This window comes from Notothenia rossii (assembly GCF_949606895.1).
Source record: "Notothenia rossii genome assembly, chromosome: 5".
NCBI lineage: Eukaryota > Metazoa > Chordata > Actinopteri > Perciformes > Nototheniidae > Notothenia > Notothenia rossii.
This window is the reverse complement of record NC_136903.1, coordinates 78,808,339-78,869,286: the sequence shown is the minus strand read 5'-3', so window position 1 is coordinate 78,869,286 and position 60,948 is coordinate 78,808,339. Positions and strand designations below refer to the sequence as shown.

Here is a 60,948-nt window from a genome sequence, read left to right as displayed (position 1 = left end):
TACTTTTGGTACTTTAAATATATTTAGATGCCAATACTTCAATACTTTTATTTGAGTAACATTTTGATTGCAGTACTTTTAATTGTAACAGAGTATTCCTACACTTTGGTATATATATTTCTACTTAAGTAGAATTCAGATCTGAGTAGGCTACTTCTTCCAACTGCTTGGTTTTCAGCATATAGGGCCACCAGATAAAAACGTGTGTCGGCTGCTCACCGACACACTCACCTCCTGTTATAAGTGTAGCCAGGGTGTCACGAAGAGGTGGCCAATAGCGTGGCAAAAATGTTTACCTGTGTTTACAGCTCGGGCTCTGATTGGTCGGTGGGCCGGCCTGCCCTGAGGTGACGTCAGGAGGAGCGCTGCTGGTGAGGTTAGTACAGATTCCGCGAGAGAGCGCTCCGAGTTGTAGAGACGGACAGACGGAAGGACACACGGCTGCTGGACATTACTCCCCGTTACATTTCAGGTAGGAAGGACTGCTGCTGCACTGTCATGACACAAACTTTTAACTCTTACTCTCAAAGACTAGACGGATGTTAGAGCGTGGATATTTGCCCGTTTTTTTTTTGGCAGCTCGTTTTCTGGCAGCATTTATCACTAGCTAACCTTAACAAGCGCTTAACATGCACTCATTTGCGTTTATAGGAACGTTTTACAACTCTCTGACAGGGGTTTGTTGACTTTAAAACTATATTTCAGTGGAGGCTGCTGAAGTTTACTGTCAGTCTCGTTTTGTATACTGTCACTCACATGCAGAGGACCTGTGTAACTGAAGCTGCAGTGTGCAAGATAATGGACTGTATGAGGGACTGAAGTGACACCTGTCTTCTTCCATGCAACCAGCATAACTTCACTGCTTTCTGAATTATTGTAAACTTATAAGGTCAAGATTTTTTTCTATAATATGGTTTGACCACATATAAACAGCGATGGTGTTATTATTATTATTATTATTATTATTCATATCATTCTTCACCTTAAAAATAGCATGCAGGATTTCTCAGTCAACATGACAGGATGTGTATTTTTACCCCCTCACTCATTTCTAATTTCGTTTTCCCTCTTTTTGTTTCTCTCTTTCATCTCTCTTTCATACACAAAACACATTCTAATCTCTTATGGAATAAGTCTGCTATCACTTAAAAAGGTCACTTTTTAAGAAGATTTACAGACTGCTGTTAGTCAATATCTCTGTGTTTGTCACTGAGCCAGTGGATGAATAGGGTTGATGGATCGAGGGACACGCAGAGCAGAATATATAGGTAATCAATAGATAATAATGAAGGGTACAAGTTATTAAACAGGCAATCCGGAACTATCTCCCCACTGCTATCTCTTTGTTTAAACACTGGCCTACAGAAAATACACTCGCCCACCACTACAGATACCTCTTATCTTTATCAGTTCAACCATTTGAAACAATGAATCATTTGTATTTTTTGTACTAAGTGTGTGAATGGAGTTTTGTTGTGCTGGCTCCAGCTGCATGCATTTCACTTCGGTTGATGTGTTTATTTCCTTCTTTGCAAAGAGAGAATAAAGCCATTATGGGAAAACATAAAACTTCTGGGATTTAGAAAATACTATTACTGTCCTTCAAAAAATGCATTATACTCTATGGAATCTGATCCAAAACCTGCCCAGCCAGGTGTGAGGAGAATGCTCAGCTTTTCTCCTCAGGGCAGTATTCAGATTGATAATGAGGGTAGTGCCTCTGCAGCTCTGAAAGCATTGCAATATTTGAGACGTAGGTATGCGCATACCCTGATAAAGCTCTGAAATAAGTAACCACGTTTAAAATCATTACACAAACTAGACCTATTAGGCTTTCAGTGTAGTGCATCTGCTCTACAAGGAAAGCAGTCCGTTAACATGACAAGTCTTGGTCGTCTTCCGCTGAGCCTGGAGCCATCCAGTTCACACAAAACAAGTGATGTGTTCAAGAGCAGTTGCTTTAAGTTAGCTTTTAGACATCTAGTTTTAGTATCAGAACTCTAACTTTGTCTGTTAGTATGTTCTAGGTCCTTCGTGTGTGTAGTAGTGTTGCTAAAAGTATTCACACCATTGAAAATACAATTTCACACAACACAGTTACCACATGTCGTTTCGTCACCTTTAACTGTGGTCGTGTGTGTGTGTGTCTTTCTTCTGTCTTCTGCACATCACAGGAATGGGAAACCAGTGAGTACTGCGACTATCTTCTGTGTAAACCTTTGTGAAAAGAATGAATGCTGCATGTTACATACTAGTCAGGGTTTGTGATTTGAATATCATGCATCTCCTCCAGCCTTTTCAATCCTTTTGCTTCGTGGGTTTTGAGCAGCTCATCTTCACCCGTTGGCCAAAAGTCATGTCATCAGTAGACATGATTTGGCTGTTTTTGGCCTTGTTCATGCGATACCTGCATGTGTCTCTCTCCTCTACTCTCCCACATTTTTTAAACTTGCCCCTATCTGCCCCTGCGTGTCAGTAACTTGAACCTTACTCAATATCTTTTGCCTGTTTGAAAAGCAGACCCTACTTGCTGAACATTGTCTCTTGAACCCCAATTGCTTTGACATGTGTTGTATGAAATGTAATATAAAGTTAAACATATGTGGATGTTTGCGCCATTGAAGTGAAATCCAAGTGTGTTTTGAAGAATATTGAGGTGTGTGTGTCTGTAAATTCTGGTCGATTTCTGAAATGAGCACAACCAGTACCGATCAAAGTTCAGATGCATTTATAGATTTTAAAACGCGATGATGTTAAAATGACTTTGATGTTCAATATCAGTGAATTCATTAACATACATCTCTCTGAATCTCCGTATGAGCAAAGTGAGACGACAAAAAAATCATGCTTGGTAATGGATCCTCAATTCTGAAGAAAGAGACTGGTGTCAAGTTGAAGACGTACTGAGGACTAGAGTTACAGTCTGCTATGTATTGTTTGTTTGTGCCCTACAGTAGTTATTACCTTCCAGTAACAGAGAGGCTTTAAAGGTGCAGATTTACCAGCAAACATTTACCAGACATTTGACTGGGCTTCCTCTTACTGCTTCCTCTAAGCACATTGCATGCTGCTTTACCATGCCATGTTTGGAAATACTTCCTTTTACTTAAGTTGCTTCAAATGGCATGCAAAATGCGGTAGAGGAAATGATGAATGATAACAATTTGAAATGTAATCCTTTGTGCAGTTTGTTCCTGAAACCTTTGGTTACACTGACTGATGCTGTCTATATACCTGATCAGGTTATATCATTGTCATTACTTTTTGTGTGAGATATGCTGTCCTTATTCATATCCAATAACAAAACATGGACGCTCTTGTGGTTTTTGGTAATGAATCAACAGCATATAGCCATTAAAGTGTCCAGAATGAATTCCACCTAAGCTTCTAACGCAATGTCGACTCTCAGATACAGCTGCTTTGGGTTTCCATGACGACACGTATGAAGCTGACTTCTGACATTAGTGAAGGCGCGAGTGTGTGCTGGTGTGTGTGTGTGTGTGTGTGTGTGTGTGTGTGTGTGTGTGTGTGTGTGTGTGTGTGTGTGTGTGTGTGTGTGTGTGTGTGTGTGTGTGTGTGTGTGTGTGTGTGTGTGTGTGTGTGTGTGTGTGTGTGTGTGTGTGTGTGTGTGTGTGTGTGTGTGTGTGTGTGTGTGTGTGTGTGTGTGTGTGTGTGTGTGTGTGCGCGCACACAGCAATCAGTGTCTGCAGCTAGCATAGGTCCTGTCCTGTTAACATTTATTCTGAGATAACAGCAGCCCAGTGCCAGTCAGAAACACAATTCAGCATTTTAATGATTCGACTCAGAAATAATAGGAAAATGATTATTATAATGTCTTTAACAAAATGGCTCTTGTACAGTTGAGAACAATACGTTACATCATCTCATGTAGACAGACTGTGAAGTTGCCAGGCAGGCAGCAGGAGCAGAGGAGGAGAGAGGCGCGCTGATATGAACAGAGCTATTTTAGTCCTTCAGGCCTCCAGTTAAAGGCACTTTCTGGGTTTAGATGATGATAGCTGTGACAGCAGAGAATGTCATGAGGACAAACATCTGAATGTTAACTTCCTCTGAAAAACATGAGCAAGGGAGACAAAAATAATTAACATCCTTTGTTTTTTTATTACTTTTAAAGGTGTTTTTATGCTTTACACATCCCCTCACCTAAGCTTGAGCATTATACAAGCTCAGTAAATTCACACAAATTACAGATTAGCTGACATGTTATATTCAGATAAGCTTGTCTCTTATACAACAGTGTGTGTGGGAATCTTCTGACAGACACACAGTTCGGTGATTGTCATTAAACGTTTGACAATAAAGTTATTACACAGGGTTTTATGCAGCTGATTACCATGTGGTGTAAAATGGATCACTATATTTTTGAACTGACTCACTAACCAGTAGATATTGACCATGACTTTTACCCTCTCTGCCATAAATTCCACTGTAAGCTGGAGAGGTCATAAAGATACTTGGCCAGAAAAACAAAACAATCTTATACATTCACAGCAGCTCTTCTTCACTCTGCCATGCTGCAAACATTGCAGGAACCACTTTGAATTATCCTGAAACCCAAACCACCCTAAAGTGTCATGAGTTGCAAGACAACAATGACTGAGTGTTAACCTCTGACAAGCAATTCTGTAGTAATAGATTTAATGCAGCCTGTGCCTGTGTTGGTCTGTATCCAGTGTCATACGATACGTTCGGTGTGTTTTTTAGACAGGAAACAGAATTTACCACATTCTTAATGTCACCTCGGACCCATGCAACGGTGTAGATGTTATCAGACTGTTACCTTTTGTAATGATTTGTTTGTTTGTTAGCTGATACGATTACAACTAGCAAGTTTAGACCAGATCCTGGCCTGAACCTGTTTTATTTTTTTTTATCTTTATGGCATCATGACATTCAATTGTGCTGAACAATGGGTGCGTTACTTCTGTTCATTGTGCGACACTATGCTGAGGGAAGTACTCTCCTCCAACACACCTGCCATTGATACCATAAAGTGAAATGCCTGCTACACAACAACATAACAATGTTAAACAGAAATTGGACCTGCTTCTTTTTTTACAAATGGTTAATGTAAAGTACTTTGAATCGCCTTTATGTCTGAATATGCACAGGTCATATCATATGTCAGTGTTTTCCAACATGTTATCATGTATTGCATCATCACAGTCAAAAATGGTAAGAAATCTGCTGATGTCAGTAATCCAAGTTGTATGAAAAATCCCCCAAAACAATTATAGGAACTTCAATAAAATCAACCATTTAAGAATAGTGAGCTGCAGTATCAGCACAGTTTTGTTTTTCATGCAGGAAGCGGGGAGAAACAGTTCAACTTTTGGTGTTAATGAGCTTTTCCTCTTCTCCTTTTCTCTTCACTAGCATTGTTTCGGACCGTAACAACAAGAAGATGCCACTGGGTGACGATTGCCATGCCTGGAAAAAGAAGACCACAGATGTGAAGGATCAGTATGACTTCAAAGAGATCCTGGGAACGTAAGTGTGTCAGTGCCAGGGGCAAAACAACTCCTTGTGTTTTCAGCATAGTATGATGTCTCTTTCACACTCTGGGAAACATTGCGCAGAGTAACGATGCATTCAATGCTCATTTGTAAGCCAGATCGACAAAAGACAGAACATTTGCTTTTGTCTGACTTCTCCCAACACTTTGAATTTTATAAACTATAATGCAAGTATAACTGTCTGTGTTTCTGTCCCTACTATGAAGTAAATATAGGAATGTGTGTGTCCCCACTATGCCGCAAGTGTAATCTTACTGTGTGTTATACCTGAATATATTACAGTTTAGCCTGCTTACAAGCTTCTGTAGTTTGTAAACGAGTTACGGTTCAAAGTATATTTATGCTGGGCTGTCCCTAGAGAAAAACAGCTCGGTGCTTAATTAGAGAAAAGGGGCTCTAATGATGGGAACCTGATGTGGAGCAAGCAGCACATATGTGGTAACTGTGTCAGGGCATAGCCAGCAGTAGCAACAACGCTGTTCTTCTCATGGCTCTGTAAGTGTAGTGACACAGAGTTTGACCTCTAGTTCCTATATTAACACAAACAGCTATGTCAAAAGCTCTATAACAGTTAAAAAAAAAATATTTACAGCAAGAAAGGCACTCTCTTTGCGCATTTAATACACATTAATACAGTGAATGCATTTTGTGATGAGCACCATGACAGATCCTGTGGGAACACTCTTTTTCAAATCCAAAGGATAGTTTTCATGATGTATTTAGTCTAAAGTAAATGAATATAGTAGCCCTGTAGTAGATTTTCAGTAATATAAGAACACTGCAATGTATATCTGTGAAGATTATAATGCCACACCTTTGTTTACACTGCGTCATAAAAAAAACCCTGTTGATTAACCTCTCCAAAACAATGTCGACAAACCATGACAAAACATTACGTTGAGCGGCTGATATTCTCCTCCCTGCATGTAAATGATTGTAGACAGAACATTAGTATCACCTCTTAAGGAAGGCAGTACACAGTTATACGGCACCACTAAATATACAATCCCATAAATTACCATAGAGTTGAGTCAACACCTCTGACACTGTGTCAAGGAAACCGGCCCTTAATAGATAGCAGTTATTGAAGGAGACATTAAATTGTACTTGTGTACTTAATACAGTGGTAACTCTCAAGGATCCTTCTAAAGACATGACTACAAAGATCTACTAAAGCTAAACTTCACAAAAACGAAAATAATTTGTAATGCCAGAGTGGCATCTACATGTGGAAATATACAGACATTCTCACTTATGAGTTTTCCTTGACATCAGTTCAAGCTTTAACTTCTAGCTGGGATGAGTCATGCTCCAGGTTTGTTCAACAGTAGAGCCAAAAACAAGGTCTTTGTATAATCTTTTTTTTTTACTTCAGGTATGGGTCCATTTTTATGATGCTAAAAATACGTTTTAAATTAAATATGCAATGTCTAGAGCCTTATCTCATTATTTTTCCCATTTTAACAGACAATGCCTTGATGTAAGACACTGGCAGGTTCAATTCCACTTCAGCAGTATTTGACATGAGTGTTATACCGTATACACGTTTGGGTTACAGTGTGAGAAAAAGTTTTTAGAGAGTACTTGTCCATGGACAAGTGAGTTTGGCAATTTACTTGTCCGAATACATTTTTCACTTGTCCAGAATGGACAAAAATTGGGGCCACTGGAATCTTCTTCTTCGCCATCGTATTTTACATTTTCACACATAGGGTTGGGTATCGTTTGGATTCGAACGATTCCGGTTCTGCTTTTCGATTCTGGTTATTTTCGGTTCTTTGAGAGGGTAAAAATAAGTCCCATGATAAAGTGGGAGAAAAATATATTTATGAAAACATTAAGTCAAATCTGTATTCCTATTTACAAATCACTTCATACTGTTTAATTTCTTATGGTTATTGAATACAATTATATAAAAATAATCTCTTCATTATTTAGTTAGTTCTAAGTGGTGCAGTTTGAGAATGTACAATTGGCCCAGTCTCCTCTGATGTTACACTGCAACCTGCCTGATACCTGCCTATGTAGAAAAGCGCTAGGCCTTAAATATAATGATAATAGGCTAATAATAATAGCTTATAATAATAAGTAATAATTAATTATTAGGCTACTTATTAGTAGCCTAATAATAAGGCCAAGCGCTTTTCTACAACTCAAAGACGCTTGCACGCTTACACATGTCCTTACGCATGTGTATTACATGCTGCAGCTGCCCAGCTGCTCACTGTTTGTAAAAGTAAATAAATAGTATTTTCATTTCAATAATGTACTTTCTATACCCTGCTTCATAAACAATACTGACATCCCTGTGCTCCTCCGAGTCTGGGGGTCCGGGGATGTGAGGACAGCGCGAGGACACAGGGAGGCTGCTTCACTTCATAAAGGAAATGGCGGTCAATATTAACAACACAGGAGCTAAAACGCTTAATAACCTTCATTACGTATTAGAGAAAGAACATAAGAAAGTTTGAAAAAGATGAGGCTGTTAAACGGGCAGCGGATCCGCTGTGTGTAGAAAGAGAGAGAGACGCTGAGCTGCACCATGCAGCGAACAGCTGATCCGGAGAATAGAGAGAGAGAGAGCTGTGGTCCGCGGGGCTCGGCCTCGCCTCCTGTCCCCACAACTCTTATTAATCCCGGTACCGGACAATTGTTATTTGTTCCTACTCGGAACAGAGTTTTGCTTCCCAACCCTGCCACTGTGCTACACTTCCAGCGCTGCCCCGCCCCGCCCTAACTGTACAGAAAGCGGCGAGATGCATTCCCTTAGGAATCGACAAGCAGAACCGAAACTAACATTTCTAAACAAACAATGGCGGACACTGACAATTTGCGAATGAGTTCTGCCTTCTGTAAACTGAATTTATCAATAAATCAGGGCGAAAAACGTCACTTGTCCGCCGGACAAGTCAATTGAAATATCTACTTGTCCGATATTGTAAATAACACGTCCCGGACGGTGGGACGTGTACTTTTTCGCACACTGGTTATGTCTTTGCTGTGTTGCTTTTCTTACTTTAAAGGTGGGGTAGGTAAGTTTGAGAAACCGGCTCGAGATACACTTTTTGTTATTTTCCAAGGAATGCTCTTAACATCCCGATAGTAATGAATATCTGAAGTGCTTTGACAAAAAATCCATTAAAAAATGTCATCTGTGGAAGCCGTAGCGCTGTAAAAACCACGACCAATCATTTTAGCCGGCCCGGCTCAAATAACAGGATGGCCTACCTGCCTGTCAGTCTTCCATCTGTGCACAAACTTATCTCGTGCCCTCATTGGTCATGTGCGCGTTCGTGTGTGTTGGACGAGGGGCTCTGTAAGGAAGTAGCAGATTTTATTCCGGCTGTGTATTTTCAAATTCTAGCGCACTTGAGCTGGTTTCTCCAAAATGACCTACCCCACCTTTAAAGTGCCTACTGAGTATAATTTTTAAAGCTTAAAACTTGTTTGCCGAATCTCTTGATCCGGACTTATATGGCATTATATTCTATATGTATGCAAGTGAGCCAGAACATAATTCTTGTAGCTATACAGTACACTTGTCCAAACCCAGATTTGGCACTTGCACCAATATTCGATTTGCAGGACAGGACTCTTTCTTGCGCCCTCATGGAGTTGACTTGGTCCCCCTGTCTAAATAGTCCTGCTATCCATTCCACAGTGAAGGGTTTGCTTAGCTTCCAGAAACCAAAACCTTAATTTGCTCTCAAATAACAAATTGCTTTGGGAGTGAAAGTGTAGCTTTTAATGCTACTGCACTTTGAATTATCGCTCATCAGTCATGGGGTGCTGAGTGTCACAAGACAGGATGTTTATCCAAGGTGTCTCATTCTATGCACCCTTCCTTCACAGTGCATACACCGATATCCTTGTTAGTCCAGGATTAAGTTCTGTGAACACAGACTGAATCCTGGATTGAAGTTAAGTGTGTTTTGTTGGTTTATTAAAGCCAGTCTTATCCTATTTAATCACATGATGCACAGAGGGAAAAACATTTATTGTAAGAATCCCACGAGAAGGACTGAAGCTGAACCACAGTTGTAAACCTTGCTACAAAAATATGACAAAGAAGCTCGCCATACATTCTGTCTGTAACACTCCAAGACAAAATCCCACCCAACAAAAAGAGCTATGAAAGCCAAATAATTTGATGTGAAATGTGCAATAACTATCGAAATGTGCACACCAATGACAATGTTCCTCTCTGTCTGGTGATCTGTAGCAGGAACATTTGAACATTTCTGTCTTGGTTCTCATGAACATCGGTGGAATGTTGTAACATGGGACTATAAGATGTTGGAGCAGATCCGAGTCGTGGCGCGGAAACACTCGTATTATGTTTCACCTTGGTTAACAGGTTAAGATAGGGTAATCATGAATCATGTGGTGTTGGAATAATCTAAAAAAAAAATTCTCAACTAGGAAAATTAATGGCCCCTCAATTGTGACAGACAACTGGAAAAATATATTTCAATGTGTTGTTCAAACGCTTGAGCACTATAATACAACACATCCTCCTAAAAGCATCTATGTAGTTCACACAGAGCTAACTCAGAAAAAGGATCTTCCCAGTTTGGGTTAGTTAGTACAAAAGAAAACTCTGGATTATCAAATGTTTAGATGACTTTGCTAGCACCCTATGTGCATTGATAACGTGTACATATATCATGCCCACTAGAAGAGGCCTTATAAGCACCACTGATGGCTGAATACATACAAAGTCTCCAGTCGTCCACCTGCTCCCAGTTTTGCGCTCAGCTTGTTTATGGAGAGATCACCGGCTCACCGCATCACTCAGCTGTGCGCCACATTCATTTGCTCTTGCTGGATTGTTGTCTTGGTAACAACAGGAGACACTTTCCATAATGGACTCAAACAGTCACTATGGAAACAAAGTTTTTGATTTGCTATTAATAATCCTCCAACGGGTGCATATGTGTGCATTGTGCAAGAGATGAACTGGCTCTCTCTTTAAAACACAGAAAAAGGACACACATGCAGTCACTTCTCTATAAATGTGTTTATGTGTCTGGAGTCTGCCTCACTGATATTTGGATCCTGGTGGAGATTTTTCATAGGTGCTACAAATCACCTCTAAATCACTAAACCAAACGTGATGCTGTTTCAAACATTTGTATGTAAAAAAAAATACAAAAAAACTGTTTAGCCAATCAATGAATCCATATATAATAATGTATATTATATTTAAACTGTCTTCTACCTGAAAGATATATTTATTGACTGATTGATTATCTTGTATCTATGTTGATATGTAAAAATTACATTTGAAATATACACAAATAAATAGTTATTACATTTGATTATTTCTTACAAATGTCTGACCTTTGTGACACAAGTTGAAGGATACAGGGACTTTAAAACAGACGGCACTGGGATGTACTCTGAACCTCCAGCTGCTGCCACATGTTGTTTAATCAAAACAGAAGGGAATTAATAATGCAGACACAGTCACTGCAATCCACTCAAATCCTCTTTCTTTTCTCATTTGTTACTTAATGTTTATCTACCCCTCCCAACTCTGTATCCCTTTCTGTTTGCCTATCTCTGTCCAGCCAAGCCCAACACCACATCCCAGCTGTCACAAATCCAGCTCCGTTTTGGCTCGCCCTCCCAGTCACCTGGTCTCTGAATGCTTCCTGGTCCCACACTGTGTTCCTGATTAACAGCTTAAGTTAAAGCTGGTATTGTAAAGGGATCAGGACACGTAAGGCCGAAACAATCCTCCTCCTCAGAGTTATCATCACCAATAGTATACAGTCAAATTACAATCTACTCAACAGTTAAATGGATAACACTGAAAAGCTGCTATTTGCTAGTATAATTACAGTTATTCACCTTTTATACTGTGTCATACACACACACACACACACACACACACACACACACACACACACACACACACACACACACACACACACACACACACACACACACACACACACACACACACACACACACACACACTTGCTTGCAAGGTTTAAATCTATATTCATATGTAAGCTTTTTCTATTTTTATCATCTTACCTATGTCTCGCCACTAAAAGCAATTGCCCCTCAAGGGCAAATAAAAGTTGAATCCCCTTGGCTTCCCGGCGCTCCGCTTGGCTTTATTTAAAATATTGACTAACCCAGCACCCTTCAGCATACAGTCTGTTGTTCAGTACATCATCCTTCAAACCTGACAGCTTATGGACTCACAGGTCACGTATTTTGAAAATGAATATTGATATATTTTGTTGTTTTTGCTGCAACTCCGTTTATACTTATATTTCCATCTCAAACAACCAGCTGACAGGTCCATGTCAGATGTCGTCATTAGGAGTAAATAATATTCTCAATCTTCATGTCCTGTGATGTGGATATAGTGTAGAAAACATTATTATAAAGAGATTTATACTATTTGAAAGTTCCCACACTCAGCTGCCAGCTTTTGCGATTTTTCTATTGATAAATCATTTCTTTCTGTCTTTCAAATGAATGCTGAGTGCAATGAGGGGGACATTCCCAGCATACAGACCACAATATATCACAAAGAGAGGCATGGGGTATGGGAGGAAGCGGAGGGTAAGGGAGCGTGATGTAATCATCTAAAATCGTTTGCACTGATGGATTGGCCTGCGCCTGTTTATGTCACTCATGTCGAACGGTGACCCAGTCGCTCCAGCCCTCGCATCATCTCATTGGCCAATATTGATTTGGGAGGAGTGGTGTGTGGAGGAACATTTAGTTGCTTGTCTGTTCTTTTCTGCACTTTTCTGAATGTCCACGAGCGCCTATGTTTGTAATTGCTGGTTTGTAATTGTTCCGTTTGTCCTTCCTGTGGGCTTTTTCCTTCTTGATGACCTTTGGCTCCAGTGTTCCCGTCTCTCTCTCCCTCCCTCTCAAAATGAACACATAACATCCATTCATCACACATCTTTTTTACCAAAGCAAGGAGCCCTCTCGCCCACAAGCTGTTATTTTTTATTTCACAGACAGATCGCTCATTAAAACATTTCTCAGGCATTCTTTCTACATCACGACTTCAGAGTGAGCTTACCTTCCACATTGCCTTTTTCAAACCGTATTTAGTGAATAAAAGCACATAATGAAATACCCCTGGCATTAGTGTTTCATATTGTCATTTGAGATGTTTGCTGATGTTTCTAATCTTTTACCCAGAATCCACACAGACTTTAGTTTTTTAGTGATTCATAATTTGGTGGGCTGGGTTAAAAGAGAAGCCTTTTGCTCTACTTGTGCCCGCTCAGACTCTTGGTTACATTATACGGGTTTTAACGCTGGTCTACCACTCGGGCTGAGGGCTCTCTGGTTGTGAGTGGAGAGGCTCAATAACTCAACACTCATTAGGGTGTGTGTGTTTGTGTGTGTGTCTGAATGCGCAAGTGATTGTGTGTCCACTTTCAGAAGCACATTGGCTTTGAGTGTAACCTAAAGTCAAATGTAAGTCAATTAAATTAATGACATGAAAAACGAATTCAAATTCTCTATGTACCACATATGTGTAATCTTCCTTTTAAGAGCTATCTTGTAAAATATTCAACGGACAAAGTAGTAGTTTATTAATTCAGAGAGGTTTGAGTATTTATGAAGCTTATATGCTGGAGATTCAGAGAGATATTCTGCACAAAGAGCCAGGTGATATATGTTACCATTTATAAACGAGGTGCAAGACGTGAGAGCATACGCAGTGAATCACTTAATGCAACTATATTAAAAGGAGAAATGTAACGTTTGATACAGCTGGAGACTTCATTATCCGTCTCAATTTATTTGATTTGATATTAATAAGTGTGCACTGCAGGACATACCACTTAGGGTCTACTTCAACCTAAAATTACATATTTTTTAATAATTGAAGATTCTTTTGATTTAAGAAAGTTATAGACGAGGCGTAACAGGATATTGGAAAAATAGGACATTGAGACATATTGTAACAAGCCAGGCATGCTTTGTTTGTCTAATAAATGAATGCAGAATGGCTGTTGGTTCTCTGTGCATGCTAAGCCCTCATGTCACTCACTAGGAGACGAGATTAGTAATGGCAAATGACAACCGTGCAAGTTTCCCTTTTGAATCAAGCTGCAAAAAGGTTGTAACATGATGTGACTTACCCTTCTTGACATTGCACGTCCTGCAATGGGACAATAATGCAAATGCACACATTGCGACGTAGATGCTGATACAATATATCTGGCAGCCGTATTATATACAGGATGAGCATTGGACATTTAGAACTTAGGTTTTTGCATTATACCAGAAAAGGCATATTGTTACAAACACATTCTTAAGCATTGGTAAAAACAAACTAGTCATCCACAACAAACTGCCTTTCTCAATCATGCCAAGGACATTATACATCATATTACTGCTAGCGTTGCCTGATAGCACAAAGATTTACCAGACTTCTCATTTACAAGTGCTTTTGCTTCATTCCTTTGATTCTCTTATCTTCCAGATAGTGAAGAGGCAAAGCAGCCTCTGACCGCCCACCCATCTGTCTACTTATTTTCTTTTTTCATGCAATTCCAACATTTAGTTGAGTTGTATAAACAGCAAGAAGCCCATACAGTAAATCAGGTTTGAGGAAATTTGAGCCCAAATCGACTTTTCGTGTACTATTTGTGTTGCTCCTAAATGTGTCAGTGTTTATGTGTCAGGATCAAATCCATCAAAATGAGTATTAACCAAGTGGGTCCAACGACAAAAGGAAACAGCCACCTTTACAGGGCGGATGAGTCTCCCAGCATGAGAGCTGTCCCACTTCATCTATTTTTCATCTGTGTCTCTCTCCAGGCTTCTCTTTTTCTTTACGTCTCTTCTTCTCTGCCCATCATTTATATAATTCAAATATTAAAATGCATCCCATAGCATTTCTGTTTTATTACATTTACACTCATCTTCACTCCTCTTAATCAGTTTCTGTTTTTCTAAAAGTGTCTCCTACATGCCCACCACTGGCCTTCCTAGAAAGGACTGAATTACTTTTCTTTTCTTTGCTAAGCTTCTCTTTTGTTAAACATTTGATTGTCTCCAAGCTGTAAGATTAGATAGTGCTAAGACTTTCCTTCATTAAAGGGGAGGAGGCACACACACACGGTACCCTCGTCCTCATGTGCTGGACCTCGTTGCACATGCAGGTCAACACTTTACTGTGTCTGTCTTTGTAACGCTATCAGCGCGCCTGATAAGACCATTATATGAGTTATGAGTAAGGCTTCTGGCATGCTAATGTGTCTGTTCATCTCCTCTCAGTTTGATTCAGTGCTTGGACATTCTTTGGTTACATTAAAGCTATCAACCATAATAAGAGAAATCACAGGAAAATCAAATCAAGTAAGCTTCAGATTCATTTTGACACTCTTTCTAGCAATTACAGTTGAACCTTTATTCTGATAAATGACAACTTGGAACGATTCCCAACCCAATCCTGAAAATCCATCCCTGCTTATGGCACCATCAGCCCTTCAGCCCTGCCCTGACCTAATTCGAACAGAAGCCTGCGTCTCAGCACAGCACAGCTCAGCATGGCATAGCCTGCAGTTCCTGGAAAACACACAAACACGCACACACACATGCGTTTATTTCCAATGTCTGGCCCACTTATGCATCTCCATCTGCTCACAGCAAAAATATCCCCCCCAACAGTTTTAAGTACATTTGCAGGCTTGTCATGTTCATCTTCCCACAGTCTTTCGCAATTTGTATAATCCCTTTTTGCCCATGTTCTTCTCATTAAAAGCTGCCCACATATCAGCAAACTGGCTTGAGAAGTCTTTCCTTGTGCTTTTTTATCTCTGGTCGTAGAAATCCTAAGGGAAACAAGTTATTGGCTTCGCAGCGTAATTGCAATCCACTTTACCACAGGGATATTGGTTTTTTCATGTCTGTATTTCAAAGCAAGTCCTTTCATCATTTGGACTTGCATCGGTGGGAAGTTGGATCTATTCTTTCCTGACATGGAATATAAACCACTTGAAGTTTGGTTTATTGAGCCACTTAATGGCTAATGTGTGAGCACGATATCGCCTGCATCCATTATTTCGGATCATGTTTTGGAGTTTTATGTCACATTTGCTCCATTTTAAGAGACAGTTTTTCCTCTAGGGCTAAATATGTGTTTTAATCGTGCTAGATCATCAACTCTCTTTAGCAGATACTAAGTTGGTCCGTCTTTGGTGTTAGGCTTGTTGTCAAAACTTCTCTGCTGAAAATAGTGGCTTATAATGCTGTTGGAATGTATATTGTTTATAACTTTGAGATTGAAATGGTAAATTGACAGATCATAAAACCAAAAATAACGAGGTAAACATGGCTAAGAATCTGTTTAGAGATACAGGGCGGATTATAATCCTCTGTGTACAAGAGCTGTTAACTATAAGGTCTCTCTTGAACATCAGGAGACTTAAGATGTATTTCTGCTATGTATAAGTTCCGGTAAACAACCACAATATACGTCACACACTGGCCCTTAAAAAAATGAAAAGATTATTATGTTTATGTTGTGAAGTACTTTGGGGAGGGAGAGTCAGAGAAAATCGTTGAATTCCAGTGATACTGTCGCCATCACCATACTCCCTACTGGATCTGACAAAAAAACTATTTATGTTTCATATTTCGTCATATATTCTTGACTTTTCCCCTTGGGGAGCCATACTGTGGAGTGCAGGGATGCGACACACATCATTTAATTGTGAGTTAAAATAACACAATGGTACAAGTTGTGCAAAGTTCTTCAATACCAGTATCAGTGGCTAGATTGCTTTCATCATAATTATGGCCCACAAGCCATGTTGTTTTATTTTAATCCATACATTTAATTAAATTCACTTTCTAGCTTCCCAGACTGTATAAAAAAATAGCTATGTGTTGACCCCCAAACCCCACGATATGTATTAATTATAAGACTATTCATGTATGATGAATAATTAAAACAACTTTGATTTATGTTTGATTGCATTAGCTCAAACCTGAACTGGCTGATGTATTTGGTCACTTGGGGACAGTATAAGGAGCTGTAATCACAAGGTTGACATATTATCGTCATAAATAGATGATGTTACAACAGTTTTAGCTTGTAAAGGCTCCATAGAGCTAAGGCCTGCTGCTAAATTCGTTGAGGGATAATAATACATAAACAATCCATCGTTTGTTTGTGTTAAAAAAAACGAAGGGTTCCTAACGGAATCTTTTGCTCTTAAAATCACTCGTCAATATTATAGATGACCTTATTTAGACTAGAAATGGCTGTTTATATTTGAATTGAGCGTTACATTTAGGTCTAGCTGTTATGTAAAGTGTCTTTGTAGATCACTGTGTTTGGACGGCCCGCAGAGCAAATATGGTCTTTTCATGTTTCAGGGCCAGAAGCCCAGTCGGGTGTCTTTTTCGTCCTGATTGGACCAGATGGTCCTTCCCTATGTTTCTCTGACCTTTCCACAGTTACCATTTTGTCATCTGTTACATACCTTATTGACCAACTTCTCAGCAGGACAGATGGCACAATTGGTTGGAGTTTGAGAAATGTGTTTTTCATAACAAAAAGATTACATGGCAGATAGCTCCATTTTCTAAAAAACACCAAAGCCTACTAGGAAAGCTTTCATTTTTATTTTTACAATAACAATCATTGGCACAGACATCTATATATAACACAGCAGATGGGAACAAAGCAGGACAAATGTTTTCCTCAAAAGATAATTAGAAGAAGAAAAGTCAGACTGAACTCTGGTACAAAGAGCAAGGTACAGCGGTAACAGTGCATAACAGCGTACAGAGAGGGGGCCTTGCTTCTGGGCAAAAGCAAGAAGTCTGTGTAGATTGTGTTTAACGTGACGGCATGTAAATTGTGTCAGTAATAGTCTTGGTTGATGGTATCTATGGAAATCATAGAGAGCTTTCATGGCCTGTAGATGTGAGTACAGCCTCTTAAATTGGTCTACTGTTTAAATGTTTGCATCTTATGTAATGCGATGCGAGCGTGTGTTTTTTGTAGAAGCACAAATGCGTGCATGTTATTATTCTTTGGTTATTAATTGTGTTGATGAAGTGAGTGAGGCGTCAAGGGATACACACACAAGAAGAACGCTGCTTGAAGTGACAGAAACTAAGCACGCCAAGTCTGTATTTTAAACAGGCAGCTTAGTGGTAGACAGAAACAAGTGACGTAATAAACAGCTGAGTGAATTAACTGAGCTAATATTTGAACTTAGTTCTTAGAGTTAAAATGCATTTTGCTTGTCCTCCGTTTGTGCAGTGCAAATTGCTCAGTCATTGTTGCAGTACAAGAGTATGTTCATCAATGGAGTATATGATTTTTATCGGCATGTAAATATTTAATCTATTTGAGGCTTCACATATTTGCATTTTGTTGCTGCCTGTCTGTATTTACACGCATCTGTTGGGTATTAACACAGTGAACTTTTGAGAACACGCCGTACTGTTTGGATAGTGGCAGTAAGCGTGTCTTTATTAAGGGTTTAGTGGCAAATAGCTGCATAGTGGACCTGGGTGTGTATTTGTCTGTGTGTGCATCCTCTTCCTGGTCTCATGATGGTGATAAGAATGTCCTGTTAGGAACAGGAACAGCTCAGCAAACATAGTTGTTTACTTTATAATCCAGTTGAAACCTTCCCCAGGATTAAGCTCCCAGCAAACTCAGCACCCATCAAATATTCATCACAATTATGCTGTTCATTTTTTCTGGGCCTGCACTGTGTCAGGGTAAAATGTACTTTTTCTCTCAACCTTTCCCTTTTATTATCAGTTTCCATGTGGAAACAGTAAGTATTTATTCCCCTCGTTTCAAAAGTGTTGTGACATCTCAGCATTTGTATTAAACATAACACTTGAGTATTTTCCCCCGCTCATATTCTTACTCTTCACAAGTGCTAAGGAACATTGTTGTTATCTCCGCATGAATAACTTGGATGATACAATAGTGTGTTGTAATTGTAGGCAAGTGATATTGGCATTAGAACTAAGCAGACCACTGCCAGCCGTTAGCTATATATAGTTATTGCTATTATGCCCATACTTTGTTTAATGGCATGTGCTGCATATTCCACAATATGCTAAATGTACCTGGTGACGCTCTGGTATTTAGAGGACCCCAAAGCAGAGACTGATTCAGGTAAGGTTTTCAAGGTGTTTAATGAAGAATGCAACAACATCAAAAAGGCAGGCAGTGATGGCAGGAAGCTAGCGGGTTAGCAGAAAAATCTCCCATGAACACGGAGAGAGTTGTCCATGGAAAAGACACTGGAGTTCACACAAAAAACAGGAGATCAGAAACACAAAGCTCTAGGCTGCAGAGAGGCACTCTGGCTCATCCACCTGCATGGAGTAGCGGAGTGAGGACTGGGCTTTTAATGGTGCAGGTTGATTAGGTGATTGGGAACAGGTGTGCCTCGTCTACAGCCAGGAGAATGCCGGCCACGCCCCCAGCTCTGCAGAGTATGAAAACAGAGAAGGGAGGGGGGAGAGAGCAAGAACCAAAGAACAAAAGATACACCACAAAAACAAAGACGATGCATAACACCTTGTTGTGTTAGAGTGAAACTGTTAAACTGCTTTTCTATGACAGAAAGGAGGAAGTATATTTGACTCTTTATCATTGTAATGTATTGTTTTTATTTAGTTGGAGGCCAATGTAGGAATTGAACACATAGTTAAAATGTAACTTTGCTGCCTGATTCATGGTCACCATTTAAAAAAAGATTTGATGTCAATTGTTTTTTATCCGGTGAAATAAAAAAACAACATGAAAAGTATGTGCAGGGCCATTTTGCTACAGGAAGTTGGGGGTTAAAGACTTCTGTCTCTGACAAACAGAGTTAGTCTGCAGCTGATCTGATCCAGACATGTGGTTTCACTTCATTTGGGGAATTATTAAAAGGGGAAACGTGTTGCAATGTGCCATCACAAAGCAACTATATGTTGCTACCATTGAGGTTTGCTTGCAAACAACCAAACAAACAATGGTACTATCTATATTCCAAAGACACATTAGGGTTCTCAGTTTTTCCCAATGTTTGTGTGAACCACTGTTTGACACTTCCCCAGAGCCCCTCAGTAGGAGCATGGAGAATGTCAGCTAAATCCTCCAGATGCTTTAGAGGAATTTGCAGCACTGACAACCTCCTCCACACAGCTGGATCTCTGCCAAAGCTAATGGCCTTTCTGTGACAGTTTAACTTTCTTGTTGAGATGTGACCACAAGGCCTCACTCCCAGGATAATTGTTACTTTGATCAGTAAATGGGTTCTGTGTTTTTTAGCTTTGAGCTTTTGAGGTGAATAACACCAGCAAATGTGTATGTGGGTTACTCTGGACAACGATAAAGGAACCAGTGGTTAAATATAAACTGTGAAATCAATCCTATTAACGAGTAGTAGTAAGTTAAATACTAGTAGTTACTACTTTTTAAGTAGTGCACCTTTTGCCACCTTTTTGCTTTCTGAGTATGTGCTTTTCTATGTCACGATTTACAGTTGTCTTGAGTTTCAAAATATTGGGGGTGGGATCCCTTGGGAGATCTCTTGATATCCAGGGTCAGAAGACATTTTAAAGACTGACACATCTCAATTCTTGAAAATTGTTGCTGCTTTTCCAAATGAAACCCATTCATCTGCAGTAGCAAACTTCGGGAATCCCATAATGATTCAATGGTGTAAAATGTACAAATTGAAGTTGGTATGTATGAGCCTTTTAAAATGGAGTCACCAAATCCACCGTAGGTTTTTGGATAGGAAGCCAATGTAAATACTGCAACTATATATAAACATTTATAAGTCAGAGAGTTCATGCTTGGTGCGCTTTCAGAAAACACTCACTGATTTTCCTGTTAAAGCTCCCAGTTTGTCTGCCTGAGGAGAAGAGACATTTTTCCATTTCAGAGCTGGGCAACACACTCGTTAAGAGTTAGGAGGAAAAGTAAATCAATAAGCATTAGAGTACACCGAAATGTTTCTGACACATTTTGGAAAAAGAGGAGGTTCTTTATTGCTGTTCATTTTGAAAATGCATTTATAGAATGATTCATAGAGATGTTGTGGACTGTAGGTCATGAACTTTCATTTCTGGTCACGGTGGCATGGAGGAGACACACAGTCTTCCTTGTTTATTCCGGTAAGCTGATAAAGTATCTACACGCCTAGTGACTGGATGATTGTGGTTCCTCTCTGCCCACACATACAGCTATAAGTGGCCAAAGAGATACTGTAGAGACAGCCAAACAAACACATATATATACAGTATGTGTTTACATTACTTAACTTGAAGGGATGATATTGCATTGTCTGATTCCTAGCTGCAGTGCAAAAAATCCGACTTTAAATTAAAAGACATATTTATAGATGCTGATGCTGCCAATTCTTTTTGGCAACACTGCTAGTAAAATGATTAGATAATAGCCTGTTCCAAAACAAACATGCATGTCTTCACCATGAGTTGCGTGGTAGCAAAACATAAGAAGAAGTATGAGTAAGATCTGATACGCAAACTTCCCTGTAGAAATACAACCACTTTTCATCCAGAAATGATGCGCTCTTCCCATGAGGTTTGAATGGTCTTTGTTACTGCCTGACACTCCTGCCATCTTCTGAGCTGTGAAACACAAAGAGTGTTTACCTCCTGCGGTTAGTTTGTATATTTTGTGACAGTCACAGCCAGGGATGTAACGAGACCTCAACTTTTTTAAATGTATCGACACAGTACAGCAGACTTATCACAATGCTAACTGGGAGTGTGTTAAACTTTGACATTTGACCTAGCTAACTCTGCAATGTCTTGAGTTTTACCCGAGAATCTCATACTTTCCCATCTCTACAATCGCACATGAGGTGAAGAGATCATAATGTTTTAACAGATGTTTTGCATTGGGGCTGATTACTGGAATTCCTACTGAAATTGTCTCTCGCTATATATACATATATACAAATACTTTTAACATTTGTATTATTACTTTCTGACTTGTATTGACCCATACAATTAGTCAATGAATTGGCAGATTGACCAAAGATGAAAATAATCGTTAGTCGCAGGCTCGCAGGCATAATAAGAAGTCATCACAAGACATGACAATTCAAAGTGATTGTGTGTTATTGAAATGTCACACACAAACATGAGACAATATGAAACCCAAAGTGACAGTAAGTCATGTTGGTCCTTATCCAGCTTTACCTGTAACAGCAGCATTGTTTTCAAACTTTGCTCCGACTTGTTTAGATCAGTGTTTGTGTTTGCTGTCATGCCTGTACAATGTGTCATAATAGTTTTTGTTCCAATCTATTTGTCTAAGGTTCAGTGGAAATTCACAATTGTGGGTCAGGATTCCACAATGTTATTGTAGAGTTTTGGATCCGAGTCAATACATCTCTGGACCTCAGCCAAAACTCCCGTGGTTAGAAAAAACATCTGCCTCTGCTCTTAAATGGGTCATGGGAAAAGGCGAAAATAGAATCTTGTAGTTTCAGTTCTGCTGCTTTACTTGTTTTCCATTGTTGATTTCAGTTGGCAGGGAGACAATTAGAGAAAAAGAAATGTGGTTGTTTATAGTACAAGGCGTCAGGGCAGACTGCGACGCTGTGGATACTTCAGCATGTCACAACCTAACATAAAACCTTTGAGCAGTGTTGTCTGTACACATATAAGAGATATCATTCTAGATGGTTGAATAGGTGTCAAAATGCAATACTTAAAAATGGAGTTAGCTGCTCTGCTTTGGCAATGGTTATTGTATCAGAACCTGGCCACAGTGAACTGTATGATACACATACCTTTGTCTAGAGTACCAAACTAAGCTGGCCAATATTTCAGTGTTATTATTATTTGTAATGTCAGTGAATGATGTTGACATAAATGAAAGAAAGTGACCTCTTTCTATTAGAGCTGAATCGAATTGTAAAAACAATTTTCGCTAACTTTTATGAAGTGTGTCATTTTTCATATAAAAATGTCAAAAAAGATGGACCTTTACCTGCTCTTCACTGTTATATATCAAACTGAACATCTTTGAGTTTAGGACTGACAATATAATATATATAGGGGATTTAAAAAAACTGTGATGAAAATGTCTTACTTTTGACTTTTTTAGACCAAATCTTGAAAGTTATCATTTTCATAAGCGTTTGTAATTGGTGCTTCGAAATCATCCCACCAAGTTGTCTCCTTTCCAAAACTTGACTCATCAGCAACCCAAAGATTTCAACAGCAGACCGAAGTTAAAAATAAACGCAATCTGGCATCAGCAATTTCTACAAGCACTTGGATGGAAGGGGCCAAGTTATCACAAGCTTTTAGACCAATTTACATCAAAGCAGGACTTTCCCCCTTTTTTTGTCCACAATGTCACAGAAGCATGTGAATAGCTCTGCCTAAACACAGGGAGATGAATGGACTGAGGGCTGATGGACTGACCTGTGTGTTTGTGTTTCAGGGGAGCTTTCTCCGAGGTGGTCCTGGCTGAGGAGAAGAGGACCCAGAAATTGGTGGCGATCAAGTGCATCCCCAAGAAGGCTTTGGAGGGAAAGGAAAACAGCATTGAGAATGAGATCGCAGTCCTGCACAAGTAAGCAGACTTCAACTGACCCTCAATTTCTTCCTAACCTGAAGTATAATGTTATTTTTAGGTTCATTTGTATTATATTGTTTTAACATAGACATGCACTTCTAAAACAAAATGTTGGACATAACCTTGCATCTGAAATACTAGCCACAAGCCTCATGATGGTACATTATTCATCTCTGTATCTCCATTAAGTTATAACACATTACTAGATATCATATGCTTTGACATATATATAATGTGCATCATATTGAAATTAAAGTGGACCTATCATGCTATATTTAAATAATATAGTGTAGGACCATACCTATATAAGGCATATTTATACTTTTTATTTTTCAAAATACCAAACAGATCATGCATTTTAGCCATTCCTCATTTCGCTCAATTTAACACTGTCTCTGCATGGGCTGATTCTGTGAGAACAGCACCATCTACAGGCCTGGCATATGTACTACAGCGTCTCCAGCGCTTTCGAACGGCAATGTCCGTGGCTGTCTCCTCCTGATTGGTGGAGTTGGCCCAATAGTCGTAGCGCCACTTCTGTGACGTCATAGAAGTGTTCAAATCTGGATCAGTCTGTATCAGATCCGTTGCAGCCCCTTTTTAAGAGATTTGGGTATGGAGGGAAATAGAGAGGGTTGTGTTTTCTGACACTTGGTGAGTTCCCTGGAACACCGGGGACACATATTCATGTAGAAAAGATGTACAAAAGTGCATTTTGCATGATAGGTCACCTTTAATCTACTTTTCACTTGATCACTGTAAGACTTGGATCCACATTATTCATCCAAATATTCAGTAAATGAAAGGCCAGTTAATGAACGAAAACTCTAATTAGTATTGAGTCATCCAATGAGAAATTCAACAACAGCTTCTATGTCAGGAAGCAATCACCCGGTTAATCTGGAAAAAAAGTAGAGTACAGTTTTCATTGGAACCAGCTATTACTTAAGAAAAAGTTTCTGTAAAACCTGTTTAAACACGCCCTGTTGATAAACCCGACAAGCAGTTTCTGCCCAAATGTACCAAGTTTTTCTTGTACTTAAGATGAGATAACAAAACAGTCAAATGATTTAGAATGATCTACTTGACGATGAGAGTGCTATTGTTTTATGATCCTCACACAGAAAAGCAGCGTTTCTACTCAGTGTTGCAAAATAAGTGTTTTTGTAAAACGCTATGCTTAGGTGCGTTCACACCTTCAAAAACTACCTCACATGATTCATCCTCACCGACCTCGTGCTCACGTTCTCTCTCAAGAGATTCACTGTTTTATCATATAAAGACAAAGGGAAGTGACGATAACACTCCTTGTAATCGTGGAGCGTTTCAGACGCAATTCTCTTCAGATGCGGGGAATTACAGGCCGCGGTGAAAATGGCTGATCTACATCGAGTCCCAAGTTATTTTTAGAGCTCTTGTTGCCTGGGTTACAGGAGACACAACTCTCGCCAATATGCCGCTATGATCCCTCCCGAGGTGAGGCTGGAGGAATGAGAGTGGTGGGGGTTAGTTAGCAGTTATTATTTTTGACAAATGGAGTAAACTGAGGTGAAGCTGGCCCGAAAATCGTGGTTGGATTGCTTTGTCTGAAGTTTGTGTGGACTCATTCAAAGACTTCATTACTCATTTCTACGCGTCATCCTCAACTCCCCCTCGGTACTCAGAGCACAGGCACGATCCGACTGAGGAGTATTATATTGAAGCTGCTTCAATCAATGTTTTTATATTAACAATGGATCAAATGACTACATGTACTGTGAAGAGCATGACTCATAGTGATGAACCCACAGAAGAGATGTATCAGTCCCCTTCAGCTCTGCAGTCCTTCAGATCATTGTGATGCTCAGAGCGTAAAAGCTGTTTCAGGTCTGAACATTACTGTTTAGACTCACTCACAGCTCCTATCTGTCGTTTAAGAGTAAGTTACTAATACTATGAATACTGCTAATTATAAGCAAACATCCTCTTAACATTTCCCTGAGTTTGTGAGGTCTTGAAATCCTCCCATTGAGAATATTCAGTCATCTTAAAGGTGTAATAACAGCAAGTTGATTCAATACAACAGCTAACAATCAGTCCAAGCATTGATAACACTAGCATTTATCATGTACCTGAGTATTGTAAACATTAAATCAAACTAATCTGATCTATTGAAATTCATTCTAATGTGTTCTTTTCCCTCCCCATAACCATCCAGGTTGACATTGAGATAAACCTTGTTTGTCTTTTACTGTAGCAGATAATGGGCACACAAACATGTATTTCACTTATAAACATGCTTAGACTGAAAGGGTTGCAGAACATTAAACTGGCCATGTGATCTCCTCTTCTAATTCTCTTAGGGATCAGCCAAACCTTTCGTCATTTTCGTTTTACGACTCTTGAAATTTCTCTCACTTTAAGTTATCTGCTTTTATTCAACAGTACCTGTGGAAAGCACTTGTGACAATGTTTCGATTAGAAAATGAATTTATGATCATTTCTTAGTGTAATGGCCCCTCTTGTGTTGGGTTAGATGTTCCGGTGCTGTTTAAATGGTTGATCAATCTTATGGTAGTTTGATATACCGCTAATGTAGCCATATGATATCATTGGTAAGCTTGCTGTTCATCCTCTTCCCATTTTTAGACTAAATATTTACTCAAACACAGACATGTAAAATACAGTGAGTAATCGCAGCATGCTTAGCCATCTGTAGCTGTGCCAATTAGAGGAGTCTGTGCGAAGTTGCTATGAATGCTCTGAAAGTACTTTTTAACACTTTTAAAATAACACGGCTTTATTGAAAATCTGCAATCTAAAACGTGGATGTGTAAATCGTTCCCATCATTCAGAACCATTTCAAATGTGATTAATGTGTCCTTGTGCCACGCAACACCTTCCACCAAGTGTCATGAAAATCAGGCCAGTAGTATTTCCCTATTGCTGACAAACTAACAGACAAACACACTGAGCTGAAAACAGAACCTCCGAGGCCACAATTTTGTCCGAGTTTTGAGAAAAGACTAATAAAATTTGTAATACAACTAGAAAAACGCGACTCCTAAAGCTTTGTCATATAAATCAATACACTTCCTAATTATTAAGCAACACATTCTGGATAAAGAATAATCAGATCTTTACTCAGATGGTAACTCTGTTGTTGACTTATGTTCAGATAGTTTACCAACCCTTAATAGACAGGTCAGTACCTAGACAAATACCATTGCCAGTATCCACCACAAACCCACCTGCACAGAAATCCAAATGAAATGCACCTATACTACTTATATTAATAAAGTAATTATGTGCTAGAGTGCACGCTTGAGCTCAGACACTTTACACGTGTGTGCTCACTAGGCAGGTTCAATCCTTCTCTGGGTCCATCTCTGCCTCCACTTAGAGCTAAGCGGGTGAACGAAGGTGTCCATGTATTGTTACAATCTGGATAAGAGTAATTGCCGTAATCCAGTATGAGCTCATGCTGACTGATACAGCGTTATATACAGGGCAGCACATGGCTTTGTGTTGTCTTTGTCCTCTTACCAAGTCAACTGAATAACCCTCAAGCACCCAGTCATATTCCAGATACTGACGTTAATTTAATGAATGGGTAACCCCCTTTAAATTATTATAACAAAACATTAAAAAAAGAATAATTTGAATGTGTTTTTATAGGAATGAAAATGCATCTTGCCTAATTGTTAGACCTAGCACTTTTAATTTTTACGTTATTAAAGTTCTGAATTACATGATAAAACACACACATACAAATTTATCCAGGGCTGACTATTATTTGATATATTTCATGCCGATGTAATACCTGAATTATTGTATGATAACAAAGCAATATGATAACTAACATTAATAATTTCTCAATATGCACCACTGCCCCTCTAAGTCCAAAACACTTAAAATGTACAAATTCTTTAATATCGAAAATGTAAATATTATTTGTTACATAACCAAGGGAAAACATCTCCGCTCTCTGACCCAGTTTATTAAACATACTACATTGAAACATGTTTGAGTCACAAAGCCATAAAGTGTGCTCAATTTTTCAAAAATTCTGAATTCATGGCAGAGCTGTTTTATAGGACTACATTGTACAGGTGTTGCTAATAAAGTGGTTACTGAGTGTAATACAGGTATTAAACACACAGTTGTCATACCAATCTCCATGTGGTGAGTCATCTCTCCACCCCTGTCACACTACCCATGGTTCTTGAGGGCAGCAGACCACCGAGTTCAGCCAATTAGGAAGCTGAATGCCACCACACAGTGTCTCCTCCTTACATGTGACTGCTGTTACCTATGTGCCTGAGACCTACATTTACTGAACCCTACCTAAGAAATCTTTCAAATACTAATTGCTAAATAAAATGACTGAAATGCCTTTCCTTATTTCTCATCTGTTCTCCTTCGCAGGATCAAACACGCCAACATTGTTTCTCTGGAGGAAATATTCGAAAGCAAATCACACCTCTACCTCGTCATGCAGCTGTGAGTATTCACATGTGTGTGTGGGTGTGTGTCATTCTCCTTTGTGCGATGTGTGTGTTTCAAACTCGCTCCCACACACTGCACGTCACATGCCATTAATTGCACTCGGTAACACACACACACACACACACACATACACACACGCACACACACACACACACACACACACACACACACACACACACACACACACACACACACACACACACACACACACACACACACACACACACACACACACACACACACACACACACACACACACACACAACATTGTACCTTGCCTACTCATGAGCACCAGTGGGGAGTTCACCCTCACACCTGCAGCCTGTCAGCCACCCACCCACCTCAGCCACTGAAATGTCAGAGAGAGAGAAAGAGAGAACAAGAGGAAGGACCGATCAGGATCAGAAGCGCTGTTAACTGTGAGGCTCCAGAAAACATCAATCATTTATGCATTAATCACTGTCAATGGCAAATCAGAGACATACAAGACAGAGGGAGGGGTGTAGGGTGTACATTCAGCTAGGAATGTATCTTCACTTAGCATATCCCCTTTTTTCCCAGCAACCTATTTTTCCGTCATTACAGTATTTGTGTGCCACTTGTGTTTGTGGCACACTCTTTCATGTAACACACAGTGCTTCACCACAGTGTAATAAATGTTATCATCAACTTGGAGAACAAGAAATGCCACCAACAAGAGATGCATTCAGTTCTTGTTTTGTGTTCTTCCTATTTCATTTTGCTTCCTCAAAGTTGGTGTGTGTGTGTGTGCGTGTGCATGCGTATGTGTGTGTGTGTGTGCGTGCGTATGTATGTGTGTGTGTGTCCTGCTCAAACAAACTGCCTCTGATTTCTCGAAGACAGACTGAAGTCTCCATCTAGTGGCTTCTTTTAAAACAGCACATCACCCCCACGCTCTTCAACCTCCACTGGCTCCCGGTCAAGTCCCGCATCACCTACAAACTCCTCTTCGTCACCTACAAGTCCCTCCATGCCCTCTCCCCTCAGTACCTCACAGATCTCCTCCACCCATACATCCCGTCCCGCACCCTTCGATCCTCAGACTCCGGCCTGCTCTCCATTCCCCATTCACGCCTCCGCACCTTCGGGGACCGTGCCTTCAGTGTCGCTGCCCCCACCCTCTGGAACTCCCTCCCTGCAGAAATCTCTGACGCCCGCTCGTCCCCCCATCTTCAAATCAACCCTGAAAACTCATCTGTTCAACAAAGCGTTCCAACATTAACTCACTCTCCCCCCCCCCCCTGCAATGTAACACTTCCATTTCTGCCCCGTTTTATGTTTTGTCCTTATATGTTTCTTTGTTAAGCGACCTTGGGTTGATGAAAGGCGCAATATAAATTAAAGTTATTCTTATTATTATGATTATCTTTTCTTTAGGAACTCTGATAAATACAAGTGATACATATGTGCCAACTGCATACACAATCCACACCCCTTCACAACCATTAACAACAATGTAATCCTTTAGCTCTGTCAGTTAATCAATGGGCTCACATTATGTGCCATGTTGTCTCTGTACTTTTCTCTATGTTCCACAAACTGCCCCTTGTTTTATTGAATGAATTTCTCCCTCATGCCTCAGGGTGTCGGGAGGGGAACTTTTCGATCGTATCATCGAGAAGGGCTTCTACACGGAGAAAGATGCCAGTAAGCTCATTCAGCAGATTCTGGATGCCGTCAAATACCTCCACGACATGGGCATTGTGCACCGTGACCTCAAGGTCAGTCTAAAATATGATGGGGAAAGTTAGCAGCCATATACAGTAAATGTCACTGACCATTTTTAATGAAAAGTGCATGTTTTTGTGATAAGAAACGCATTATTTGTGTACATGTATCAACATTTCTGGTTTTGTCCCTCCTGATGGCAGCCAGAGAATCTGCTGTACGACAGCATGGAGGACGACTCCAAGATCATGATCAGTGACTTTGGTCTGTCTAAAATCGAGTGCTCTGGCAGTGTGATGTCGACCGCGTGTGGAACACCTGGATATGTTGGTAAAGACGTCAATGACTGTCTGAAATTTGAAAATCTGCTTGAAGTAATCATTTTGGGAACACTGTAACATTCAATATTAGCACAATGCAAATATCCGACTGGTACTGTAATGCATAATCTTTCATTAAATACCATCAACAGCTAATTGGAAGTTCGTAGAGATATTCAAAGTCATGAATCAGTTTAGCCTAGTTAAAAAATAATCCAGTTTAATTTGGTAATTACTTTTGCAACCACGGTCCTACTCTAATTTGACTTGCATGCTTAAATACAAAGGTGACATACTATTAGTGCTGCATTTGCGTCAAACATCATGACACATGTGTCTTGTTTTCTCCTTTCAGCCCCTGAGGTGTTGGCTCAGAAACCCTACAGTAAAGCAGTGGACTGCTGGTCCATTGGTGTCATAGCCTATATTCTGTGAGTTTTTCAAATGTAAACCGAGCCAAACACAGGATGAATATACTGTATATCTTCACATTATTAATGTATAATATTCACCTGCTAGTTTTGCATGCTGCTGACTGCTTTTAAAACTTCAGTGAATGTCATTTGAATCTCCTGTGCTCTGATGTGTGTCTCAGGTTGTGCGGCTACCCTCCGTTCTACGATGAGAACGACGCCAAACTGTTCGAACAGATCCTGAAGGCAGAATACGAATTTGATTCGCCTTATTGGGACGATATCTCTGATTCAGGTTCAGTGCTTTTATTAATCTATTTTGTATTCACTTCTATCATAAAGACATGAAGCTTTTTCTACACACATGTAAATGATCTTTAGATCTGCAGATGCTTAAGTGTGCATTACGATCTTTATTCGTTTTTTTCCCCGAGACCTAGTAAAGGACAAAAAAAAATAATAAAAGCAGCATCATCTTTTTGAAAACCACTTTCCAGATCTCAGGTTAGCTTGGAAACGGTCCTGGGTCTGTATACTTCGACGCATGTCTAAGATATATAAAATACTGCAATATGATGACATTTTTTAACAAAGTCCTCTCCTGCAGCTTCTCCTTTAAGAGAACTAAATACTTTTAACAGCTGTTTGGCACATTACTGTGCAAACAACAATGGAGTTTTTCCTGTTTTCAACACTATAGGAAGCCAGGGTTCTTTAGTATCCACTCACCCACCTGAAAAAAAACACCCCTACCCAAGATTGAGTTTCCAGACTCACTTTTCTAAGATAGTAAATGATCCAGTCCCTGCCTTCTGACCTCACAGGTGGTGAGCCCACAAGCCAAGGCAATGATCACATGTTTTTCCCCGAGTCCTGGCTCTGTACTTGATCCCTGTTTCCCTGCTTTTGGCGAGGACACCCTCAACATTAGGAACAAATTATACAAATTATACATCGTCCACTTTTTCTGTCATATTAATTACCTCAAGATGTGTTTTTCTTGTTAACATAACGGAAATATGATTACATCAATGCAACGGGTGTCTTTTTTAATATCGACTTTTTCCAACCTTTCTCTTTGCTTACAGCTAAAGACTTCATCGTCCACCTGATGGAAAAAGACTCCAACACACGTTACACCTGTGATCAGGCTCTGCAGCACCCCTGGTACTGACCATAACATACTGTAACTCCTCTTATCATGACGCTGTGTAAAACCTGGATACTCAAACTTCAGTGATTTACTTGTCTTCACTAATCCAGGTTGAGAGTCTTATGCATTTTGGTGCTTATGAATATGTGACTTCTACCCGTGGCACACAAACTCTTGAAGTTTCCGTACCCCTTTGTTTTGTAGGATTGCTGAGGATACTGCTCTGGACAAGAACATCCATGAGTCTGTTAGCGCTCAGATTAAGAAGAATTTTGCCAAGAGCAAGTGGAAGGTGAGTCATAATTTGAGTTTATCCTAGACACCGTCTTATTTTTTGACTTTCTGAATCTTTAGTGTACGTAAAGAGAATACACTTTAACTACAATAAACAGTCCAGTCTTGTTCTAAACTTCAGAAACCACAGTTAAGTACAGTACCTTTTTCAAGTTCATTTTGGGTAATTGATTGTGTCGCTAGAAACATTATTGGTTTGTCACAAATGATAGGCCAGTAGTGTCAAACAGTGGGATTGGGACCCCATCAAGGGTCGCAATATGAATCCATGGGGTCATGAGACGATTTCCAGTGTGGAAAATAAGAAAAAACAAACCTCTGGCATTGGATTTTAGTGTATTAAATTATTATTAAATATTGAAATATTTTCTTTAATCCTTGCTAGTTTCTACCAGAATAATGTACAGGCTTGGAGCCTCTAGAAACTATTTAAATTAAACAGTCTGAGAAGGTATATTTGTACATAAACATATCAACAACCACTGCTTTATTTAGTCTGCTCACCTAATCCCAGTTAGTCAACTTTCAGTTTCAGGTGTAATGAGATTCTACAGTTTTCTCACTTGAATTCCATGTGTGTCTTTTCCTCTGCAGCAAGCATTCAATGCCACAGCCGTGGTCCGTCATATGAGGCGTCTCCAGCTGGGCACCAGCCACGACGGACCCAGCCCCACCCTGCCAGGTACCCACTGGAGTCTAGTTTCTAGTGTTGCTATATTACCTCGGCAGCAGAGTTATTTGATTATCTCACACACTCACTGTTAAAAAGCAACACTTTAGCCACTCACAGTGAAACAACTCTATCTGTTGTAATCTAATGTCACACATGTAGTGGCTTTAATGACAAACAGTGCTGATAGCATGTCCTCTCTCCCTCTCAGAGGCTTGTTGCGAAGGAGGCTGCTCCCCGAACGTAGATGGCGACGCTGACGCTCTGTCCACATGCACCTACCGCTGCCACCCGACCAGCAGGGTGTGATCCCAGCACCCGCTCCACTTACTTGCCCAATCAATCCCAGTGACTTTCCAATTTTAACCCCCATCGGTGGAACCGGAGGCACCATTTCCCCCCTTGTCTGGTTGGGAATACAGCGTCGTTCCAACCTCTTGCCTGCAGGGGGAGCACGCCTGTCCAGCCTGAGAATGAAGACCTAAAATGGGATGAAAGGAGGAGTAGGGAGACGTGATGATGATGCACAGGAGGATTACTTTTTAAGACTGGGCTGTTAGTTTGGGATCAGTTTAAAATGGGGAGAGGATACAAAGAAAGCAGGGGAAGATAACCTCCTCCACCAGCATGTCAGGGGGGATTGTTTTTGCTGAGGCAGGACAGAGCTTGTTGGACACTGTTTTTACTTCTGTTTAACCTGTCTCTTTGTTTGTTTTATTGTTTTATATATGTTTGTGTTGTTGTCTTTTGAACCTCCTACTGTGGAGTGTAAATCCAGAGACGATATCTGCATGATCAGGAGAGTTTTCCCCATGCATGTTTTAGAAATATACCCGCTTGCAGAAATGCAGTTCGATGCAAAGTTGTTTATGCTGGAAAGGCATTTTTTTCACATGTTCCCATATTTAAAAAGGAATTCAAGCAAATCTTGTCATTTTACAGAAATGAATCGATGTCTTTAAGTGATGCTTTTAGACAATCAGTAACAGAATAGTTCAAATGCAATGAACACGCCATCTATCTACTATTCAGCCTTTCCTGTGGCGATGTAGTGTTTCCATGCAGCGGTAAGGCTTCTTGAGAGGAAAGGGCTTCTCCTATCTCCTTTTCAAATCCCAAACCTTTTTAACCCCTCAAGCATAGGGATATATCTTTGTCTAAGGTGCCTTTAGGAAATACAGTATGATGAGTTTATTTTTGGGTAGCTTCTGAAAAGTTCTGTCTGTTCCTTGAAGCACAGGCTCTATAAGTCATATTTTGTATGTATCACATTGTAAGCTTTAAAATGCAGTTCTATGCTTTTTGCTGTTTAGTAAAGTACTGTAAGATCAGATGGAAGTACACACTGTGCACTGACTAAATACAAATAACATAAACAATACAAAATTATAAAAAATGAATAGTGTTTAAAATACTTAAATTCATGTTTTTCAGAAATATTATTATTGCCAGCCCAGTCAATGACACACATTCAAGAACTATGTTTATTTATTTGGATACAAATCCTTAAATATAGTTGTTGCAAGCCTGATGAGCATTGATGAAGGGTCATATCCAGAGAAGGCTGATTTAGAAGGATTAAGCAGATTGTGTCAAAGCAAAAAAACGAAATTTGATATGCATCTTTCACCATGTACTGTAATCATTTTGTCATTCCTACCCTTGACTTCTTTACTTCTTTCACAGGCCCGATTCCTCTGAATGCAGCCTGTTTAGAGAGGAAATCTGGATTAAAGAATGTGAATATGCATCAGATTGACTCATTTCATCTTTACTGTACATCCATCAATGCTTCTTATGTTTGTATGTGCGTTAAGCATACTGTATTTACTTTTCATTCATCCAATTGTTTTTCAAACATGCAAAGACATTAAGTGCGTAAGTATCAGAAGTATAGGAGCTTTATTTACATTTGTTTAATCGTCTTTAATTTATGTTTGGCCTGTTACAGTCAGGAACTAAGGGATTGTCCGAGATGGCTCACAGATTTAAACTCATTCAGCTTCATTTGTTCTCTGATTATTCAAATCACATGTTTCTTTTGAATCGCCTATTTCTCCAAAACAACAAAATACACATTTGGTATTGATGTGATTTGCATGAAGTGGCTTGAATTGTGCCAATCCTATGATCAACAATGAATAGTTTGTACACTGATTGTGATAATGTAATAGTTGCCATGGGATGAGTCTAAAAGGAGAGTTTTGTCTTTTAAGAAGTTAAGAATGCTCTTCCAAAGTGTGCCATGCAGATGGGTAAAAAGCAAAAAAAAAGGTTTTATTAACATTTCAACAAAGCTTCAAGCAACAGCTTCAATGGGCTGCTTCAACATGTTTGAGCTTCATTCTGCATTTATATTGTGTTGTTATATATATTTGGAAAGTGATGTAACTTGTGACTCCAAACTGTAAAGCGTAATTAAGAGAATTATTCATCTGAGATTTATAGTATGAACTGTGCTTGTATAACTGTGACAGAGGATGACCCAAACAAACACAGGAAAGCTGATGCAGTGTCAGCAGATTTATAAATGTTGGCAGGCTGACAATATCACAATTTATGTCCTGATAATTAAAACCACTCGGCTAATTTGACATGTAGCCACAAACACTGCCATTAATCTTCTGCAGTTAAATGTCGCTACTGCTCCTGTAATTTGCAGACTGATGAGGATTATTTTTATCAATATACAAAATTAAAATCATACTCCAGCTCCTTTTGGTTCAGCACAGCCAATCCCAAAAGTACTCAAATGAAAAGGTTCCTCACAAGCTGTGGAGGAAAAATCTTATATGAGAAAAGTTTGTTATAGTTAAGCAGTGTGAGTGAGGATTAAACAAACAAACCTGATAAAAAGTGTTTTTTTAGGCAAGGAACCTGGTAAAGGAAAATATTTTGAAATTCCAGTGTAATGACACAAGTGACGATGAAACACATAAACGACAAGTATCCCATGACCTCACCACTCAGCCTCCTTAGGAAATCAGCAGGATTTCATTTATGGATTTTACAGTGCATAAGACAGAAGGAAATAGTCGATTTGTGTGAAGGCTTCTTCTGCGGATGACAACTGTATGATAGGACAAGTATTTGTACTATAAGTATGTTGCCTTTTAGCAAATGCTGTTTCGGGCTACAGTAACTGCTGTTTAATACACATGCAAAGCATCATGGGATATTATTGAAAAGCTCTGTGTGAAATCTATGGTGAAATCCAGCGATTTGTTCTTGAAAAAGATTTAAAAGTGAAACATTAAAATCCTTGTCTATGCATTAGCAGTCTGTCTGAGTCAATTTTTAAGAAAGAAAAAAGATGCAATGTAAAGCTAACCTGGGCACCATGTTGCTACTCTGCTATGTTAGCTACTTAGCTTGTTAGCAGGACTCATTTTTCTCCATGACTATGTGATGCTGCTTTGTTTAAGAGGGACAGCGCAATAATAATAATAATATGATCATTATTATTATTTAGTTCACGAAAATGTATACATTTTGATTAGAGGAGACAACTAGTGGGGGAATATCAGTGGCTCATATCAATCAATGCTAACTATGTCTTGCTCCTGACTAGCTTAGGTCTGTTTCACTGCTAACATAACAACAACATAACAAAACATGCTGCTGTCTTTGAAATTATATATTTATATGGCAATAAAAAAAAATTCAAATCGTATCATAAATGTCTACATTTTGACTCAATGTAGTTGTAGCTTTGTAAGGCAGAATATCACGGTTTCTTGTACTGTCCTCTTAGTCAGAAACAAAAAACAGCAAGAAAAAATGTATGAAATAAAAGGAGAGATACTCTTCTCAATGGTAAACTTCTGCTACTATTGCTTTCATTAAATAGTTGTGTGGCTTTAGAGGTTTGTAATGAATGTTAATTTCATAGTCTGCTACATGAGGCCTCCCTCGTCCTCTCCAAGGAATGCTGGGTAATTGAGGCTTGTGGTCTGGCTCTCTGGAGCATTTGCGCTGGTAGAGACCGGAGAGCAGAGCGAGAGCGTGAGTCTGGTGGTCAACCTCATCAGGAGACAGTAGACAGAGTAAAAATGATGCGGTCAAACCAGAAACAGGGGACTGATTCAAAATAATGGGAAGGAAATTGCAGGGATCACAAGGTAGAGGGATGTGGTGTTTAGATGTGGACAAATGGAAAAAACACAGTGAAACATTACCAAGAGTGAAATTTGGCACTGTGTAGAACATTAAATCTAGGATGGGACCAGAGGACATTTTAGGGCTGACAAACATCTTTATGCCTGGGTTTAATTTCCCCAATATTATTGCAGATAAAGATTGTGCTTACTTCACATCCTGCTCTTATCATGGAGCACTTTCGCCTGTGCTTTCATGGAATGTGAAATAGAGACTCGATACTGAAACAGCCAAAAGTACGACTCACAATTTAATCATTTGCAAAATTGATTTATGTGAGCGAGGTCAGCAATATTTTCAAACCTTTGTCTTATGAGCACCGTACGTAAATTCCTAGTGTGCCAAGAGTTGATGGGTTGCTCTCAACCAAACAAGACACACAATCCCTAGCATAGCTACTTAAATTGAATGCAGAATCTAGAAATGTAAGCAAGTACGCTGCCATCTTACTGTTTGAAAAACACTTACACATTTCAGTTCTTTATAACTGGCAGAGATCATACTTGGTTTATCAGCCATTTGTTACTTGACACTAAATGCTAACGTAAACAACTGTGAGGCTTACAATGCTAATGCTAGGTATAATGTTTATCAAGTTCACAATCTTATTTTAGTGTAAGCACATGCCTATTGGTTTGAAATAGAGATGAACACAAAGTACAGCTGAGGATGAATGTCATTTAGCAGGAAGTGAGTAAAAAACACATTGATATTTCAACCTGTTGATGGTGGTGTTTGATAAAGAGTCAGTAGATTACCAAAGTTATTGTAATTCAACCTTAATAGGGACATAAATGGTGGACTGACGGACAGACCAACATTGCCGTCCCTGCTAGCGATGCTAAAACCCCAAAGCGCCTGCTGACTGTTTTTTCTCAAAAGTCCACAAATCTTTGACCATCCCATCCAAGGTGACCCTCTGAACCATGGTATAAATGTATACTCTAATTATAATTATAAGATAGATACTGTGGTCAAGCTGCAATTGAACTTATATATAATGGCATCTTTTCGGGTAACCCTGTGCTAACCCTGTATTATTCAAGGTGACCTGTTTCACCTTCTGTCAAAGAGTGGTTTAGAAGCGTTGTGAAAGAGCGAGCACACAAACTGCCCTCCTCTATGCATACTTGTCAACCCTCCCGATTTTCGCGGGAGACTCCCGATTTCATTGCCCTCTCCCGGTTGCCTCCCGGGGTCATATTTCTCCCGCATTTCTCCGGATTTCTGACAAAATCAGATTTACACACGACTGTTTCCACTCTGACTTTAATACAGCTACACCATTGTTTGGTTTCCATGGTAACACGTCTCTTTAGTAGCGCGCGCAACTCAAAGTCTGACAGGGTGAGGCAGATATAGTCACAGAAAACAGAACAAGGATCGACAACTACTCTACTCTCTGCTCACTCCTTTCCTGCCCACACATATGCTCCATCAAGGACGGTGCTACAGGCCGCAAGGCAGTGCACTTACAACTACAATAAGCATGTTAATGTTACAGCTCCGGCGATCCACTAGCACCACCCCCCCCCCAATTTTGCATTTTGAAATGCTCCCGATTTCTGAGGTCTAAAGGTTGGCAAGTATGCCTCTATGTCAGCAGGAAACGATTGTGCTTCTGTCTGTCAGTGCTCTCGGGAGGTTTATGTGCCTATGATATCTGCGTCGTCCTTCAACATTTGTGCTGTCCCATAGGTGTCACGATCTGTCTGTGTTGTGTTTTGTCTTGTCTAGATCTGTCTTTGGTTTTTCTTTCTGTGTGTTCCCTCCTACCTGTTCCCTCCTACCTGATTACCTGATTGTGTTCACCTTGTGCCCTGTGTTTTCTCCTCCCTCCTCACCTGTGTCTTGTTTGTTTCATTAGTCCTGTGTGCATTTAGGCTCTGCGTTTTCTGTTAGTCTTTGTGAGATCCATGTTTGTTTTTGACTGTGTTCACGGGGAAGAGCTCTGTATTTTTCTTGTAGCCTTTAAATAAAGGTATTTCCTGTTAAATCTGCGTTTGGGTCCTGCCTGCTTCGCTCAACCCTGACAGAAGGATCTCACCAAAACTGGACCCAGCAGACCGCCTGTACGAGGTGACGTGCAATTTAATGTGCCTATAAAATGCCTTCAGTAGAGAAGAGAGGCAGTCTATTATCTCTATGGCACGCCAGGAAGTAACCTTGAGGCCCTGGTTAAGGGAGTTACTACCCGAGTGGAGGAGGACTTTTTCGATAGCTGAGGTCAAACCTGTTTCCCAGCCTGCTAGCCCCTGGCATGCTAGCCCCCTGCCTGCCACAGTTCCCAACAAGGCTCCTTTTAAGGACCCTTTCGCTGGGTCTCGTCTGGCCTTTGGAGGACCTCTGAGCCTCCACAAGGCTTCAAGGCAGCATGGAAGGAAACGCAAGGCCAGGATTCCAGCCCGTGCCCCAGCAGCCATGGTCCCAGCCCCAGAAGCCATGGTTCCGGCTCCAGTACCGGCCCCAGCAGCAATGTTCCCTCCTCTAGTCCTTGCTCAAGTCCCTACTCAATTCCCTGCTCAAGTCCCTACTCAATTCCTTACTCCAGTCCCTTCTCTAGTCCCTTCTCTAGTCCCCTCTCTAGTCCCATCTCAAGTCCCTTCTCTAGTCCCTTCTCAAGTCCCTCCTCTAGTCTCTTCCCAAGTCCCTTCTCTAGTCCCTTCTCAAGTCCCTTCTCAAGTCCCTTCTCAAGTCCCCTCTCTAGTCCCATCTCAAGACCCATCTCCAGTCCCTTCTCTAGTCCCTACTCAAGTCCCTACTCAAGTCCCTACTCGAGTCCCTTCTCTCTTCTCAAGTCCCTTCTCAAGTCCCTTCTCAAGTCCCTTCTCTCTTCTCAAGTCCCTTCTCAAGTCCCTTCTCTAGTCCCTTCTCAATTCCCTTTCCAAGTCCCTTCTCAAATCCCTTCTCATTTCCCTTCTCTAGTCCCTTCTCAAGTCCCAACCCCATGTCCTGTCTCGTTGGAGGTCCCGCCGACTGCTGTTTCGTCGGGGGTCTTGCCAGCCCCATGTCCTGGTCCGTTGGGGGTTCCGCTGGGGGTCCTGCCAACCCCATGTCCTGTTCCGTTGGGGGTCCCGCCGTCACCTGTCTCACCGGGGGTCCTGCCAACTCCTTGTCCTGTTTCGTTGGGGGTTCCACTGAGGGTCCTACCAACTCTGTGTCCTGTCCTGTTGGGGGTCCCACCGACTACTGTTCTGCCGGGGGTCCTGCCAACCCCATAACCTGTTTCGTCGGGGTCGTGCCAACCCCATTTCCTGGTCCGTTGGGGGTTCCGCTGGGGGTCTTGCCAACTCTGTGTCCTGTTCCATTGGGGGTCCCACCGTCACCTGTCTCGCCGTGGGTCCTGCCAACTCCTTGTCCTGTTTAGTTGGGGGTTCCACTGGGAATCCTGCCAACTCCGTGCCCTGACCTGTTGGGGGTCCCGCCGACACCTTTCCCCCCGGTGGTCCCGCCAACACCTGTTCCGTCGGAGGTCCAGCCAGCTCCAAATCCTGTTCAGTCAGAGGTCCCGCTGCCACCAGATCCTAACCCGCCGGGGGTCCCGCCTACACCATGTCCAGTTCTGTTGGGGGTCCTGCTGAAGCCTCTTCCGCCAACACCTTGTCCTGTTCCGGCGGCGGTCCCGTCGACACCAGCTCTTGTTCCGTCTGGGGTCCAGTCGACACCAGCCCTTTCCCCGTCCGGGGTCCTACTGACATTGAAGGGCCATCTACTAATGACCATGTACCCTTGTGAGCTGTGAACCCTAATTTAATTTGATATCATGCTTTGTACTGGTGGGTGTCTATTGCACTCATCCATGGCTGAGATTGATATTGAAAGTAGATGAGATTGTTGATGATATGGGTGATGTTGTTAATTATGTCAGGAATTATGTCTTGAATGTTGTTGTATTGTTTTAAGTGTCGGACCCCAGGAAGAGTAGCTTTTGTCAAGAGCAAAAGCTAATGGGGATCCTTAATATAAAAAAAAAGAGCTCTGTATTTTTCTTGTAGCCTTTAAAAAAAGGTATTTCCTGTTAAATCTGTGTTTGGGTCCTGCCTGCTTCGCTCAGATAGAGATTTCCCTATACAGTAATTGTTGGGGTTTTCACTTCTTCCCACTATTTTCAGTGCAAAAACGTTATTTGGAAAATCTCTAGACTGACCTCCCTCTATTGGTATTAGAACACATTTGAGGGACTAAAAAACTCCATTCATGCCTTTTAAAACAGTTCAATTTGTACTTGACCTTTCATTCATAAAAGCACCTGCATCACCATTTTTTCAGTTCTCCCTCGGCCCATGGCTGAACTCAACTTCATTTAACTCTCAGTAGAAGCAGACAAATAAAACAATTATGGTGGAAGTAACAACAAATTAAATGACACGCCACGTCTAGTCTAATATTCTGTTTGTTTTCGTATGAGAGGAAAAATTCCAAAATGAAAACTCATCATGCTGCACAAACTGTGTAATGCCATATGATATTTTGTTTAAAAAAAACAGTATGTTGATTAGGAGAAGGTTGAGGTTTTGCAGGCGCTTGTAATGATAATATAATAATATAAACAAACTCACACAAATGTTTCAGATGGTGTCACAGCTCTACACTTAATCACCGCGAACTTTTCCTTATATCTCAGTTTTGCATTTGTTTTGGATGCAGCATCAGATAGCTCCGAAGATCTTGGCCAAATATTTTCTTTGGATCAAAACACGGAAAAACAGACAGAAATCATTAATGTTGAAAGATTTTCCAGTTCCATTTCTCCTCAGTCGTTTAGACTCGCATTGTTTTAGGAGCAAAACCAGGTTGTATGAGTTTGAGCAACTGATCTAAAGCAATGTCCCCCGAGGTGCTGGAACAAAGCGGAGGGGGGGGGGGGGGGGTACTTAACTGCGCAGTGAGATCACCCTCCTCTCCCTGGCCCTGGAGATGAGTGACATTCAGTTTATGAACAACTCACTCGCTGTGAATGACTCCTTTTAGCCGATCTGAGTGGGTGAGACGATGGGAATGTGTTTTTCTACAAAGTCCCAAAGGCTATTTCTTCAAAGTTTGCCCAGAAATCTCTTTCTGAAACAAATGGGCTCTTGGCCTTCTCTGAGGATTACTGCAGCAGCACTCCTGAAGCCAAAGCATCGCAGTTTATGAAAACTTGCAGACCCTCAAAGTTCTGCATGACTGTGCAAACCGCAGCGGGTAATAACAAACAGGATGCGGAGCACGATGGAGAGTATCTGGCAGTATGAGGATAGCCACTAATTTTCCACTTTTATAGAAATTCATCCTGCAATTAGGGTCAAACGTTGCCAGAAACTTGATATCCATGTTACTTGCATTAGTAATATATCTGATACTGGCCTTCGTTGGAAGTTCACCCTCTGTCCGTCAGACGACCACGGCAGATGAAAAGGAAAAACAGGGTCAGGAAGAACACATGACAAGAGCAGGATAAATGGCAAGGAAAATCATGAAAGAAAACCTTTGCTCATCTAGAATAGGATTTGACTGATTTATTTCAGGAACAATGGATCAAAGCACACATCAGACAGGATGAAGAGTGGAATTCTGGGTCGTCTGAGGTCACATGGGGGTCCAGAAACATGTGAAATGTGTGCAATGTGAACAACTTCCTGATAACCCCGTTTCATTCATTCGATCGGTCATTTGCCTGGATCAGGTCACTAGCACAAAACAGCTGCTACTTTCTGGACATTTTTTGTTTCTGTTCACATTTCACTGATTTACATTTGTTTACAAGTTACATTTATATTACTTTACTCTTTATAAAAACTAGGAAATAAGAGCAGTTCTTTCAGCTTTACATTTGAACAAATTCTGCTCCAAGTGTATGCTTTCAACTTTCAACAAAACCAGCCTTGAGAAAATAAATGTACAGAACCCCCATCTACCAATCCATTAAATACAAAAACACACAAACCCACACACTGCAGGACTTTGCTTTTTCAGGAAGAAATGTATGTTTAAATAAAATGCTCAACCTTATCTCAATGAAAGGTTTTGAACCAAGGTACAAACAGTGCTGCGAATTAAATCTGCTTTAACATTTCCTTTCATTCATGTCATGTAGGATTCAATCTATACCAACAACAAAAACATTATACATTTCCTCTGCGCAGGCAGTCCAAATAAGTGCTGTTGAGTTGATTCGACAAGTCTTTATTGTTCATAGGTTTGAATATCTGTCTAATTGGTCAAGCTTGTCCAGTATCCCCTGCCTTTAACAAATTATCTGCTGGGTTACGCTCTTGAGCAATCTTGATTGAAACATTAAGGTTTTTATGTGCAAATAATTGAAGGGTTTTAAAAACCTGAGTCAATTTAATGGAAAGGAAAGTTTTCTTTTAGGTAAAACATCTTTGTTTTATCATCTGGTTGTCTCAGAAAAACATATGACCTCAGGTTATCGGGTCACACGTTTGTTAGAATCCCTGCTGTGGAGGGTGATGCGATTTCCTGCTTGCATGGGCAGCACCTGGCACTGGGATGTGATTTATGGCACAGAGATGGTTTAATGGTGTTCTTTGTACTTTATAAGGCTTTATGTAACTCAGTGTAGAGACTGACTTGTTTTGAGGAGCACCATATGTTCACTCATTAAATATCTCTAAGAGGATTGATTGAGAATAATGTGTTTGCGTTTTGTTGCGTCTGGACAGCAGATTATTTTTAGATTTGAAGTTGCTGTAAGACAACACTCTGATCTTATTCTTTGAAAACGATGTGAAAACATCCAATGTAGTGCCTAATGAATCTAAAAGAAATCCTTCACAATCACTCAAAACGGTGTCAACATTCAGGGTGGAAAATATAGCATCATAAATGCAACATACCCTGAGTGAAACCATTAGACATAAAAACAGCCAGGCAGCGCTAACTACAAACACATGAAGTCAAAATTCCTCCTGCTTGTCTTGTAGACTTTGTCAGCAACCCAGACAAAGAAAGGAATAATTACATGTGAAGGATGGAGGACGAAAGAAAGGGGGGAGGGAAGGAAAAAAGTATTTTGCTTGTGAAGCTAAAAAACGTTTACCTTTATCACAAAAATGTAATCCTGAGGTGATTTCAAGCCCTAAATAAAGTCTCTTTTGTCACGTTTTTAGTCAAGAACTGTGGCAATGACAAATTGTGATCCATAACTTGGCTGTGCAAAAATAAAAATACAGTTCACTTTTATTAGCTCCATAAATTACTGCATTTATCCCCATATGGGCTCTCAAGATGTAGTTGTATGGGGCTGAGGCTTGTGATTTTAGTTAGAGTGGAACAGCCAAGGTCTCTCGGGGCAAACACACACATCAGTCATCCTTATTGAAACAGACGTGGACAGGCAACAATGAAAAATCACCTCCTCCTCGCCAGAGTACGGTTGGTCAAGTATGAAGAAATGGTGAGGAAGCATTTCCACTGCAATAGAAGCCATGTTTATATGCATGTCTCATCTTTTTTGTGCATCACTTTGACAAGACTGAATTTACACAGAGTTCCTTAATATCGGAATCGAACGCCATCACAAGAATCTTAGTCAAATGTTTTGAAATCTGTTGTTGCCATTAAAAAATATGGTGCACACATTCACATGGATCTTAATGACTTTGGTGATCCAAATACCATCAAGTCAATGTTCATTTCCCGTTTAGTAAACATCAATGCCAATGAGCCTTAGCTGTACTTTGAGTTTAATTAGCAAATCTCAGCATGTGGTTAATCTTAAAACGGCTTTTAGAACGTAAACATGAGCTTTTTCGTAGTGAGCCTGGAGTGTAGCAGTACTCCCTTGTGTGATAAAAGAGGCATAACTCAACACTTTTTGGCACAGCCCAGCCGCTTACTGTATATATACTAATACTGTTAACAAAAGTCGCGACTGGAAGCCCTCTTTATTCTATAATATTCATGGTACACATTTGTATGTACAAAAACAAAGTAACTGAAACATGACCATAGCATGCGAGGATAGGACACAGCAGAGTGGTCAGAGCTTAAGCCCCACAACACACAACAGACAAGTCCTAGTAGGAAGAATTAACATTATAAATAAGATGGATACAAATAAACAAGTAAACTTCATGGCAGTAAAACAGAGAAGTGAGCTCATGTTTTTTTAAATATTGACAATCAGAAGAAAGAAGTTATTGACGTGGAAATTATGCTATGTGAGCATAAGCTTTTAGCTCGTAGCTTGAATCACAACTGTGCAGCCTCACGTAGCAACTTGGAAGGTTGTGGAGAATTTATTTTATTTAACAAGGTGACTAATTGAAAATACTAAGTGCTGGTTTTCTTTTCCTAAAGGAAACACCAGCAGACCCTAGTAGGCCCGTTACCTACAGAAACATTGGAGCCGATGGCAGGTTAAAGATCTCAAAGTAAGAAATGTCTCCGGTGGATTTCTTCATGCGGAGCGATGAATGACAGCGGAGTGAAAGACTTAGGTGTAGCTGCTTGAGAAAACATGAACAGAAGTGGAGGTTAAAGAAAAAAAAGGAAAATATATAATGTATTGACCAATCAGATGCTCTGGAATTATCAATACAACAAAAAAAATGAAACCGAAGTAGGTAGAGAAAGTAACGGCATTTGAAAACATTAAATAAGGCAAGATAAATAAACTGAGCCCACAGATAGCCGGTCCTGTGGAGGGACCACCACTGTGCCGAGGTAGTGCCTGACATCTGCTTTGCAGCTTGGCTGTGCACAGTGGTTTATGTTGAGAAGGCAGTGTGTGTATATCATCTTTGGCTTTGGTCCATGGGATTTTGACAGTTGGCTGCAGGCTAGGTTGTCTGATGCAAAGATTTCACGGGGAGAATAAAGAGCTAACTAGGAGACAAGATGAGAAGCTGTTCCCTGCAACACTTTCCCGCCTCGCTCCACAGGTCAAACGATGCGCGAGAAGAAAGCTTGTAAATGTCCACCTGGTGTCCAGCTTAACTGCAGAATAATCCTGTGAGAGATCCTGATGTAAAACATGTTTGAAATGTGTACATTTTTTTGTTTCTCAGCAGTCATGCAACCCTGCCTCTCAATTCCCCCACTTTTATGCCACCATATGGAAGACATTTGGTTCTCCTGGAAATTGTGTTGACATTTTCATCTGCCAAGACGATTTTGCGTCTGAAATGTTTCTGTTTTCTCTCTGAAAGTGCACCGGAAGTAAAACTGCACAAAAGTTTGAGAAAAGAAGGTCGAAATAGGGCCAATTCATCTTTATGATTTATATTTCCTTTCAAACTTGCACGTGTTCTTTTGAAAAGGATTGATTTATTAGCACTGAATCACACAAAACATACTGAACATGCCAAAAAGCATCAGCGGGGAATACCTGGAAAGCAGGAAGATTTACAATCGGGGTTAGATCCTTTTACTACTTTGCTCTGGTGTTTTGCTCAACGCATTTATTTTTCAATATGTCAGATGAAAGAATCAAATAATTTTACACTGTTGTTTGCACCTTGACCAGAAAAACTGTTTCAAAGTGTTGCATGAAACTGTAGCTGGAAAAGTCATCAAGCAAAACAAAGAAATATAAAGACGGAAGATTAATTTATGATGAAAGGTTTGTATATTTAGAGGCTCTCATTTGTGGATGTATTACACTTCACATATAGTGCATGTCTTTCATATTCTACCCAAAAAGTAACATACATAATGTTATGAAGACGATCTCAACTGTGACAATTCAAAATAACCACAAAGGACATTTAATAAAAGTTCATTTATTTATTTAAAAAACTGCAAACATTGTTACAGAAATAAGGATGCTATTGGCAAAGCAAACCATATGTCTGCTGTTTAGAGAGAGCAGAAGTTAGAATAAAGTAACTACACAAAGTATAATAAGATAAGCAAAACGTTCAAAGCCAACCCTGTACCAGGCTCAGTGGCTGATCTAAGTGAGTGCTCAGCACCCTGTTTTCAAATACATATACACTTTCCTTAAGTTTGATGTGATTGAATAACTTGTGGAAAAGGCACTCTTAGAAATAATTAACTGAATGTTGAGAAGCATACACTTTGGGATAGTTTCCTGCGTATGAATAGATACAAAGAAATGAAAAGCAGGTCGAAAATAATGACGTGACGTAATGTTTGGTCTTGCAGCTTTTTAAACTTTGGCACATCTGCTACTCTGTAACTCATATAAACACTCTTAGCATATGAAATCATCGTAGCATAATGAACACATGGATGTTTATATCACCTTGTTCTGGTCAAAAGAGTTTGATGAGAACAAGGTGATATACTGTATAGAGAGCTTGAGTTGGAGCATTTTGATGATACTATTTCTGAATTATGATACTAATTCTAACATGTATACAATGCATAGTGTGTCCAGCACAGAATCAAACAAGATATTAAATGTATCAATGCTTTGACATTGTCCACTTAAAGTGCAGCTGCCAGCTGAGCGCTCTGTCCAATGATTGGAAAGATATTGTGCTGCCACTGAATGGAACTAATAAAAAGGCCCAAAAAGGTAAAAGTTGCGGGGTTAACATAGAAAGTAAATAATTCAGACAACATAATGATATTGGACAGTCAGGTAGCATAAGAATTAAGAGTTGAGGAGAATTACATGAAGCACTCTTACTCCTGTGAAGCCATTTAAATCCCTAATCTCTAATTTAATTCCTTAAAACAGGTCAAGTGAAAGCAAACACACACACAAACATGCACACACACACACGCACGCACGCACGCACGCACGCAGGCAGGCACGCACGCACGCACACACACACACACACACACACACACACACACACACACACACACACACACACACACACACACACACACACACACACACACACACACACACACACACACACACACATTTAGACATGGATATTCTCCTCTGTTTGTAGGTGACAGACAGGAAATAAAACTGAACATATAACAGGACCTTAATTTGGATTGTTCCTTTTGAATGAGCACATTAATAATGTTAAAGATATACAGAATGTAATGAAGTGCCCTGTCTTTGTTAATGTCAATTGTACTGTTTTTTGGTGGAGAGGACCTTTTTTAGTGGCTGGTCCCTAGCAGTGTCCTGGTCGGGGTGAGTTTGGGACGTCTTTGACCGGTAGAGCTGTTTGAGGCTGAGGGTCTGCTGCTCCTTGGTTGTTCCCCGCTGGGCCTGGCGTAGCAGACGTTTCATGGTCTTCACCTTTTCCCTCAGGTGGTCGTTCGCTTTCTCCAAGGAGCGCACCTTCTGGGAGAGAACCCAGGCCTTCTCCTCCTCCTCAAACAGAGCCTTCTGCACCGCAGAGCACAACAGCTGTGAAGGGAAGTGAAAACGATTGTTTGATACAACTTTTCAAGGAAATACATGTGAATGAAAGGCATGCAGAGCATTTGATGAAGTGCACTGCAGGCAAACATGTGTTTAAAAGTTCATGGTGTAGTACCGTGCTTTATACAAACAGTCTATGACCGTGCCATGCACTTTCAACAGGTCAGTCCCAGTGGGCTAATGCTGCTGGGACTAACCTTAGAGTTTGTATTTGCGGTATCTTACTGTGTCCAGGCAGGATTTTATGTTGGACATGAAGACAGTAAAGTTAGGTTTCTATTTAAAACAGAAATGCTGGCATCAATATGGCTTTTCTTTTCAAACTTTCTGTTCAGCCTTCATAATGCCAGTGTGCTATGACTATGACTTAAAGTTGGCTGTAGATGTCTTCGGACATGAGCATTTTTGAAAGGATTTGGGCTTTATATTTTACAAGATTTCTTTACTAGTACCAGATTTTGTATGTTTTTGTAAGGTTTATGATGTAGCACCTGCCAGACCTGCTGTTTTTGATGCTGGATTTAATTTAGGTTCAGTCATAACTCAAGTGAGAAAACACATCTGGCATTCTTCTGGACTGACAACCCGTGTCAAGAGCTTTCAGCAATTTCCACCATTTGTGTGTGAGACAGTCAAAGAAAGTGACACTTTTTTGAGTGCTTGTCGCCTAAAATGAAAGAAAGGGGTGGGGGAAGCTGAGAAGTTTATTAAATATGTTTAAGATTCTTACTGTGGGATATTTTATGGAAATACATTCAAGAGTTTTCATATACTGCATGCTCTGTTTGTACCATTACATTTATAAAAGCCTTTGACAGCACATTGTTGCTTTAGGAAGGGACCAAGATAACTAAAAGGTTGCTCAGTCTGTTTCAGAGAGACACCACTGCGAGATTAAACCCAACATGTCTGAAAGTCTCCGATCCAAAGGCCTGGACCTTTTCTTATAGGTGGAAAAACGAGCTCAAGCTGCCTCTTTCTGCATGCTTCTCTGCCTGAGTGTGGATTTCCTCCACAGATCCTACTACTTCCACATGGGGCCAGCGTGAAACACTGATGTATATTCCCCCTGCATCAGATAACAACCACCGAGGGTTTTTGAGGAAATGTTAAAAATGTGTGGCTGGCTGCCGGCCCACATCACTGGTTAGAACATTACTTGTTTTAATATTAGCTACGGAGTTTTCCCCTGTGCTCTTACTTATGTCCCATGAGTGATTTAAAGAGGGATTACACTTTCTAATGTGAATTATGAAGTTCACGAGCAGAACAGCCAAGTTATGTAAAGCAGGAGATGTAAAATGGCACCCGAGGTATACGATTAACACTCAAACACAAAACGTTTTTATTTGGTTTACACGTCTACGTTTATAGGGTTATTTCAGGCTAAGTTGCAGAGTAGACAAATACTTAGGTAATTGCCCTTGAAAAAGTCTGGAGCCGAGACATAGATATACCATTTAAACCTGACTCTGGGTGGACGACTTATTACCTTGTGATAAGCTTTAGTGTTTTCAACATGACATTCACAGCAAGAGAAAAGAAAGGCAGAGGTGTATTACTACCTGTTCAATATAGTGTTAATATTGAACATGATTGACATTTGAGAAGAAACTAAATGTATCTTGGTCCATGTTAACTGAAGCTGACTCTTTATGAGCAGCAATCTGTTGTGTCTTTGTTTCCAGCTATCAAGGACAGTGGAGTCAGACAGCCTGCTAAAGCTTATATTTCTGCCTTGGTGTTTGGACCACAAAAACTGTGGGAAAATGATTAAAATAATATTTTGGTTGCTGATACTCTTCGATTAGAAATTGAATAAATGCCATGCGTTTTACTTTGGTGGACTGGATTATGGGATGCGTATGGCATGATCTGTTCTAATGTGATTTTAGGTCCGTTGCCTAAACAATGGTTGCGCAGTACCATTAAAAACAAAGTCTGTTTTTATCTTGCTAGGAGGACATCTAATCATGAGAATGATGTAAGACAGCATCGTTGATATCTAAAAGTTGCTCTGTAATTATAATCACAGGCCTAACCCAAACGTTTGCTGTGAATGGAAATAAAAACCATGTCTTCATTCTCTTTACCCATGAAGGATTGTTACTTTTATGAACATAGTCACCAAATGATTGGAAACAGACAGAAGAAGACTGACCTAAATCAAGGGGATACGGCAAAAGGGTTTAGATTCATTAAAGGGGATAAAGCAGTGGCAATTGACTGGAAGCCATTTATGTACTGGCACATGAATTCTGGGATGAGATGCAGGAAACTTACAGAGTCAAGGAGCACCAGGTGTTAATGTTGCCAATAGTGTTTAGGTAAAATGAGCTTTAATCAATTCAACATCGGAGCTAAAGCTTATTGATCCAGGAAATGTTTCCATCAGCATTAAAAAGAAAAGTGGACTTTAGATGCAATCAATCTGCATTGTCCTGCGTAATCCTCCAGAAAGTGTTTTGTTAAGGATTTACTTTTACGATGTATCCACTTTCCCTGGTTTTTTCTTAAGTTAGTAATTTTCTAACTTTTCATAAATTCTTCTCAGTATCCCTCAGAGGATGGACATACAAAATACTGTTTACATAAAAAGATAGAGAGCAGATTTTTCCAGTCCAAAGAAAGTGATCCAAGGAATCCTCTTAATTTAATATTTATCATGTATTTTGGCTACACTTGTGTTCTGTCCAACGAACCTTAACGTTTTCCATTATTCCACCTAACTTGATTGTTTAAAACACCACTTGTTTTTTTATTCTGACATTTAGACGTAATAGTTTTAAAGTTATCAAAGAGCTGTTGTTGCACTGGACATGTCTGAACATTCAGGTGTTTATACGTTAGCGATGCCATCAATATGCATGAGAAAATTCTCCATTAAACAACAAAAAGCCAACAAGCTGGCAAAAACAATGTTGTTTAAAGTAGATTTTTCCTTTCAACAAAGTAAGTTCTTTGTTGTGCCAAAACCTCAGGAAATGTGTGTTTGGTTTCTCATGCATTAAGAACATGTCTTGCTTGCCAGCTCCTTCACAGTATTCCTTTGAGAACAAAATTATGTTGACCCCTTTTATTTGTTTACCACAGTACTTCGGGTTATTCTGGCTAACTTCGTTAGCAAAAAGACGAATTTCAAATGTATGACCTTATTACTAAATGAGTGTGAGAAAGACCCTTCAAAACAGACAAACCACACCGGGAAGCTGTTTGTGTTCTGATGGGCTACATACCCGGCTGTCCTCCTGAGCCTCATACTCCGGGGTGAAGCTGTGGACCTGAGTACCGGAAGTGCAGTTGGAGAACTGGAAGAGGCTTGCAAACATGCGGTGGTTCTCTGCCGTGTCGGGGAATATGGGGTCCTGGAAGTTTACTCCATGAGGGATGATGTTGTAGTTTTCATCCATCCTGCAAGGCAGAAAAGAAAGAGATTGTATTGGTTGTGAACAAATGCAAAAATTAACTTAAGTAAAAAAAATGTGCATGTGTAAAACAGTAAAGCTGCATTCGCTATTATTTTGATTATTGATAAATCTGCTGATTATTTTCTTGATTAATCAATTAATCCTACGGAAAATGTCTGTCCTAGTTTCTCATAGTCAAAGGTGATGTCTTTAAATGTCTTGCATTGTCAGTCCAAAACCTACAAATTAAGTTTATTATGATATAAAAACGGGAAAAGCAGAAAATGTCCTTCAATTTAAAGAACTGCTTATCAAAGTAGTAGGAAGGCAATTATCTTCCTGTCACTTGATAAATCAATTGGTTGACCATTGGCTGAGCTCTAAACATAAAGCAGTACGTTTGTTTCTTGTATATTTTTATTTTGTCTGTTTGTGTAAACCTGTACCTGTCTTCAGCTGTCCTGTGATAAATTGATCACTCAATTAAAAAAACATTATGATAGTATACGTAAAGTATGTGTAATAATATGTTTTATGTAAAAAATGTTTCCAACAGATAGATTTTTAGTTTACCTATTCATCCATATAAGGTTGCATATTAACATATATTGGAAATTGGTAGCAGACCCTGATCTATTTTGTATGCATATTCAATGTGGATGAGTCAAGCCTGCAAACTACAAGCCAAATGGATTTACTGAGCATGTTTCATATCTTCTCCTCGGATGTGAAGTGTGTGAGGGAGGAAGCCTTGGAGCAGCATGTATTCAAACATCTGGATTCCATCTTGCATCCCTCGAGGGACCTCAAAAGATGGTTGTCCCCATCAGAGACCGTGTGTGCGTGTGTGAGTGCGTGTGCATCTGTGTGTTGATGGAGCTCAAAGAAAGCTGATGTTTTGCTTCAACAGAAAAGGTCAGAGGTCAGGTGTAAACACAGTGACCAGGAGGTCAGAAGGAATAGTGGATCCAGAGGAACTTGTGTTGACTCTACGATGATGGAAACCTAACTAAACAGTCACATAAAACTCTTTATACATTTTTAGTACATACGCAGCACATGCACAACTCAACGCATTACAAAAACTTGATCGCGAGGGAGCCTTTTTTTTTTAAAGGGAGATATAGGCCTAGGTCTTTTTTAAGAAAATGTATGGCTAAAGCAGAACAGTCAGCCTGTTTCATTTAAAGGTCCTGAGGGAGATCCTGAGTTGCATTGTTCTTCCTGCTAGCCTCAGATTTGTCCTGTCCTTGGAGCTTATACTCATGATTGATTGAAAATACTATTTTTGGTCTGAGATACGTGTTGTTGGGGCTTTTGCAACAGGAAATAGACGTCCACTGGAGACTGTGATGTGAACTTTTCAGTTTTGGCTTGCACATACCGAGTCTGGGACTCAGTGTTTCGGATCTGCCACAACAACACCCCTTTGAAATTCAACACTGATCTGTTTTAGTTTTGCATTTTGAGGTGGAGTCTCACGTGAGCCAGAATGCCACAGAGCTGGACATGAGAAAACAATTCGTCAGGCCATATCTCATTTCTTACAGTTTCAAAGAAAGTTGCCATTTAGTATACATGGTGATAGATACATCAATGTGTAATTCCACTAGCTAAATGAACATTTGAAGGAATAGTTCTGACATTTTGGGAAATACTATTATTCTGTCCGTTCATGAGATTGAGATGAGAACATTGGGTCTACCACTACCTCAAATGTGTAAATATAAAGCTAAAAACAAAGAGATAGTTAGCTTAACTTAGCATAAAGACCGGGAACAGAGGGAAACAGCTAGCCTGTCTCCTCCCAGTTTTAACAAAACTGCCTACCACCTCTAAAGTTAGCTGAATAGCTTGTTACATCTCATGTTTTTTTAATCCTAAAGAATCAAAAAGAAAAGTTGGACACCATCTGGGCTTTGGTTTCTTTTCCCATAGGTCTACATGACTGGTGGGCTAAAAATCTGCTGCACAGGAAAATATGCGGGAGCGACTTTCAGGAGTTGCTCTCTCCATTCCCTGGTAAACACTGGCAAAAGATCTGCTTATGTTTACTGGAGCAATCATTGCGTCTTAATCATCATCAGGTCCATACTTAAACACAAGTGCTTCAGGAAGTTTCCGATGTTGGTCGCCGGGCTGATTAAGGGGATAACGTCCGGATGTTTTCAGCAACACAACAGGGGACAGCAAAGTCATCCCTGGAGGGGTTATTAACAAGAACCAGTGAAATCATCTAAATAATATTTTAGTCGTCATTAGTTACAACAATACACAATCACACAATGTGAGTGTGTGATTCTGTGAATATAATGTGCAACATATGCTATAACGAATACTATTGTGGTTGGCCCTGCTGCTGCAGACCCTCATGCGGCACAGCTGAACATTAAACTTCAGGAATGCTTTTCAGTGCCCCCCTCTGAATATCTAACTCTTCATCTGTTTGAGAGAAAAAGCAGAAATATCGGCGAAGGCCTGTCAGCACACGTTTTTTCCTTCATCTAGCGGCAAACCAGTGTGTTTGAGCAGGACAAAAGGTGGTCCTATACCATCAAGCTTTTTGGGAAATGTCTGGCTCTGTAATTACACTGGCTGGAATGCAATAGACGTTTCCTGAGTAACAGGGTTGTTTCTGTCCAACACAGACATTTAAGTATTAACCTGCCACACACGTCTTTGAAATATGAGTGGAGCATTTGGCAGGCTATTAGATATATTAATAACTTTAAAAGTGCTTTTGACTGCAGAATGTCTCAATACTAGCCAATGATTGATTGAATCCTCCTAGGGTCCTTTCGCTTCCTTCTGTGAGATCTCACACATGTATGAAGAATTTCTGTTTTTCTTTTGACAGGAGGATGCGCCAGGAGGAGGTGAGGTCAAATGGATGATGAATATTGGAGACATTACATTTTGGCTCTGCATACTGTATTCTCAAGTTTACAGAGGGACTGATGGTGGATTATTTGTATGTGAAATCATCATTTAGTTTTGCCAGGGACAACTCAACATCCAATGCAGAAGATTACGTACCAAATTGCTATGCAATTCCTTTCCCAGTTGGTTATCATCAAAGCATTAACTTTGTCCAATTCATGGATGCATTCCAATAAATGGAGGCAGTGATTTTATACCCCAAAGTGAAAAAACGAATTTTGGTCTTAACCAAATTGACAAAGCTACTGCAGATTCTCGACATTTCTGCAACCTCTTTTAAGCTTTGTCTTTAGTCTGAAAAGGAAATATGGGTAGTAGAGTGAAGACACCTACAGTAGGAAAAGAGAGTGCAAACCCTGGTAGGGTTACGTTTATTTATAGTAGGGCCTAAATACATGGAATTACACTTAACTGGTAGAGTTTATCATTTGGAAATGAATGGGGAAAAAAGTTTAGAGTTTATATAACTCAAATTACTAAGGCTTCCAACTCATTTTGCTCTGGGTATCTTTGGCAATAAAACATTATGGACTGATTAGATTACGTGGGAATATCTAGAGTGCTCACCTTAGAAAGAAGTAGTAGTTGTTGTTTTTGGTGACACTGTAGGAGAAGCAGGTGAAGTAGCCCAGGCCAGTGACATTGAACCTGGATCCAGCAGGGACCTCCAGCATGCTGCCCCACGCCTGGTCGCACAGCAGCTCAATCTCCGCGGAGAAAAGATGCTCGTTTTCGGACGGCAGGTAGTTATCATACACATTGTAAAACTCCTTGTGCAGTTCCAACACCTTGGCAAACACTATGATCTGTGCCATCTCCGCACGGCACGCTTCTGTCTGAGGTCTCCATTCACGGGGCAGCTGACATCCCAATCTCCCATCAGCAGCCGCTGCTGCCACCATAATCGCCCAAATAATCCACATGATCCCACAGGAACAAAACGACTGTGGGTCAGTCAGGCACACCGATGATAACGATGCTGCAGATGAATGTAATCAAGAAAAAAAACCTGCAGTGATTTTACTCCATGCAGATACCTCCACCAAAGCTGACTGAACTAATATTCACAGTGAATCAATACAAACAAAGGTTTTACACAAGAAAATAGTCCCGGACAGTTGGTAACTTCTCTGCTCTCTGCGGCCCCTCTCCCTCCTCCAGCCACAATACCTGTGATCAGAGGAACAGCCCATTCAGCATCCACTGTAGAAAATGTGCCTCTGACCTTTTAAATGACACCAGCAGGAGCTAATAAAGAGTGTGCATTCATACCTGCGTGTGAAGTTTCCAGATTAAACTTTTCTGAAAATGTACAAGAAATCCTCAAGATCCAATGTTGTGAGTTTATGCATTTAATGCAACAAAGAACAGTATTTAAGTCCCAATGAAAACAATGACTAACAAAGACTAACTTTAGTATGCGGCAGTGGCGCCATCTAGGGACAATATGGCACTGTGGTCTCTTTTTCTGGCTAATGCTCTTTTAATTATGTTATTACTGCAACCATTTTCGGTAGGGTACTTCAGGCATTCAGGCCTCAGTGACATGTTGATGATGGACCGGGAAAATCTATACCCTTAAACTCCTCTCATCTGATGGGAGTACAATTAGGATTGTGTGTATGACAATCATATAGGCGTCATTTGCACTGGGGACGCTGGGGACATGTCCCTACCACTTTTTGAAAAGGCCAATGTTCCCACCACTTTTTAAAAGTATAACTTATAAATGTTCTGAAAAATAACATGCACAAAGAAATGTAATAAACAACAAAACTTATTTAGTGTCAAGATGTGCAATTTGGACATGTAAGTAGACTTTTAACAGAAAGTGTAAAAAACTAACATTGCTCCCACTTTGACCTGCACTTAAAAAAAAAAAGTCAACAAATATAATTCCTCCTTACTCTTTTGACTCTAACATGACCCAAAAACATGCTTGCGGCAATGTTTTTTGTTTGCCTGAAGTAAATGTTGTCTTTTTGGTTTATTTTATTTTCAGAGAGTACCAGAATACGTATGTTAAATCTGGAAAATTGCCCACACCACTTTCTAAAAAAGTGACGCCCTTGGACACATTTGTCAAATATTGTTACGCCTGCGTCCTTTTTTAAAGATATTCAACTCTTAGAAGTGTGTGCAGGCTACACTGTGACAGAGAGGTTGCAGCTCAGTATGGACAGATAGTTTGACATTATGTAATTCTGGGATTTGTCTGATTGAAAGCTGGAAAAATAGAGTAATGTCTCAGATAGAATAATACAATTATCAAACTTCTTATAGGGACAATGTCGCAATGGATGACTCTGGATTAGCCCGATTACGGAACGGAAGTTTCTAGGTTCAACTGGCTCGCCATTTTCAACTTGCAGTCTTTAATATTTTGGCATGTCATTACATTCAAATAGAAAATTATTAAAACATAGTTTTTGAACATCGTCTTAAAGCTACAGAAAATGCAGATGTGTATATCAGGACATAATTTATCTCATTAATATCTTGTCTTAAGTTGATTTATACAAACTTGATCTATATAACTTAATCGACTAAATTGAACAGGAATTTGACTTTTATTATGTGTTTAAATATTGAATGTTGTCTATGCAGTAACAAGGTGGCAGCGTTATCAAGAATCAAGTTTTTTTAATGTCTTGAGCATGAAAGTACAGTTGGTCTCTATCTCTGCTTTTTAAATAATCCTTTTAAATCTATTTACATTTGATTTACTTTGTGCTTCCGTTTACTCAATTGAACTATCACATAGAAAGCCTGATTTGCAGAACACTCAACAATTGGGCTACAGGCGCTGCATGGAAAATATTTGACCTGAGGATATCCTGATAATTATGTCATTGTTTAAAGCTCCATTACTTCATCCTTGAACTCTGGAATCACAGACTTTGCATGTATGCTACAGTGGCAGTTAAATTAAAGGTCCGCTATTATACTGTTTTTCATCAATATATTATAGGTCTCAGATATATACAAAAATGTATCTGAAGTGTTTGGCTCCAAATACCAAACAGATCATTGTATCCCATAATCCCCTCTGTTTCAGCCCTGTTTCAAAAGTGCTGATTCTCTGTCTGTTACTTTAGATGAAAATAAGGAGTCCCTCCCCACGCCCCTCTGAGAGATATTTGGTTAAAAAGAACACAATGATGCTCTAGGAGGAGATTCAGGTGGTAAGGGGTGGGGGGGTTACCTTGGTTGGTTATTGGCTAATGGTTACACAAGCCAAAAAAAGGTTTTGACATCATAAAGTGGCCAAAATCTGATCAGCTCATTTTCAGACAGGTTTTTATATAAATGGATCAGGACAAAAAGTGAGTGAATCTTTTTTCCTGAAACGTTCAGAGTCTCTTAACGCAGAGGGGACACATGTGTATGTATAAAAAACACGAAAAAGTGGATTTTGCACAATGGATGACCTTTAAGTTAAGCAGTTTTGTTTTAGTCATAGGGAATTAAACATCAAGAAAATGTATATTCTTCAACAAAGTATCTACTTGTGAAATTGACCTTTAATAATAATAATACTAATAACTCTGCACTCTTCAATGTAATACAGGCACAACAGGTTCTCATCACTCTCGTAAGACCTTTAAAACACTGTATACTGATAGTCAGGGTATGAACCCCTCACACTCCCCACTGCAAAGTACAAACCCATTGTCCCCGTTGGAATGATCCTCAGAGCGGGGTGGGCGTGGGGATTTCTCGGGTGACAAACACAAAGTTCCCGGAGTTTTTAAGGGGGCTCAACAGTCAACAGTGTGAGAGATGAAGAACCTGCATGAGGACATGGCTGCAACACTACTGACTCTGATGCTCATGATACCCTACATATGCGAGGGAGGTGAGTTTTTTTATGACACAGAATGACTGAGAAAATGCAATCTTGCTGCTATTATCTGAACAATCATTATGTCTCTGGTATCTGTTTATGTTTAAGCACTGCTGAGGAAGTCCACAGCGATGGACTTCCTTCAAAAAACAAGAGAGAAGCGTGATTCTGAGTGTTATCCCAGAGGCTGCAGCTCAGAGGCCAGTGAGTCTGGAGAACTGATGGAAACAGAACATGTTGGATATGTAAGTTTTACTGTCATTTGTACTTTCTTTCCCAATTGCCTTTTTATATAATCTTAAATCATTTAATAATCTGCTGTTGTGTGGATGAATAGGCTGTTAAACCAAGGTTTTCATAGTTTTTTACATATTCAAAACCTGCAATTTCCACACTGATAACAAAATAGTATACTATTATGTTGAGACAGTTGGGTGGTCAATGCTATAGCATTAGAATGTAGCATTATTAGAATGTTTTTAATGTATTAATTTGACATTGAATTAGTCTTCTTTTTTCATGTTTTGGTGGATCACAATCATGTTGTTCAATGATGTCCTACTAATGGGATTCAGTGTACAGATCATGTAAACAAAAGTGAAAAAGTGCCATCAATCTGTGTGGGTTTCTGGGTCTTTGCATGGAAAGGGATTATGCCCATGAAACTATGAATAAGACCATGTGTGTCCAAAACCTGGACTCCAGGGATGAGAAGCGTTCCTCTGTTCGACAGGGATAATGTGTAACATAATCAAGCAAGTCACTGAGGCATCCACCATTACCGTGTTCCTACTTGCTTGCAATGAGGAGAGAGAGTGAAGGCAGGCCATTAACATCGACTCTGTTACTAAGTGCACCTGCCGCTAATATCAGGTGACAGCATGAAAGCCAGCAGAGGTGGAATGTGATCAACTAGGATTTCTTTCATTTAGTAAGACATTTAGGTTCTTTCTTTGTTGCAAACAATGTTGTTCCATAAACCATTTTCAGTTTGTATGGATACTATAAGCAACTACAGCCTGGTTTTGTTGCAATGTATGTATTACATTTGGAATAAAATCTAACAAACTTATTTATAGGAGGAGAATTCCAGCCTGCTGTATGATGGGGGTGCTGCTCAGGAAGGAATACACAATGTAAGTTTGGTTTCATATCTTACCTACATTATGTTGTTATTTATAGATACATGTGAGACTGACCGTTGAGCGGCCCGACCAAGCAAGGAGGCAGAGGCAGAACGTCCGAAAATATAACCCGACGTGGGCATTTATTAAAAATAATGTGCACAAAGTTCACTGCCTCAATCCTGCTGTTCTCCGTGAACACATCCTGCAGCCACAAAGATCTCCCACACACACCCAGCCTCTCAAGACACAGCACCTAAATACACACACAGACTAACACGACACAGGTGAGGGGAGGAGCAAACACAGGGCACCAGGTGAACACAATCGGATAATCAGCAGGAGGGAACACAGAGACGACCGGAAACAAGAGACAAGATGAGGGGTGAACACTTATATAATTATTAGTTATTTTACACAGGAAGTTTATGAATAAACCTATATAAACAAAGTCTAAAATCACCTTTGTCTTGTAGGCGAGCCCTGGAGGGGAGTCTGTGGCGAATGAAGGATCTGGGATGTAGCCAAGAGGGAAAGAGCAACACGACGATGTTGTTGGTGTTGAGGGAAGCTCAGCTTTCCTAAATGCCTCCTGATACCAAGGGCAACTTTGATTGATTGTATATCCGTGAAAAGCATAGCAACTAGTGATACACTATAAAAGTAAAATACACAATTTAATCACTTAAATAAGCCTTTGAACAAAGGGTTTATACAATTAACATGATTTGTTTTAAGGATTAATTTGCATGCTCTATTTACTTGTTGTTTTAATTTGTTAACTCCAATTGTTATTGTTTTATGTTTAGCACTTGCTGTCTTTGGTTATTACAGTTCAGCATGTGACTTGTTACTGAGTTTGAAAATAAAAAGTAGTTATCCTTGTTAGAAATTATGTTTCAATAAACATAAAATATCTTTATCAATATTAATATGTTGTCCAGTATATTATAACTTCTAAAATATGTGAGCAATTATTCAGCTTATAAACGTTTCAATACATAAGATGTATATTGTAAGCATGTTTTCTATAACATTTTGTTGTTAATTAAAGGGTCTTTAAGAATTAGTGGTCTGTAAGAAATGAATCATTTATCTTTTGGGAGTTTAGGATTCTTTTTTTTGGAGGTTTTAAACCTTTGTGTAGGTCTCACTTTGCAATTTGAACCTGTGTGTCTGGTATGCAGTGTTGTTGTGTTGGTATCATTATTAATCCATCAAGTTAAAACAATCCAGAGAAATGGCACTAACCTTCTGATTAATAACTTTAACTATTCACACACTACAGTCATGGCCTGTATCCTGTTGCATTTCATGAAAATGTGTAGGCTACACTTTAGTTGTTATCTGAAGCAAATATCTTTGCCCTCTGTGTAGTTTCTATTTATAAATCAGAGGAATGCACAAATCACAAAGATGATCCATCTGTTGGTTTTTTTCTGATTCCAAGCGTTTCACATTTGAAGTAGGCATACACTTACTTAAAATCTACACGACATAAAGCTGACGTTCCTAAAGGATGTCACATGCTGATCACGGGCTTGGGTGGTCACTGTTTCCTCGCATAACTGGACAGTTGATCAAACCAATTAATGGAGGTTGTAATGAGACAAATATAAGGACCGACATTTCCTATTTTAATTACTAATTTTGATATTTGCAATGTTTTCAAGTACAATCTACCTTCTGTTTTAATCTCATGTTATGCGTTAATAATTGTAGCTATGCACAAGAGGAAACGGGCTACTGCCTCTTTAATGCTGCCTTCAAGTTCTCATCGTAAAATCAACCTTTTTCACTTCAAGTAGTAATTATTAGTACTTTCCTTACTTGTAACAACATACCCGATTGATTGAGCTCTTTTTGAATTATATTTTATTTCGGGAACCAAGCACCAAAGATGTATGTTGTGCATGATGATGCAGTGGATATATAATAATTCATATATAGCCATTATCTTTACAATTTATATCGTATATATGATTGTGTTAAAAGTTATTCCATATAATA

General features: G+C 39.8%; 3 protein-coding genes across 6 annotated transcripts; 2 read left to right on the top strand and 1 right to left on the bottom strand.

Annotated features, from left to right (window-relative positions):
• Window positions 1–314: 314 nt before the first annotated feature.
• camk1b (calcium/calmodulin-dependent protein kinase Ib) lies at window positions 315–33,910 on the top strand. Of its 4 annotated transcripts, none has more exons than XM_079681287.1 (13): window positions 387–472; window positions 2,175–2,187; window positions 5,398–5,511; window positions 22,996–23,127; window positions 27,538–27,612; window positions 29,222–29,360; window positions 29,511–29,637; window positions 29,983–30,058; window positions 30,223–30,335; window positions 31,129–31,207; window positions 31,398–31,485; window positions 32,082–32,169; window positions 32,369–33,910. In XM_079681287.1, exons 2-13 carry the CDS (start codon window positions 2,177–2,179, stop codon window positions 32,464–32,466), a joined length of 1,140 nt encoding a protein of 379 aa, XP_079537413.1. In that variant the 5' UTR covers window positions 387–472; window positions 2,175–2,176; the 3' UTR covers window positions 32,467–33,910. The 4 variants fall into 4 exon arrangements, with proteins under 4 accessions (XP_079537414.1, XP_079537413.1, XP_079537411.1 ...); XM_079681285.1 differs by lacking the exon at window positions 387–472 and adding an exon at window positions 1,220–1,268; XM_079681288.1 differs by lacking the exon at window positions 2,175–2,187 and having other exon boundaries at window positions 315–472.
• Window positions 33,911–46,027: 12,117 nt separating this feature from the next.
• On the bottom strand, window positions 46,028–55,683 carry ccdc3b (coiled-coil domain containing 3b). Its single transcript, XM_079684905.1, has 3 exons — window positions 54,535–55,683; window positions 50,857–51,031; window positions 46,028–47,605 (listed from the first exon to the last, which is right to left on the bottom strand). Exons 1-3 carry the CDS (start codon window positions 54,888–54,890, stop codon window positions 47,318–47,320), a joined length of 819 nt encoding a protein of 272 aa, XP_079541031.1. The 5' UTR covers window positions 54,891–55,683; the 3' UTR covers window positions 46,028–47,317.
• A 1,984-nt stretch (window positions 55,684–57,667) lies between these two features.
• On the top strand, window positions 57,668–60,007 carry LOC307041475 (uncharacterized protein). The gene is made up of 4 exons (XM_079684906.1): window positions 57,668–57,826; window positions 57,923–58,059; window positions 58,894–58,950; window positions 59,415–60,007. Exons 1-4 carry the CDS (start codon window positions 57,751–57,753, stop codon window positions 59,460–59,462), a joined length of 318 nt encoding a protein of 105 aa, XP_079541032.1. The 5' UTR covers window positions 57,668–57,750; the 3' UTR covers window positions 59,463–60,007.
• The last annotated feature ends 941 nt before the right edge of the window (window positions 60,008–60,948 follow it).

Coding starts and splice junctions, on each gene's coding strand:
- camk1b (XM_079681285.1), top strand. CDS start 1,235: ATGGATCGAGGGACACGCAGAGCAGAATATATAG. Junction 29,638..29,982: donor TGGAACACCTGGATATGTTG/GTAAAGACGTCA, acceptor TTCTCCTTTCAG/CCCCTGAGGTGTTGGCTCAG. Junction 32,170..32,368: donor ACCCAGCCCCACCCTGCCAG/GTACCCACTGGA, acceptor TCTCCCTCTCAG/AGGCTTGTTGCGAAGGAGGC.
- ccdc3b (XM_079684905.1), bottom strand. CDS start 54,890: ATGTGGATTATTTGGGCGATTATGGTGGCAGCAGCGGCTGCTGATGGG. Junction 51,032..54,534: donor AACTACTACTTCTTTCTAAG/GTGAGCACTCTA, acceptor TCTGCCTTGCAG/GATGGATGAAAACTACAACA. Junction 47,606..50,856: donor AGGCTCAGGAGGACAGCCGG/GTATGTAGCCCA, acceptor TTCCCTTCACAG/CTGTTGTGCTCTGCGGTGCA.
- LOC307041475 (XM_079684906.1), top strand. CDS start 57,751: ATGAAGAACCTGCATGAGGACATGGCTGCAACACTACTGACTCTGATG. Junction 57,827..57,922: donor ACCCTACATATGCGAGGGAG/GTGAGTTTTTTT, acceptor TTTATGTTTAAG/CACTGCTGAGGAAGTCCACA. Junction 58,951..59,414: donor CTCAGGAAGGAATACACAAT/GTAAGTTTGGTT, acceptor TTTGTCTTGTAG/GCGAGCCCTGGAGGGGAGTC.